Source organism: Ptychodera flava, chromosome 3 (assembly GCF_041260155.1).
Source record: "Ptychodera flava strain L36383 chromosome 3, AS_Pfla_20210202, whole genome shotgun sequence".
In the NCBI taxonomy this organism is placed as follows: Eukaryota; Metazoa; Hemichordata; class Enteropneusta; family Ptychoderidae; genus Ptychodera; species Ptychodera flava.
In genome coordinates this window covers 23,175,969-23,248,057 of record NC_091930.1, presented here as the reverse complement: position 1 = coordinate 23,248,057, position 72,089 = coordinate 23,175,969, and the positions used below count along the sequence as shown (strand labels likewise).

Here is a 72,089-nt window from a genome sequence, read left to right as displayed (position 1 = left end):
GTTGGGTTTAGGAGTTAGACAAAGTTTGTTTTCGGCTGTAGGACACTTTAGGGCTCTCTGACCCTCTCTTAAAACATGTAATAACAATCACTTGGGTGCCCAGAGGCTCTTAAATGCATCCATCGAGCGTTTAACCGCTTATTAAAATACCTCGCATAAGAAATATTTCGAAATAGTATGTAAAAAAGTAGATGATTTTTAAAATCACTCTTTGCAGTTCTCGGGCATATTCAATCTATATACACGCCAATTCATTTGCTGTCGATATAAAGTTATTACTTTTAATGAGGAAGTGCACAAGGTTGCTTAATGAACAGCACACTTGCCAGAGCCCAGTAAATAACGATTAAACCTGAATATACTGACCGAATATTCAAATGGTTTCACTTTAGGGCAAGTGTAAGTTTAATATCTAACATTTTTGTTAAATAAAGATGCCACTTGTCGAACAAAGAAGGATGCTATACGCTCTCTGAATTAAAAACTATAACATTATATTACTTGACGATGAATGAGGTTGTACTTAAGGTCACTGTATACGTTAAGCAAGGCAGTACCATGAAACATTTGCGTAAACTGCTTCAGGATAAGGAAAGCAAATTATTTGTTGGATTTTAGCATGCTAACTCTTCATAACAGTGACAGGATGTTGCACGTACTGTCGTTGCTTGGGCAATTATTCTACGTGTTCCTAAATAACCCCTTTATAAGCTTATACTTGTATGTTCAGACCGACCTATCAATCATTAGTGAGCTCGTTTGGCATTCCACATTTTTGCGCACCGAAACAACTGATTTTTTGCTAAAGAAGAGGGCAATATAAGTCCTCGGATTTGCGAGGTGGGCGCTACGTGCGAACATGCTATGCCATGGCACTGGATTATTGTTACTTCGACCGGATAAAACGTATTGTTAAATGAGTCACTCAATGATAACGGACGGCGGTTTTTAATGAAGCTATCGTCACAAAAAAATACCCGACCTTCGGTCGTCCTTGTTTACAATATGGGTGGCTTACTGAAGTAAGTTGAGGAACAATAAAATCAAATTCTGCAACATGCTGTGTTTTACAAAACTTAGTTTCTTTCACATCTGTAGCCTTTCCACTTCTGTATATTTTCAAATTTACCCAATATTTCCTAAAATGACGTGTATTAATTGAAATCTTCATAGTATATGGCAGCAATATAACCACAAAATGATAGAAGCTCAATTTAAGGATGTACGCTGTTGTTGACTCGGTCGTTGCTCAACTGTCGACAAATTGCGTTTGCGTCTCGCCGGCCAGGGCGTTGTTGTTCTAACTCATAATATATCAGTTCAATGACTCGTGATTTCTCGTCCGTCTGACGGTTTAGCATGCAAGATGCGATGTACATGAATATTCCGCATTGACGAGGAATAAAATAAAATTGTTAATACCGAAACAATCCTTATTAAGATAGTTTGCGTAAATAAATACTAATCCACATTGTATCTTGCACTTAGTGTCTGGCGGTAGTGAAATATCGTACTCGTTTCCATTGCAAATTTTAATATTCACGGTGTAATTTCATTTCGGACAATATTGCAAGATTACAAACTGCATAGGGAATATGTGAATTCTGGCTACTTTTCGTTCAACACAATTTGTCTGTGATGTCCACTTTCTAACCTTATAGCAATTTTGCCTTAGAGTTCATTTGTCTTCGAGGTGTCATCACGAAGATTGCAAGGGTCGATTGAAATGTTGAAGAACAAAATCGTGTTTGTCTCGAGAAACCACAGGACGTAGGGCTGTTCTAAATAACACAAGATATTCAAATAAGTATGTATAACTAGCTACTTTCAAATGACATATTTGCAGCTTGTTTTTCCAAGCAAATTCAAAACATCAATAGAATAAGAAAAATACAGGACCTTATTCTGACTACCAGGGCGAGCATACGTACGCTGTGTCTGATTATCAAATGACGAAGACCTGCGCTTACTGAAAAAGAAAAGAAATCATGAGTGACTAGATGTCTCCACTTTTTAATGACGATGCTATAGTCGCCTTTAACTAAAGTAGCAAACTTAGATCATGCAAACGGCTGGGAAGATTCATATAGACATATATGTTCAAAGGGGACTGAAAACTTAACTGTTTCAATTTCGCGTACCAGCGACAAGTGCCAATGTATGTTTAGACCTACTCCTATTAGTTTTGTAACATTTCCTAGAAGTAAATTATTGACAAGCGTAAATCACTCCCAACTCTTCTTAACGGGGAATATAACGTTGTTACTCATGCCACGTTATTAGTCTTTGAGCAAACAGTACCATGACCTTTAGTACAGTGGCAATTTTTTCGACGTCTACTGGCTTTGTCTAGCGTATCGTAATGTGTAGACTGCTTCACGCTAATGAACTAGTATCCCTTAGTACCGTGCTCTGTGTTCCCGGCCTTATACGGCCTCCCATCACAGCCCTGTTGACCTCATAGGAAATTAGCAAGATGTAAACCATCAGCAAGATATTACCGGCAACTGGACTATTGATCATGAATCGCTGGTAAACTAACGGTTTTGGATGTTTGGTTTTGCAATCTGTGAGCGATTGAGTTATTCGAGTTAGGAAAGGTAGTTTTCTCGTGCGCGGTCCAAATCGGGATCGCAGTCGCCGTTTTTTTCTGTGAGAGTCAGCACGGCTGTGGTTGGAGGCCGTATAACGCGGGAACAAACAGCACGGTACGCAGGGCTGCTGAACTAGTAGTTTACTTGCTTTACCAGCTCTGGACCCTGTGAGTGAAAGTGAATAACAGACACCCACATATCATTGTCGTCTCAGTATTGTTTACAATTGATTAATGACACAATCATCACGAAGCTTCAGAATCTGCCTTTTTATGTTATCACTTTTCTACCGACAACAGTGATACAGGCTTTATTGGAAGATACAGAGAAATGGCATTGCAACACTTGAAATTTGAATAACGTCTTGCTTTAAAGTAACAGGTGTATGCTATTTTAAATTTTAAATTCAGTATAAATTATCATATACCTAGATACACGTGCTTGTGTAAAGCTATGGGGGAAAGCGCCCTCACATCCGTGCATTTTTATCACTCCCCGGCCCGGTGCCCAAATTTGGATGAACCCGTCGAATTCTGCTCGTCCAAACATGGGCAATCGCGTTCATATTTGAACTACCTCAATTCTGGTTACTACGCGCGTTGCGATCGACAAACGTTTTATTCGAACACAAAGCAAGCGTGTGATTAGGAAAACATCTGCTCGCTCATATCGTAGTGGCGACAACTGAGTTGCGCCGGTGACAGTCAATATTCTAAATTCAAGTGACTTTCATTATAGGCCCACCCTAAGTGTTTGCCAAACGACACTAAATTACATGTAGCGTTTGTCCTTGTTTAAATAATACACCTGGATTTCAAGCTGGATCTCTGTTGCTCACGTACGTTGCTTGGCGTGTACTAGAATTCTAAAAGTAAACAAATGACGTAAATATGTATGTTGATCCGCGATGCGAGCGGCCATTGCTTTCTGAAAAACATTGACACCAATGGCGATGAATTTGTGACATCGCACGAATTTTTATCTCAAAACAATGGACGTATGTATGTATGTATGTATGTATGTATGTATGTATGTATGTATGTATGTATGTATGTATGTATGTATGTATGTATGTATGTATGTATGTATGTATGTATGTCTGTATGTATGTATGTATGCATGCATGCATGCATGCAGGTAGGTAGGTAGGTAGGTAGGTATGTATGTATGTATGTATGTATGTATGTATGTATGTATGTATGTATGTATGTATGTATGTATGTATGTATGTATGTATGTATGTATGTATTGATTTATTGTCGCCTGTAAGGAGACGAAAACTGTTACATCAAAAGAAAAGAAATTTATCAAAGATAGATCATCGCGAAAGCAGGGAAAAGGATCGGCACGTCAAAAACCATAGTTAATATATTCAAACCATATTTAATAGGTTTTGATAAAAACACATCAGTCTTTTATGTATACTTTTATATGTTTTATTAAACTTTCACTGTGAATGCTCCATGTTGTTATAACAACATCTTTCATATTTCCCGATAACAACTTTTGTCTTATTCAATTTGAAAGGCAATTTACATCGGAATTCAATATTGATATCTCTCTAATTATCAATAGGTGATACACTGTGTATGAATATACATTACATGGTACTTATTTACAGAAAATATCATAATTACATTAAAAAACAAATTATTGTCTCTCCTGATGAGGAAGCAAACACACATGAGGTCATATTTATAAAGGTCGCTCATGTTTAAAATGTATAACCTTTCTTACCATGAGACTATTTTTCGTTATATGTTAAATACTCATCAAAATCCAATATCTACAATTTGAGAATCTATGTACAATTTGAAAAAGCTTACACGGCATTAAGGAAACAAATTCCTCGTATGATTATCTCAGAAAGGAAATATTACCATAGTTACGTAGTTGCATTAATAAGGACGGAAACATTATTCAAAAGCACTATGTGCACATTACGATGGAAGAACGTAATTTTAGAAATTGTACGTACAAATTTGAGAGACTGTACAAGTAGAGTCATAAAAGGTAGTTAAAATCGAAAAATTATTGCAGGTCAACTTATTCAACATAAAAAGGCCAAGAGGAAGCGTTATGATTAAGCACTATAGTACGGCATCTAGAAGTTCATTAACATGAATTCATTCAAATATTTCACTTTTGTTATCACCTTCTTCCGGGTTTAAAGATCCACACAACAAATGTAAATCAATCTGCGAATTCAAAATAATCTGACGGTAGCTTATTTTCATGCATGTAGGGCAAGTATCCTTTCACTGGACTCATTACGAAGTATCCCTTCTAGTTTTCCTCAATGAAGGCGAAGTAATGTATTTTGTAACTGCGGACTGTGTGCCATTCTGGAACCATGCGGCTAGGCCAAGTCGCAATGGAAGAACCTTGGCTAAACTTGTCGTTGTAGGAAGTGTCTTGTATCTAAAATATTAACACATAACAATACTTGAAACTAGAGTAGTTTCATGAATTTTTTAGGCAAGGTTGGAGAGAGAAGGGGGTTTGAGTTCAGCTTGGTCCGATTTTGCTTGGCTGCGAATGACTTTGACTTAAATGTCAAAACCACTGTAATGTCAAAAGATAAGGAGAACTGCTGGAGCTGATCTTCCGGTGTCATGTTACCGGTGCTGAAATCTAAACAGTGTTGAGCAATACAGTAGTAGTGTAACTGTATCATATTTTCTATTTTCTATGCCGTTTCTATTGCGGTCTTCGTAACATTGTGTATTTAGAAACGAAAAACAACAAGGGCAAAAATTGCGGTTTGTGCAAGCAAAGGTACAATAGACGCCTTCTACTATTCTATCATTGCCTCAATTTAACACGTCTTATATTGATTACGTCCATCTCTTGCCTTCAACTTGTCCGACGGTTTGGTTTCTTTCGAGTAGACAGGTAAACTCGATTTCAACTTGCCCCTCTGGTTATTGGCGCCATTGCGCGTCTCGTACCGATAACTTCTTTTACTGCTGATGACCTTCAGTGGAGTTTTAAGGACGTTCTTTTCCTTCAATGGTTTCTGAGAAACAGAGAAAGCGTTAAGTTTCTCATTTGAGTGGATTCGCATATGTTTGCGAAGGTTACCACTGTGAGTGAATGTTCTCCCACAGTCTCTGCACTTATGTGGTCGTTCATTTGTATGGATCCTCTGATGCTGCTTTAGGTTTGAACTCTGTTTGAATTTCTTACCACAGTTCTCACAGGAGTATAGATATTCTTGTGAGTGCGTTCGAAGATGGACCTCTAGGTTGCTTATATGCTTGAAGGCTTTACCACATTGGTGGCACAGGTATGGCCTTTCGTTTGAATGGACTTTGCTGTGTTTGTTCAAGTTGCCCGGATCAGAGAAACGATTACCGCAGTCTTTACATTTGAATGGCTTTTCCTTTGTGTGCATCCGACGATGACGCTGTAGGTTGCCTTTGCGAGAAAATCGTCTACCGCAAGATGTACAGGAGTGTGGCTGTATGTTCGAATGAATCTTGAGATGGGTGTTTAGATTGCTGGATTGAGTGAATGTCATACCGCACTGATTGCATGAGTGTGGTCGTTTCTGTGCGTGTATCAATAGATGAATCTTAAGGTGATACTTTCGCTTGAATGTCTTGCCACACTCGGTGCACTTGAAAGGTCTGCCCATCTTCGAATACTTTCTTAAAATACCTTTGTGTGAAGAATATCGACCACTTTTGATGCTTTCATGCATGATTGTTTTCGGCTGAATTGTTGAATTTGTCTTTTGGTCATTATTTTGCTTCCTAATCATTGTGTTCTTGTTGTTCTTCACTTTACATGTGACTTCCTTAGATCTCAACCTTTCGTGTCTTAGCCTTCTTTGCGGTTCGTAGGTATTCGATTTGTTTTCAGACTGACGATGTGAGTGTTTAGTTCTGGCTTTAAGCCGAGTGGATGCCCTCACAGCCTTCTTATGATTAGCAATGTCTTTTTTCTTTTTATTCTCTCGTTCAACGAAATTTTCACTCGAATGACGTTGCGGTTTGTTTGAGTTGATAAATTTGTTATTCAGTTTGAAGCTCGGTGTTTCTTGGTTGTGAACACTATCATTTTCGCTCTTTTCTAGGGAATCCAGGAGCCACATAGAGATGTAACCGAAATGTGCAAAAGTGTTCATAATTATTTGAACATCTGTACAAGAGAAGAGAGCATGCCTTTGATATGAATAAGAAACGCGCTTGTCCATTCACCGTAGCTGCTAAGAGTTTTTGTCTCATAAATTATAATTTGCCTCAAAACAGATGTCAATTATCTGAAAAACAGCCAAGATAAACAACAGTTTTGCATTGTGTGGAGACTTTTATGAACTACAGTTAGGTTATTATTTGACAACATAATTGACAGAACTTTTAAGACCAATGCACTAACATCACTGTAAATTTTGGGGTTTTTTTTTTCAAAAAAACATTTGGGATGTTACCTAAAGATTCAATTAGATGTCGCTGCTTTTGCTTTTTGTTTTTAATATCTAAATCAATAATGTCATTAATCAAGATTTCACTGGACAATACGCTTGATATACGTTCAGTATTTTTACGTATATTGACGTATATTGCACACAACATTAACTGCATACGTAACGAATATCTTTGTATATGGAACATTGCAATACGTTGATATGCGTAGCGTATATCTATGCAGATCATAAGTATACGTAATGCAGATCTTTGCACGTTAAGTGTACACGGTAATTTTGCATCTTATTGGTATACGTACGTGTATACTTAACGTATTTGACATGTGCAGAATCAGTATATGTGTACATATTGTTGTATATCAAGCATTTTGCCCAGTGAATTTGTGGCCAGGTGATTGATGACAATACATGGGAAACGTCACAGAAATACAAATGAATTTGTAAGCTTTTGAGTGTCCTGTTGTTTGCTATGAAAATATCTATTCAACCTATTGACTTTAATGTTTGGGCTGGAGTTGCTAACTTAAAATATGTCTTTACACTTAAATGTATACAGTCACCTGTAATCTACATGTGCCCATATATGGTCAAAAGGGGTTCCTTGGTATTCAAAATGCCCATTTGAGGGTGGTATTTTTAAAAGCTGCCTCTCGCTTAAAATCTTTGATTGGTTAGATTATCTCTTTCCATGGTAAATGTGGCAAAAATGTAACAGGTGACAGTACACCTTTAGCAAAAGCAGCCAACAATATACCTTGAAAATACCATTCTTACCATTGCTTGAAAGATTTCCTTCATGACCCTTTTCGTCGATTTTCGAGATTAATGTTTCAAAACCACGTTGTAGTCCTGTACTTACGGAGGTTTTGTCGTTTCCTGGAAATTCACGATAGTTTAGGTTAGAATAGGTTGAAGCGAGTGTTTTGTTCATGTTTCGCACTCAGTGACTTATGTTTAAAAATATTCATTCTGATTTATCAGTGTCGATTCGATAAAGGACTATATAACACTTGTTCCCTGTGAACTCCATTATCAGCACGTGGTACTGAAGATTAAATATAAGTTAATATCCGATCGGACTGTACAATAACAATTGTTCCTGTCATGTTTCCACTGGTACATATATTAATCAATTCGTCTGATAGATGCAGCTTCGAAGAGTTACGTGTAAGCTGACATACCTACATGCAGTCTGCCTCGACACGGCAGAAACACTGATTGCGATTCTTCGGCATCAAGAAGTTCTAGGGAAATGTTACGCCAATCAACATTCAAGGACTTGGCAGCCATCTTTATTAGTTGACAGGTTCCGAGGGATAATCTGTCACATCGGTGTGGTTTCGACCCTGTGTTGTGCGTCGAATATCGACATACAGTTGCAAATATTTGCGTTATAGACTGTGATATGAGTCTAGTATGTCAGCTAGGCTTCTCAAGCTAGAAAAACCGAAGGTCACGTCATATCAGTAAGTATATTAGTACTGGATAAAGTAATATCACACGCATTACGCACACCTTTAGTTAATTTTACCTTATAATGTCAGAATCGGCTTGCTCGAGATGTATTATTGGAAGAATTGTATTTACAAAACCCATTAATAAAATGAAAATATTATCACATATTGACGATTTGTCCTACCTCGAGACTACTTGCCAGAATGAATGCTACTTCAACGCTGGAAGATGCATAATTCGTATACTTTATTGTGGCTGCAGGCGCATTCTTCGACTTCAAAATTTGTGACTCGTTTTATTTGTTTTTGATATGCCTTTCTTTGTATCAATTACTTTCAAAATTTTTCTCTATACAACATTGTGCAAGCTAATGCTTTACCTTATATATATATATATATATATATATATATATATATATATATATATATATATATATATATAAGACTCACAAATTGTATGCCCTCATTCATCCCACCCTTTGACCCTTGTCTTCGACATCAGCCTTGTTCTCTGCATAAATGCCGTTAAGTGCCACAAAGAAACTGTACGGGGGACATATGGTGTGAGTCTGTGCAATCTCTTGTCCCGCCTGTCCTCCAACAATAACTCAACGTAAAATCCGTCAATTTGGATATCAAAAGTACCATCAAGATAGCAAAAACAGCCGAATTTGTGTTTGATCAAGCATATATTTTTCCTTGCAATTACTTTTACTTTCGATTTAGTGTATTTATTGTGTTTATGGGCGACACGGATCCATCAGTTTTCCGACAAAAGCCAAATAAGCATATAGTTTATTGACTTTTTAAGCCATATTAATGTGAGGGGAAAGGAGAAGTTGGTAGTGTTTTTTTGTTATTGCTCACACAGTAATAATTCATTGCACTTGATTCTATTTTCAATGTTGATGTATTAATTCTTGATGTCGAATCGCGTCACAGGATACAGCAGAATTACATTGGCGACTGTGACTAGCATGAGCGTTGGCTGGTGTGAACCCGGGGTAACCCCACTATAAAAAATAGCCTGTCCCTGAAACGCAGTGGTACACAATGGTATGTTGACGCTTTGTGAAACAACAATCGAAACTTGGTGTTTTTACAGTGATTTGACGTAGCACTTTTGTCTACACTCTGTATGCAGATATTTAACTACGACATGATTAAAACCACATAAATAGGCTCTTACGCATAGTTTAAATGAGTCTTAGAATACAGCAAAATATTCGAACTCTTGAGACATTACGGCAAAGTTGGTATGTCGATATACGCTGCTTGATGGTATGACAGCGCCATTGCTTATCAATAAGTTACTTCGTGGTAGCTTTCCACGAATGGAGTAGGCACACCGTAATGCATATTTCACATTTTGTACTTAATGACGAGTTTTATGAAATGCCAGGTGCCTTCCTGTAAGGGAAAAGCCATCCCACCGAAATGATAAAGAGGGCCGAGAACACTCTCAAGAGCATATGTGTATTAAAACTGACAACTTACCTGTTTGGAGTGTACTAGGCCTGCGACAAATGAGCTAGTATATCATGAGACAACCCAGTAGACATACCGCTCGGTTATCATTAACATGCCGTATATTATTGACGCATATTGCTCTTTCCTCCACTGAGATTTACTGGTGCAAGTACAAAACATAAACTGCCATAAGGTCAGGCCGAGACATTGTTCGTTGGGTTTAGAATAATACGAAGTTTGTTTTCGGCTGTAGGACACTTTAGGTCCCGTTGACCCTCTCTTAAAACATTTAATATCAATCACGTGGGGGTCCGGGGCTCTTAAATCCATCCATCGAGCGTTTAAGTGACTATTAAAAGACATTGCACAAGAAATATTTGGAAATAATATGTATTAGAAGTAGATATTTTAAAAATCACTCTTTGAAGTTGTCGGGGATGTTCAATTTAGATAAACGCCGTTTCATCTGCTGTCGATATACAGTTTTTACTTTTGATGAGGAAGTATACAATCCTGCATAATGAGGAGCACACTTGTTTTTTTCAGAGCTCAGTAAATAATGATCAAACCTGAATATACTGACCGAATATTCAAATCTTTTCATGTTTAAGGCAAGTACAAATTTAGCATTTAACATTTTTTGTTAAATTAAAAGACCACTTGTTGAACAAAGGAGGGTGCAATACGCCCTGTTTGGTTGAAAAAAACAAAGGTACTGGACTATAACAATATATTACTTGACGATGAAAGAGGTTACACATTAAGTAAGGCAGTACCATGAAACTCGTGCAAACTGTTTCAGGATTAGGAAAGCAAATGATTTGTTGGTTTTTAGCATACCAACTCTTCATAACAGTGACAGGATGTTGCACACACTGTCATTGCTAGGCCAATTATTTTCGTTCTTCCAAAATGACACCTTTATAACCTTCTACTTGCACGTTCAGACCTATCTATCATTCATGGGTGAGCTTATTTGTCGTACAACATTTGTTTTGGTAAAAAACTGATTTTAATTGTTCACTACTTAAAAGAGGGCAAAACTTAAGTCATAGGATAATAGAGGTGGGCACTACGTGCGAACGTGCCATGCGCTATGACGTTCTACTCGACTATTGTTACTTCAACCGGGTCAAACGTATTGTTTAATGAGTCGCTCAAGCGATAAGCTTAACGGACGGCGGTGATAAAAGAAGCTATATATACGTCACAAAATACCCGACCTTTGGTCACTTTTGTTTGCAATATGGTTGGCTTACTAGTACTGAAGTATGTCGATGAACAATGAAACCAAATACCGAAACTTGCTGCGTTTTACAAACCTTAGCTTGTTTGACAACTGAAGCCTTACGTTTCCATTTCTGTACATTTTCAATTTTACGCGTTAGCTCCTAAAATGACGTGTCTCTATCTAAATATTCATACTATATTACAGAAACATAATCGCAAATTGATAGCAGCTCAATTTCAGAATCAACGCTGTTGTTGACTCGGTTATTCCTCAACTGCCGACAATTTGCGACTGCCTCGCACTGGCCAGCGCGTCGGTGTTATAATTAAGCAATAAAGCACACCTAGCGACGGTATACCACGAGATTTTGACCAGTTCACGAGCGATAGCGAGTGCATATATGAAGTGAACTGGTCAAAATCGAGTAAATCAAAATCGAGTAACATCATAACAGTATATTGAAATTCTGGCGTTAAACGTCATGAACGGATTTTTGCTGAAGCTGAGATCTCGCGCTTATGCCAGCCGTGGTATATCTCCAATATACCACGGTTCTTTTCGCGTCTCGACCAATCAGATCGCTATATTTGCGCCATCAATATGCTGGTATGATATAATGTATATTATATCATAGCAGTGTGTTGATGGTGCAAACTTCGATCTGATTGGTCGAGACGCGAAAAGAACCGTCGTATATTGGCGATATATCACGGCTGGCATACGCGCGAGATCTCAGCTTCAGCAAAAATCCGTTCATGACGTTTAACGCCAGAATTTCAATATACTGCTATGATATCGCTCGTGCATATATGCCGTGAACTGGTCAAAATCCCGTGGTATACCATCGCTGGGTGTGCTTTATTGCTTAAATAATAGCCAGGTTCAGTGACACGTGATTCCCCGTCCATCTGGCGGTATACAATGCAAGATGCGAGGTACATGAATATTATTAGCGAGGAATAAAATAAAATTTTAATACCGAAACAAAATGCTAATTAAAATAGTTTTTAAATATAAATACTTATCCACCTTGCATGTTGCACGAAGTGTCTTGCGGCAGTGGGATATCTTATTCGTTTCAATTGCAATTTTTATTTTTAGGGTGTAATTTCATTTCGGACAACTTTGCACGATTACAAACTGTAAACAGAATATACGAATTTCTGATACTTTTCGTTCAGCACTAATATGACTTTGTCTCTGATGACCACTTTCTAACTTATAACAACTTTGTCTTACTATGATTTGTCTTCGAGGTGTCATCACGGAGTTTGGAAGGGTCGCTTGAAATCTGGAAGAACAAAGTCGTGTTTGTCTCGAGAAACCATGGCACGTATGTCTATTCCATATCACACAAGTTATTCACGTTAGTATTATAACACTGACTACTTTCAAATGACATATTTCCAGTGTGTTTGTCTAAGCAAATTGAAAACGTCAAAGAATAAGAAAAATACCAGATATTATTCTGACTAAAAATGCCGAGCATACGTACGCAGTGTTTGATTATCAATTGAGAAAGACCTACGCTTACTGCAGTGTGATTAGACGTCTCCACTTCTTAATGACGATGCCATAATCGCCGTTAACTGACGTGTAGCTAAGCTAAATTATACAAACGGCCGGGAATATTTATATAGACATCACGTGCATGGAGGACTGAAACATTGCCTGTCTCAATTTGGCGTTAGTACCAGCGACAAACGCTACTGTATATTTAGACTGACTCCAATTAGTGTTGTAACGTTTCCTGGAAGTGAATTATTGACTGGCCTAAATCACTCCCAACTCTTCTGAAGAGGGAATACAATAGTTGTTCGTCGTTGTTACTCATGTCACGTTGTTATTCTTTGAGTAGACAGTACCATGACCTTTGATTACAGTGGCAATTTTTTCGACGTCTAGTGTTTTCTGGCATTGTGTAGTGTATCGTAATGTGTCGACTGCTTCACCGCACATGTAAGTACTATTCAGTCACCTGGTGTTGAATTGTCACCCTTAATTTATTCTGCTTTCAATATTGCTAAATTAATCCTCGAGAAGTGCCTTTTAATGTTAATTTTGGTTTGCAGGACAATACCATGAAACTTCAGAAGAATAAACGTTACCTCTGTAAGTATGTAATTGCAAAAAGCTTAAGCGCACATCCCAGATAATTATAACAGCAATGAAAATCGCTTCGTCGTCTGGAAGAAAACGAATAACTGTGACGAATCTGTCGCTATATCGGCAAGCAAGTACTTGCCTTGTGTTACAATGCTCATAATTATTTAGATGCCAATATTTGGGACAACATGGTTTGTTGTGTTCCCTTGGGCTTGTGCATCACTCCACACAGTCTATTTCATTCACTTTATGGCTTGCGAATCTGCTATTACCCGCACCGTTATTCAACATGTACATACAATTAGAATTATTTAATGTCTGGCCGTGGTTTCACTCTCTTAGCTACACAACCGATAATTCAATCAAGCCAAGAGAATGGTTTAAGCACCTGCAGAATACATTGCAATGCATAAAAGTTACAGGGGATTTGTAAAACTTAGTGTTTTTATTGCACATCATCCTTTCAAAGTGTCTTCATTCAAAATACATCACAATAGGTGCAGTTTCTTTCCGTTTACTGAATTTAAAACGCGGAAGAGCTGATATAACAGTAAAAAACGACAATTGGTATATTAACAAATTATTGACAGTATGTATGTATGTATGTATGTATGTATGTATGTATGTATGTATGTATGTATGTATGTATCTGCTGATTTATTATCGCGTATATGAAGACGAAATTTCTTACACCATAAGAGTCGAAGACATGTAGGAGAGGTAAAGCATTCGAAAGCGGTAATAATAATCAACATATCAAAAACAATACAAACACCTTTCACATTTCTTACTTAAACAATTTTATCATATCCACTTTTGAAGAAAATTTACAAAGTCTCGGAATTCAGTATCAACATCCTACAAAATATTTAACAGTTTATACACTGTATTGGAATATACATTACATGATCCTGATGTACACAAATGGCGTAATTACATCATAACACGATTTGAACTAATTTCGGATTATTGGACAGAAAGGTAATGTTGTTTAATCTAGAAATGTAAGCTCATTTGCTTTTTTTAAACCTTTTATATATATATATTTGTGCTTATGAGCAATTTATAATATTGCTATATTCAGCTATAGGGCACAAAACACTTTGGAGGAATTTGGATAATATTGACTTCCAATTCTCCAAAATTAGTTTCAATCGCGTTTTATAAACAAAATATTGTATTTTTAGATGAATGAGCCAACACTCATTATTTACTCAAGGGTCTTTCCTGTTTCAATCATATAACGTTTGCTATAATGAGACTGTTTTATAAGTCGGTCCTTCTTATACTACTGTTTGACAATAAATATTCATGGAAATCCAATATCTATAATTTTAAAATTTATTTACAAAGTAAATACGTGCCATTAAGAAGGCAAAGAAATCTCAAGATTCTGTCTGAAAGCAATCATTACGATAACTACGCAGTTGCATATATAAGGACAGAAACTAATTATCATAAACACTTAGTGCAAATTACGACGGAATTGACCAATATTTACACCCTTCGTAATTTTAGAAATAATATGTACAAACTTGTACATACTGAAGAAGTAGAGTCATAAAAGATGAGTAAAACCGATCAATGCTTGGAGGTCAAACTAACTATATGCAAAGAGGGAGCTTTCAGACCATGCACCAAATGTACGGCAATAACAAAGTTCATTGGCATGAAATTTTTCAATTTTTTTACTCTCATTAGCACATTATTTAGGATCTCCAAGAATGATACCAAGAACAAACATCAATCGATCAATGTGTGAATTTGAAATAATCTGTCAGCAGCTTATTTTTATGCATTGAATATTAATGTCACGAATCCTTATCCCGACTCATTGTTCCGAATTTTCACTATTATTCTGGAATCAACGTGAAGTGGTAGATGTTGCACTACCTACTCTGTACCATTCCAGTGCCATCAGACTCCGGATAAGACAAAACCTCTATTGATGCACCTTGGCTATACTTGCCAATGTAGGAAGTGTGTTTGTTTTAAGATATTAACAGATAACAATATATAACAAGCTAGGGCAGCTTACGCATGCTTTAGGCAAGATTGGAGTGGATAGCGAATAGGAGCTTGTTTTGGTCGGATTTTGCTAGGCTGCGCATGAGTTATCTGAAGTATCGAAACCACTGTCCAGTCGAAAGTAATAAAAACGGCTACCTATCTTCGGTTTTCATGTAACCGACAAGGAAATTCCAATTGTATTGGCAATAGAGACATTTTAGCTGAATACTGCAAAAGTATGAATATGCAAAATCTTCTATTTTGTATGTCATTTCAATTATAGTCTTCGGCAAACGAAAGACGACATGGCCAAAACTTGTGGTTTGTGCAGGCAAAGAACAGACAGCTTTCTACAATTCTAGCATTGCCTTAATTTCAACACTTCTAACGTTGGTTATGTCATGTCACTGAACGTCTTACGTGCACTACCTTCCTAGTCGGACGGTTTGGTTGTTTTCGTGTGGATCAGTGCACTCGATCTCAAGTTGTCCCTTTGCTTATTGGCGAAACTGCGGGTCTCGTATCGGTCCCTCCTTTCATTGGTGTTGACCTTCAAATTATGTTTAAGGTTTCCTTTTTCGGTGATCGTTGTGCAGGAGAGAAGTCTCTCTTTTGAGTGGATTGTTAAGTGTTTTTGAAGTTTGCGACTGTGAGTAAACGTTTTCTCGCAGATTCCACACTTGTTTGGTCGTTCGTTTGTATGGATCCTCTGATGCTGCTTCATGTTTGAACTCAGTTTAAATTTCTTACCACAGTCCTTACACGAGTACAAATATTCTTGTGAGTGGACCCGGAGATGGACATCTAGGTTGTGTTTACGCTTAAAGGCTTTTCCACACTGGTGGCACAGGTATGGCCTTTCGTTCGAATGGACTTTTTGATGTTTGTTCAAGTTGCCCGGATCAGCGAAACGTTTACCACAGTCTTTACATTTGAATGGCTTTTCCTTTGTGTGCATCCGACGATGGCGCTGTAGGTTGCCTTTGCGAGAAAATCGTCTACCGCAAGCTTTACATGAATATGGCTGTATTTTCGAATGAGTCTTGAGATGGGTCTTTAGATTGCTAGATTGAGTGAATGTCTTGCCGCACTGATTGCATATGTGTGGTCGTTTCTGTGCGTGTATTAATTGATGAATCTTAAGATGATACTTTCGCTTGAATGTCTTGCCGCACTCCGTGCACTTGAAAGGTCTGCGAATCTTCAAATATTTCCTTAAAATGCTTTTGCGTGTAGAAAAACGACTGCGTTTGATGGACCTACGTGGGATTCTTTTCCGCTTAATGGTTGAGTTTGCCTTTTGGTTATTATGCTGCTTCTTAATAATTGAGTTGTTGCTGTTGTTTACTTTACGTGTGACCTCCTTAGATCTCAACCTTTCGTGTCTCAGTACCCTTCTTTGAGATTCGCAGGTATTCGATTTGTTTTCTGACTGATGATATGTGCCTTTAGCTCTCGCCATAAGCCGAGTGGATGCCCTCACAGCCTTCTTGGAAATTTCTTTTGTCTTTCGATTTGCTCGTTCAGTGTCATGTTCACTTGAATGACGTCGCGGTCGGTTTGAATTGATAAGTTTGTTATTCAGTTTGGGGCTTGGTATTTCTTTGGTGCGAACACTATCATTTTCTTTGTTTTCTTGGGAATACGAAAGCCACAATGAGATGTGACCGAAATGTTCAAAAGTGTCCATAATTATTCGAATATCTATGAAAGAGATAAGAATATATCTTCCCTGTGAATGAGAACAATGTACGTATATTCACTACGCACTGTATACGACATACTGAGTCTCTAAAATTTTACTTTGCCTCCAGCATATGTTTATTACCGTTAAACATTTTAGATAAACTACTTTTTGCCATGTGTGGGGACTTTTATGCACAACCGTTGAATTGTTATTTTAGAGGGTAATTTACAAACTTTTAAGACGAATGTAGCACCATCCTTGCAAAGGTCATTTTTTTCAAAAGATTCAGGAGCTTATCCAGAAAACAAATTGCACAGCATTCGCTGCTTTTGCTTTCCGTTATTTATTATCTAAATAGACACATAATAAGAGCTCGTGGCCGCGTGATTGATTACCATGGAAATGTGACGTCGTAGAAATGCAAATGACTTATTTAACTTTTGAAGATGTTTCGGTTTAGGTGAAAACATCTTGAACCTACGGACTTTAGCATGTATCCCTCGAATTTTATGTTGGAATTGTCAGTTAGCTTAACGAAAACAAAAAGCACTATAAAGATACTTAGAGGATGTCTTACCACTTACCAAAAGAAGATAACTATATCTTTGAAAGAATGTTTCTTACCAGTGTTTGAAAGATTTCCTTCACGATACCTTTCGTCAATTTTCCAGATTGATTTTTCAAAGCCACGCCGTAATCCTTCACAATTACCATTTTCTGGAAATTCATCATGTAGTTTGTCTTAGGTTAAAATTCGTCGAACGGAGCGTTACATTAACAATGTGCAGTGAGCGACGTATGTTGATAAAATGAATTTTGATTTATCATTTTCAATTTGATAGAGATAACAGAATATGTAACACTTGTTTTCCGTAACTTTCAGCTCACATAAACACATGTTACTCTAGCCACAACAAAATTGATGAGACTTAAGGGGGCGCTGCACCCAACACAGCGTATTTTGCTCAAAATCAACTTGTTAAGCCAAGATTGAAATATCGATCGGATTCACCTCTCAGCTTGTCAAGCAATCGTACGTTGCGTGATAAAGAAGTTAAGTTTTGCAAATGTATGCAAATCACCCGATTTCCTTGCTTCTCTTCCCAATTTCAAGATTTCCAAAGAATTTAACTCCACTCAGGCTTGGTCAAATTTTCCGAATTCTTCACATTATGTTCTTTAAATGCTATAATATAATAAAATGACATTTTTCTTTGCCAAGGAAGTTCTAACATTTGAATCAGAGGCCTTATAATTTTGCTAGTCATGTTTTTAATCACATTTTTGAGTGTCAGCCTTTCGACCGATACCATTTTAAAATGATAATGCATAATGCAAAGTAAAATAATTTTTTCTACATATGGTCTTGTTTCAAGTGACATATTTCATTTCAGAAATTAGTATCAAGTTTTTTACTTAAATTAAGTTTTACTATTAATACCAAAATTAAGGTTTTTTCTGCAATATGAAGCCCTTCAGCCTAAAGGGAAATTGTTGCTACCATACCATACCTTGTCATCTTAGATGAGGAATATTCCTTTGAAAAACAAACTGTATTGGCAATGTGCAGTTCCACCTTAACCTGTATTTGTGGAGCTAAATATTTACTTCTACCATTGACATAAAACGGACCATTGTATTGTTTTGTAAACAGGCGATTTGCCTAGGCAAGGGACAACCTCCTCAAGTCAATATTTAGGTCTTTTTAGTGACCCCTTAAAACAAATCAATCAGAGATAAGGTGGTGGTAATATAAATGCCAGCCAATAAGTCGTTCTTGCTCTGGCTAGTGACTGTAATCTTGCTATGCCGTCATTTGTTGTAAAAAACAACCAAAATCCTACAAAATGCCGCTGTATATGGTATACAAAAACTTACAAAAACTGAAGCATTAATTTCAAAACATAAAGCATTAATTTCGATACCTGACACTATCAATTCTGCGATTACGTACAAGAGAACATATTCCCCCATCTGTTTACAGCTGCAGTGTCCGAGTCCTAGAATACTGCATCTTTGATGTTGAAAGAAAACTAGGTAATGCCCATGTTCAAATCAGTCTGTTGTTATCAAAGTTACTTCTTACAAAAAAAACAGTGAATCACATAAAGGCGATAAACTTGTCCCCGAATATCTCTGTTCAACGATTCCTCCAATAATTACAGAGACTTATCATGCTGTCGGCTGTTGAACAGATGCCAGTTTTATTTTATTTCACACGATTTTAAGTGGAATCAGTCACACCTACGCGGCTAAGTATGCCTACATTAATAGGCATGGTATTGACCGACTGGACAGTCGATAACGATCGTCTCGATTATGTTTCCCGGATGCATCAATTAATTAATTAATCCGATATTTGCGGCTTCGAGGTGTTAAGTTACGCTTACATACCTACATGTAGTCCGCCTCGACTCGGTAGAAACACCGGTTTCGTTCGAACGATGTCTTCGGCATCGAGAAGTTCTAGGGAAATATTAAGCCCATCAACTTTTAAGGATTCCATGGCCATCTCTTTAGTTGGACAGGTTCCGAGGGATAAGCTGTCGCATCGGTGTGGTTTCGACTCTGTGTTATGAGCCCAACATCACATATAGTCGAAAATACTTGTGGTTCAGATTGTCACATGAGTTGAGTATGCCAGTGTGTCCACTCAATCTAGACAAACCAAAGGTCACTTTATCAGAAAATAATGAGATTATAATCAGCTTGTTTCCCTTTTAGCACTGGAGGGAGTAATATTACATGCATTACACGCACCCTTAATCAATTCTACCTTACATATGTCAAAATCGGCAAGCTCTAGATGTGGCTGCAGGCGCAATCTTCTACCTCAACATATGGGACACAACGTATATTTAGCTATGCTTTTTCCTGTGTCAATTACTTTCAAAATTGTCCTATGTTCCACATTTTGCACGCTATTGCCTGGATTTTATTTGTTGTTTACAGTAGACTGTAATGTTCAAGCCTAATTGACATTTATATATCGTTGCTGCAGATGATATGCTTAGACGTACTACACCTTTGGACATTCTTACAGACAAGTGTTTATTTCGCCCATATATTGTGTTCTGAAGAGAGTTAAACGTCTTGCATTTGTTGATTTACATATGGCGCAATAAGACATAAATTATTGACACTCGTTTATACCACCCTTTGACCCTTTAGTTCGACCTCATGTTTGTTATTAGCTTAACTCAAAGTGATTACCTGTGAATACAACGCCGTACTAAAGTGGCGCAGAGCTATTGTTCGGGTCGGGAAATTTATGGTGAGTGCTTGGGCAGTCTCTTGTCCCGCCAGCCTACCAACAATAACTCAATGTAAAATCAGTCGTATTAGATTTGTCTGGTACGATCAAGGTAGAAAAACAGCTGTCAAGAATTGTATTTTGATCAGGCAGATATAATTCCACGCATTTACTTTTACTTTCGATTTAGTGTGTTTATTCGCGACACAGATCCTCCACCTTCCGGACAAAAGCTCCATAAAGAACTCAATTTATTGACTTTTATAAAAGCGATATCAATGTGATAAGACAATAGCAGCTGATGATATAATGTGTAGGCGATAATAAACTAAATATCAGTGTTAGACCGGCCTCTGACGACTGCAACTCGTGTGAGCGTTGCCTGGCGTGACCCAGGGATAACCCACTCTAAACAATAGCCTCTCCCTGAAACGCTGCTTAAACTCGCAGGTACACAGTAGTACGTTGACGCATTGTGAAACAGCAAATTAGAAATATGGTGTATGTTACCGGGATTTGACTTCTCCTTTGTGCACCCTTTATGTGCAGATATTCCACATGATTGTTTTCTTAATATATCCAAACGCTTCAATTAAACAGAACTCATGATCCACCAAGTTCTGGAGACATTACTGAAAAAGCCTACCCGGATAAACGCTCATTAGCGTTGAAAGGTTTAACAACACCATTGCTTATCAATGAAAAAATCAACGAAGCGATCCGGCAATGGTGTCGATGCAACGTAATGCATACTTTTCATGTTTAATGGTGGGTTATATGAATTGATAGTCGACTTCATTATGAGGATAAGCTATCCCAGGAAAATTATCAGGAGGGCCATGCAGAATCTCGAGGGCACATGAGCATATGCTGAAAACTATTGAACTTACCTGTTGAGAGTTCAGTGGACCTGAGACAACTGAGCCTTGTATCGTGGTAACTCCCTTTAGACCACCGCTATCATTAAGCAGCGGTAAATTATTGATATACAATGCTCTTTACTCCACTGAGTGCAGAGAATGACAATGCGAAATGCAGTTTGGTGCTAAATTATAGAATGCATCTAAGAATACGAGCTAAAAGATAATTTGGGAGTAATTTCTCTAAAATCGTATTGCGAACTTTATCTGGAATGTATGAAATCTTAATTTATCAGATACCAGAAATTACGAAAATGAGAGATAATGACCGAACATTGTCGGCAAATAAAATGCAGTTATCATGGACCAAAATTAAAGTCATTTGATAAAGCCTCACAATATACGTTTACGGTGCCTTTGAGGGTAACAAAGAGAAGTTTTGTAAAAGTACGTTCAAACTCACTCTAAGTGACTTAATGCAAAGTAAATATCAATACAATATCTTATAAGTTGTTAGCCTTTTAGGAAGACGTACCTACCGAAAAAAAAATAGAAATGCCGGTGCAGATAATATTCACAGAACATAAAAAGCTGTAATGTCAAGGCGAGATATTGATCGTTTGGTTTATGAGCTCGACCAAGGTTGATTTCGAATGTAGATCACTTGCGGTCTTGTTGACCCTCTCTTGAAAATATCGATAACAATCTCCTCGGGATCGAGGGGCTCTGATCAACCCATCATGCGTTCAAAGGCATATTACATTGCTTTGCAACGTAAATATTTGGAAATAATATGCACCAAACAGTAAATGATTTTCAAAATCACTCTTTGCAGTTGTCGGGCAAGTTTAATTTGGTTAAACACCGTTTAACTTATGTTCAACATTTTTCCTCTTTTGATGAGGAAGTCTATAAGGCGTAGCATAATGCTCAGCACACCTGACCCCAGTAAATATCCAACAAATCTGAATATACAGCCCGATTAATCAAATTCCTTCATATTAAGACAATCGTAAGTTTAGTACTAAATTTTTTTGTGAAATAAAGATAACACTTGTCGATCAAAGAAGTTTCAATACGCCCTCTTGATTAAGCACAAACGACGAAGAGAAGCACACACAAAGTAAGAGACAGGTCCTGGACAATAAAATTTTATTGCCTGAATAAGTTATACTTGCGGGTCACTTTATACGTTAAGTAAGACGGTCGTGTGGAACATTTGTGACAATCGGTTCAACGTTGGTCGAGATATTTTTAGGATAAACAATGATTTGTCAATTTTTTAGATAGAACGTGCCTCTGAAACAGATATTTTAACTCTCAAACTTTTACAATTCTTTTCTGATCTACTACTTGCGGGGGCTCACTTTAAAGCTTTTGGTATAACAAAACTTTTTACGGTCTCAGTTTTTAAAAGTCGAAAATTGTATTTTCCCAACAGATTTAACACAGCGATGGCGGCCATTTTGAATTTCAAGTATCGGGAAATCTCAGGTAATTTATCTCTCTCGTACCAACGTTTGCACGGCGACTCCCGATTTTAATTCTTAATTTGGTAAGAGAATGGTCGAAAGTTTCATTTGGGAAAGTTTGAGCAAAAGTTTAAGACTTTCACTTTCGAAGTGCATGCTACCTTAACATAAAAAAAAATGTTCGTAACAGTGACCGGATGTTGCAGACACTGTCATTGCTTTGCCAAATATTGTACTTCTTCGTAAATGACACCTTTATAAGCTTCCACTTGTTCACACATCTGTCAATCATGGGTCAGCTCGTTTTATGTTACACTTTTTTCGCTTTGTAACAACTGATTTTCAATAATCGCTAAAGAATAGGGCAAAACTTAACTCCTTTGACTTTCGATGTGGGCTCCACGAGCGAACACACCATGTTCTATGGTGTTCTGCTCCATTATTGTTACTTCTACCACTTATCTCTGTGCAACTGGGTCGAACATATTATTAAATGAGTCACCCATTGCAAGTGATAACGGACGGCGGTCATAAGATAAGCTAAATATCGTCACAGAATATCTGACCCGTGGACGTCTTTGTTTACAGTATGGGTTGCTGACGAAGGTATGTCGATGGACAATGAAACCAAATACCCAACGTTGCTGTGTTTAACAAACTTACCTAGTTTGACATCTGAAGCATTTCCATTTCTGAACGATTTAAATTTTACAAGTTTGTTACTAAAATGACGTTTTTTAATTGAACTGTAAGTAGTATATTACCAAAACAAAACGCAAAATGACACCAGCTAAAATCTACTCTGCAATTGACACGGTCTTTGCTCAAATATCTACAATTTGCGATCGTGTCGTTCGTATATATTACTTCTTGTATGTTCTTGTGTTCCCACTCTATCTAGACAAAGCAAAGGTCACTGTACATAAGTGATTACAATCAATATATCGCCCTTTAAGTACTGTATGGTGTATACTATTAGTCATTTTCTTCATTTTCAAACTCTTTTTACTTGAAACGTGTTTTTCAGTAATAATCTTTAAGAAATTAATACATAAATTTTAATATTATTACATGTTAACGGTATGTGATACCTTTAGACTTTTTTGCCGGGTAATACTATTACAACTATTGAATTGGTATGATTACATCTTTCTATGTCAATATAAAAAAATAACTAAAATTGCTTCTCAAACATAATTGACAATAAAAATGAGAGTAGCATCGATACCTTTTGTGAATATTAGTTAAACCTGAAAGACTATATTCCTATTAATCAACAAACAACACTTTTAGTGGGATAATTATAAAATATCTTCAAAACTCAAATCTCGTGGTTTTGACCCAATCTGAAAAGGACCAAATTGCGAAATTTCAATTTAATTTGAACTATATATTGATCCAATAAGAACAACATTCAACCAATCACAAAACCATGATTAATGCTCGCTAAAAGCGATTTAAATATATCATTTATATAATTAGAAGCAACTGCAGTAACGTACCTGCAAAACCTATAAAGTAACTTTTAATATTTGTCTGGTCATTTTTTTTAATTTTTCGATTTAACACTAAATTCTTGACTTTGTATTCAAAAATTCAAGTGAACAATTGAATTTCCAACCGATACAAATACCAAGCAAATGTCACTGAGCGTGCAGAAGTTGTCAGCTGTACGCATTGATGTTCGTAAGTGAATATTAGCATACATATATGTGATAGTATAGGACACGCATGCGATCGTGATCACAGGCAGACAGGCAAAATGACTGAATGTCTGACTAAATGCACGGATACTTACACAGGTTCTACAGGTAACAAGTGCTTTGCCAACACTGAGCAAAGAAAACACAACAGCTACAATGTGTCGCGCTCATAGTTAAGGGAATTACAAGTTGAGGTACCAGTCTTATTCGTAGTGCTTTCAGTAACTGAAGCTGACACACCAAGATGTTGATTGTAGCACAAATTTAGATTTAGACGGCAGGCGTATCACGCCCTGTCTACAATTCTGATGTGTAATGTCTATGTTCTCTACAACGTTCTACAACGTTAAATATGTCTCTAAACTTATGGTTATCTATTCTATGGTTATCACGTGGTAATCTTCCTGCCAGTCTTTGATTGTTTCTTTACATTAAATAGGATGAAACCATGAAATATCACGTTCTCGACTGTTCTCATTCAACGTCTACAAATAATTAATTAAAAGTACCACACTATATTCCGATTCCTTATCGTACGATCTTGACAGGCCTTAGCCACATGAGGGACGTATCGAGAAAAACATCTATACAGGGAGGGCGTTACCGATGAACAAAATTTGGAACAAAATATAAACTGTCGAGAAATAACGGTCAAACGTCTGAAGGCTGGATAATTCTTATACTCACTTGTTGCATAATATAAAAATGTTTAATGGGGTCTTGCCTAATGATAAACGTGAATGTATTCGTGACATACTAGAAACGAATCATTGGTACATAATATTTTCTTTGTCGATTTTCAATTGAGCAGAGAATGCCATGAGCGATCGACTGGTTAATTTTCGAATCATCATGATGTCAGGGCAAATATATGTTGGCCGCAAGAAGTTACTTACTTTGTTTTTTCCTTTATTGTTTAATCCATCAGCCAACTTCAAGGTGTCATAAAAATCGGAACTTACCACTCGCTTATTAACACGAAGCCAGAAGAAAACTGCAATGTTATGTATATCTTACTTATTGTAATGACATACATTAGAACAGCAAGATGGTACTTTTGTGACGATTTCGTTGGTGTTTCATAGAATTTGAAACCTAAAATAAATCCTTAATTTGAAAGCATTACGCACATATACTAGCTGTTCAAGGTAGTAAGATTATATATAGATAGCTTTTGTATGCTAACGTATAATTTTTTAGTCTTGTTTAAAAAAGTGTATTTTAAAATTTTTAATGTTAAAATGCATCTTTGAGATCGTTGTTGAGTAAGATACGTGGAAAAAAGGTATGTCATTTGGTATGCTTGAGACGATTGTGTATTCTGCACATTCATCATTTCCTGAATAAGTCAAAAGGTCATTCAGTTACTTGATTTGCGATATAAGATACGCAAATTCTTGTTCCCTTCGATATGTTAGGCCTACGGACTAGGCGAACAATGATTGACCGTGGGTGCATCGGCGTAAAGTGACGCACGAGCGTCCCTGGACCACTAACATCGCAGGCTAAGTAAAGAATACGATATATACATGACATCACAACGCCCTTATGAACCCTGCAGAGTTAATTTGCCCTCAGGCTTCCACCACAAGTAGTCGCACCTGTAGCTAATGTGACCCGGCGATGACCTCTTCTTAAGCAACAATGGCCCGCCCCGCAACACTGCATATTGACAGGTAAACAATAGTATGTGAACACTTTGAGAGGCGCAATCTGAAACTTGGTGTATTTTACAGGTTTGGGACTTTTTGGGGGGTTTTGTAGTAAGAAAATATTTTACACGATTAACAATGCATGTCTTATTCTCTCAGTATATCTAATGTCATGCTCTAAATAAGTCAAAAAATGCAATTTGGAGACATAACAACAAAACAATAGAAATCCAGACTCCTTTATCATTGACAACGCCATTTTTAGTTTTATCACCAGACAATTGGATCGCAACGTTCTGTGAAACGCGTCGTGGCAATCATGCATATTTTGATTTTGATTGTACCAATGACACGTGCAATGAATTGAATTACACAGACATTGTCCATAGACCCAAAAATAACCTCATGGATGAAATTGTGAGCAGAAGACTGAGAACCTACCTGTTTTCAATGTTGCAGACCTGAGACAAATGACAGCCCTGCCGCGGTTATCATGAGCAGTGGTGAATTATTGACGCGTGTTGTTGTTGTTTACTCTACTTAGAAGTCTAGAGAATATGAAAGTGAAACAAGTTTGTGGCGGAAAGATATATGGATGTGTCGCAATAGATCTAAATGCGATATTACAGCTGATTTTAATATACTTTCTGAGAATCAAAATGCGAACTTCATCTGTAAGCAACATCGGAACTAGCTAATACGGGAACCAAAAATTGACTCGAAAGAAAATTACAGATCTCATAGATCAAATCCAAAGTACAGACATTATCGTATATTTGTGACAACCGGTTGTGTGTTTGATAAAATTGTATGGTTAATGAATGATATGTTGGCGTTTAGCGTACCATTTGTTCGTTTGTGAGACAGGACACCGCAGACTTTGCCGTCCCTTGGCCAAATACTTTCCTTCTTCATGAGTGTCAAGTTTAAAGGTTCAACGCGTACAAACCGAGTGATTAATTATGGATAAATGAGTTTGGCATTCCATGTTGTTTTTTCTTCTCTACGTACGAGGTAAATGAAACTTTCCTTAATCAAAGACCTAGCAAAACGTTAAGCCTCGAGCTAGCACTGTGTGCATTATGGCGTTCTCAAGCTAGCCAGGTCAAAAGTAGTTTCAATGAGAATCAGATGAAGGATTTTGGTTTTCTCCTGCTAGCTAGGTCAAATGAAATTTCAATGAAAATCAGATGAAGGATCGGTACTATCATTTACGCTATATTTGCCACTGAATGTGAGAACTTTAAACGGCGTTGCTAGCGAGTTATCATCTTCGCTTAAAAGTGTGTTGCTATCAACAATATAACGAAATACCAAAGCTTGTTTTGTAATGCCGACAGGAGACTTCTTATTTTTATGTACATTTTGACCATTTCATATTTTTTACAAATATATCAAAAGGATGTAAAACCAATGACGTTTGTCATCAATACATTGAAAACATTTCAGCTAAAGTGTCTATGCCATGTTCCAAGCAGTTTCCTTTAAAAACTTTCCTAGTGGTGTTTTGTCACATTATGTGTTGTGTCGATGTGAAATGTGAACGACTGGCGAGATTTAGTACTTCTGCAGGACGGGCTGCAGGCAGCTGGCTGGGCTGGGCCAGTTCAGGTATTTGCATACTGTGGACCACGGGCGACTGACGTCAAACGTCCTACTTTATATGCACTATACGGAAATGCACCGAGATATCGTAACAATTCCTGAAAGCCGGTCCACAAATACAGCTAAAAATCAAAACAGTCTGGCTGACCTGACGCTCAGGATAAACACCAAAGTACCAGCAGCGTGCATCATACTAAAATATACGCAGTTATCGCCATGGATGTGAGTAACAGTGCATCTTCAAACTCTTATGACGGGATTTTTTTCCCGAGGATGATATGTGTTATTGGCTGTTTTATATATTGTACAGCGCGCGTTAAACATAAGTTGTCGTTAAATGTACACAGGAAAGACACTTTTATTACAAATAAAAAACTAATTTTAAAAAATCAATTTATAGTTTATTCATTTTCATTAACAAAAACAACCTATATCATAGTATCCGTTCTGAAATTTCCCAAACTGACGACGTGACAGGGGTTGCTATGCTAGCATGTGGTTGGCTGAGCTGAGCTACTTCCACGCTCTTATTATACGTGTTAAAACATTGATTTCAGTATGATAATTTTAAATTTCATGATGTTGCCTGTTTTGTGGAAGAAAAGTTGTATATCTGACTGCTCAAGACTGACAGAATCTCACATCGAAGAGAGTCGTAAACTCTTACCTAAGAATGCTTCTCCCTTGTACATACGTTCTTGGTACTGGCAGCATACTGCAAATTTCTTCTTTCATAATTATCTCGCTTGCCTACGGGCCAACCAGATATAGTCCGACGATGCTGCACGAAAAACAACTTTTTCAATCGTTACAGTGGCAATAAGATGTTATTCATTCTCGGATAAACACGTTTTATACGTCCTGGAAAATCGCGCATTACTCGTATGAGCTTAGTTACGATGTCGCTTGAAACACGCATGACAGCGTTTCCAATACCACGATCCCTCCAAAAGAGGGCCGCGTTTTGCCTAACGTCGTCTATTTTACTGCAACCGATCTCTCACTCACACCTTTACCTTGGCAATTGCATTGTTGTAGTGTCAGTCGCTTAAGTAGCACAAGCTTAGAGAATGCACGCGATCATGGCGATGTTACACTGTTTAGTATAGAGGAAACTAGCTTTACGGATAGAATAACAAGGATTGGCATGAAAAATTTGAGTAAGTAAATTTCTATTTCATGCGATATCGGATAGGTCATCCGGCTGGTTGACAAAATATCGGCAAAAACAAGGAGATATCAGGCCTGATTCACTTAAACTATCTTGGGAGAATACTTAATACATTAACGTATTTTTAACGCATAGCACACTCGAATATTTAGGATAATTTCTTTACCTGACGACCACATTCTATTAGTTTATACCAACTTTCCTTAAATCGGTTTATAAGGCAGGTTAATGTTATAACGCACTTACACACGTTCGCTTACGACTGAAACATGTTTTTCATCTCGAGGAAGCTCCGCAAAAATTTCTGTTGCAAATTTTGCAACATATTCAGATGTGCTGGCTACTTATTCTGAATACGTGCACAATTACTGCCTACCATATTGCAGGTGTACATGACATACGTCATGTATAAATATTTAACTCCAAACACCTAAGCATTCTGAAAATGCAATAACGTGAAACTAAACGTCTGTAATTTATGATGGAGGGTCGTATGATATAATAATAGTAGTATGAGACTCAACTTAAACATGCTTACTAAAATTATGTGTAGATGGCAGGCATGATACTTGAATGTATATCTGTAGTACATGGCAGATCGAAACCTTACTTTTTTTACTTTGGCGTACCCTGAACGAATGCCACTGTATATCGTCACAAACTCTTAATATTTCTCTCACATTAACTACTCGAGTACGGGAATAAATGGATTGTGCGCACAGGTTGTGCTGGTACCGATGCAAGAAATACGCTACACTGATGTTGCGCTTATTTTGAAACCAAACGTACCAACGGCATTGTAACTATACTGGTGAGTGAGGTCGCATAAACAAAAAAAAATCACCGACAGTGTCCCCGGTGAGCAACTAGAGTGCAGCTGATGTTGTGCAGTCATGCTTAAAGGCACTTTTCCAGATCCCTGGGATCGCCTTTATTCTAGTCTGTAAGAGGATCATGGAAGTGTGATAGCCTTTTGTTTTTTCCATTGAAATTGTAAACTTGTGGGTAAATTTTCTAATGAAACAATATGGCTCCAACACAGGCCTTTAATCCTGAAACTTCGCCGATGCCCCTTTACCTCAGTGATTTAGGGTGTGTTTGTTCACGCGAACTCACGAATATCCATACGTCAATTGTTTTTTTTTCATGAATATTGATAAGCTCTCTCTTGAATGATTAATAAAAAATTGCCTCCCACGCATGAACATACTCGAGCACTATAACCCCAAGTCTGGGGGGAGGTAAGAGGGGCACCTGCCCCTCTGGAATTTTCCACGATGTCAATATTTCAAATGATTTAGCAGCAAAGCATTCATCAATTGACGATTTGTATTAAATCCAACACATACGTGTTCAATAAGATTTTAACATACAAGCGTACACTGACTTAGACACTGTGTTACTTTAGTTTTGCAAAGTAGCAAATCTTGAGTACTTACGCGCGTTATTGTCAAGCTCGCACAAAGACATTACAGTGGTGGCAGTCCTTTTCACTGCATCCCCGTTCCAGCACGTGTCACACGACTATGTGAACTTCATTTAAAACGAAGATATCAGGTCGCAATCATGTCCGAAATTAACATTCCAAGAAAGGATGTTGTATCCAGTCATCTATTTATTTATTTTTTGTTACTTTTGTCAACAAACAGTCCTGTTAAACTATCAACTTAGCAATAAACGATACCTTGCAAGCTACTGGAAATGGAGAAAAAATCAAGCCCAGTCTTCCTTTCACCAAAATAATGACTCGTTATTTGGCATATTTATTCTGAAATATATGAAATACGAAATATCTCCTAAGTCCCGAGATAATTTATTCAAGAAAAACAAACAGGAGAAATTTATTAAGCTAAGTAGGCTTTTAGAAAATTGACTCTGAAGTTGTTCTTGTACACTGATATTCATTATCTTTCGTTGCCTATTTTTTGATGCGGTGGGTTGTCCTTTGAACTTGAACATGCAAAACATGACAAAACAACCGTACTCAGATAATTAAAATGGCGACAGGCACCAAGATATCGAATCTTCAAACATCGCGATTATCATCAGCGATAAACTTTTCCCTTAATATTTCCATGAAATAGAGGCTTTTATCAAGCTGTCGTCTGTTGAACAGATGTCAATTTTAACTTATTTCACACAATTTAAAGCGATAACAATCACACCAAAACGGCTAAGTATGCCTTCGGTGATAGGCATGGTATCAACCGACTTGACTGTTCATAGCGATCCCTTTGTCTCGAATATGTTTCCCCGTTGCATCGATTAATTTACTAATCTTATATATGCTGCTTAAAGTGTTAAGTGAAGATGACATACTTACATATGTAGTCCTCCTCGACAAAAAAGGTACACCAGTTCCAGACTGCCACGTAAGTTTCGTATGCAACTCTATTGAAACAAACCGAAGGTCGCTTTTTATTATCAATAAATGATTATAACCAGCGTATTACCAATTTAGTTCTGGATAAAGTAATGCCACACGCATTACACGCCCCTTGGTCAATTTTACCTCATAATGTCAACATCGGCTAGCTCTAGATGCATAAATAAATATCATATTTACAAAAATCATTTGCACAAATGAAATATTGTCACATGTGAAAAGGCTGTCATACCTCGAGACTACTTGTCGGATACAAAGATACTACAACGCCAGGAGATGCGTATTGCAGGTGCTTCATTGTGGCTGCAGGCACAATCTTCTACTTCAATATATAGGACACGGTTTTTTTTTTTTTTTTTTAAATATGCCTTCCCTTGTTTCAATTATCCTGAAAATGATCCTGTGTTCCAGATCTTGCCCGCCAATGCCTGGATTTCAGTTTTGTTTATATAGACTAATTTCAAAGCCTAATTGAAGTTTTTAAATCGTTGTTGCAGACGGTACACTTCAACGCATGCTACACCTTTATACATTCTTGATGACAAACGTTTATTCGCCGATGTGTTATATTCTGAAGAGATGTAACAGTCCTGCATTTATTGATTTACAAATTGCGATGTAAGACTCAAAAAATATTGGCCCTCGTTTACTTCATCCTTTGAACCGTGTGATCGACATCAGGTTTTTTATTACATTAACTCATAATGCCTAGCAATAGATACAACGCCATACTAAAGGACGGTCTCAGATTGTCGCATTCACTTTCGTTCATTTATATTGTGATCTTAAGTTCTCTTTACATTGTACGCAAAAATTAACAAAAACTGCACACTCGTACCGACAATTTTTGCGTAAATGTTTCCAACTCGTTGATGTTATGCTATGGTTAATAGTACTCAAAGTTGAGTAATTACTTGACGATGTACATGTAATGTGGTCAGAGGATACACAGTGTCGCGTAGCTAGCAAAATGCTCCATTGTACTCTCAGGCAGACATCAACATTCGCACTTTTGAACTTCTGTTAGGGGGAGGGAGAGGGAGAGGGGCCTTGATGTAAACAAAGGAATTTCGGTTTGAACTTATGCGACAATCTGAGACGGCCCCTAAGGCGGCGCGGAGCTATAGTTTGGGCGAGAAATTCATGGTGATGGTGATCTCCTGTCCCACCAGCCTTCCAACAGTTAACTCAGTGTAAAATCAGAATATTTAGATATGGAAGGTACCATCCATTGTTAGAGAAAGCAGCTGTTAAGAATTGTATTTTGATCAAAACAGATATAATCCTATGCATTCACTTTTACTTTCGATTTAGATCCGCCAGCTTTTCAACAAAAGCTCAATAAGGAACTAAGATCATTGACCTCTATAAAAGCAATATCAATGTGAGAGGAAAAGAGTGGCTGATGATATTTTGTTTATTATCGCTCATCATGCAGGCATAATTCAATCCATTGGAACCTCTTTCCAATCTTCACGTATCAACTCTCGATGTCGAATCGCGTCAAAAGATAAAGCAGAATTACTTTAGCGTCTCATGACCGCAATCAGTATGAGCGTTGGCTGGCGTGACCATCGGATAAACCTATTTTAAACAATAGCCTGTCCTTGAAACGTATATCGTGATAACTCCCAGTAGACGGACGTTATCGTAAAGTAGCCGTGAATTATTGCACATTACTCCACTGATAGAGTAGAGTGGCCATGTGTAATACCGTTTGTCGCCGAAATATAGAATGCTTGAGAATACAATCTAAAAGTTAACTTCGCATAACTTCTTCAAAGTCGATTGGCGAACTTTCCCTGGGGTGTAAGAAATCGTAATTTACAGGACGCCAGAAATTACGAAAACGAAAGACAACGACCAATATAAAAGTGCCAGCCTTTTAAGAAGAAGTCCAACGTATGAATACACACTAATTCTGGTGCAGATAATATTCACAAAACATAAACTGTTCTTTGGTCAGGCCGTGTCAGTATTCTTTAGGTTTAGAAGTTAGACCAAGGCTTTTTTCGGCAGTAGAGCATTTTAGGTCTAGATGACTGTCGCTTGGAATAACAATATCGTCGGGTTAGGGCTCTGACCATTATGCGTTCAAGTATATATTAAATTACTTTACAACAGATATATTTAGAAAAAATATGTACCAGAAGTAAATTATTAAAAAACCACTCTTTGCAAGTGTCGGGCATGTTTGATTTATGGTCGATATATCTTTCTCACGATTTGGCTCCAAATGTGTAGCACATCTTTGTTTGCCTAACCCTAGTAAATAACGATCAAAACTGAATATATTGCCCATTTTATCAAATGTTTCTGTGTAAAGGCAGCCATAAGTTCCGTTTTTTTGTTAAATACAGATACAAATTGTCGATCAAAGGAGGCCGCAATGCGCCCTCTGGATAGAGAACAAACAACAGGACAGGACGATTACATTAACATGACTTGATAAAGTTCAACTTAAGGTTACTTTATCCGTCAGTTCAGATAGCACCATGGAACATTTCTGACAATCGAATCAGCGTTCGATAAAATTCTAAAAATATCGAATATTTTTTTTTGCTTGTAGCATGCAAACCGTTGGTAACAACGGCAGGGTGTCGCAGACACTATCACTGCTCGGCCACGTATTCTCATTTTCGTATTTAAAGTGACATCTTAAAAGGTTGTACCTGCCTAGACCCATCCATTAATCATTGGTATCATAGCTTGTTTGGCATCCCACATTTTTGGTATTGTAACCACTGATTATCATTCTTCCTCAATGAAGCGGAACTTTAGTCTTCGGACTTTCGAGGCAGGCACTACGTGCAAACGTGCTACGCCATAGCATGCTAATAAGTTATTGTTTACTTCACTCGCTGTTGTCAATTCACCTGGGTCAAAGGTTGAGTCACTCAAGGGTTTTCGGACCGGAGCCATAAGATAAAGTAAGTAATCGTGACAGAATGCCTGACCTTTGGACCACTTTGTGTACAATACGGGTTGCTAACAAAGGTATGTCGATGGACAATTAAACGAAACACCGAAACTTGCTGTGTTTTGCAGTGTTTTACGAGACTATGTGTTTTGCTTGGCAACTTGAACCATTCCTTTCTGTACATTTTCAATTGTACAAATTATTTCCTAGAATGAAGTGTTTGATTGATGTATCAATATTCCTCGGTTATATCATCACTACCACTTAAACAACTGCAAAATGATAACAGCTTAGATTAAGAATCTACGCTGTAGTCTATTCACTTGCTGCTCAACTCTAGACAATGCGCGATCACGTCGCACTGGCCAGAGCGTCGGTGTTCTTCCTCATAACAGCTAGGTACAGTAGCACGTGATTTCTCGCCCGTCTGGTGGTAGTAAGGTGTCCTACTCTTTCCGTAGTAAAAAATATATTCACTGTTCAAGTTCATTTCAGGAATATTGCACTATGCTGTTTAGAGAACTTACGAATTTCGGGTACTTTTTGTTCACAATTTACATGAATCTGTCACTAAAGATCGCTTTCTAACCCCATAACTTCGACGGTTCACAGGAAAAAAATTTGCAAGTTACAATCATAGGGATATATGAGATATGTTGTGAGATGATGGGAATATATTGTGGAATAATGTACAGACCTTGGCCATTCCCAAGATATTGGTTTTCTGACACCCATGGTATTCCCAACATAATTGTACACTCCCCAATGTTGGGAAATCCCAAAGATTGGCTATTCACAACATTTATCTTGGGTACTACTAGCGCGTGTATGTTGTGAAACCTTGGGTATTTCATGGGGAAACAATGGTATTATCCAACATTCTCAATGCTTGTGAAATGTTGGGAATCAGGGAAATATCAGTATTGTGAACAGTGCATTGTGGGTATAACTACATCCGACCCAGGTACTTGCACAATAGATATTATTGTGGACATTTAATTTATCATTTCATAAGGCGGCTCATCGAGAGACTTTTGATTCACTGATTTTGAAATACAGGATTGACAGAGACAATACCATTTTACATAAAAAGTGTGTAATATGTGTTTCCTGTAACGGGCCTTGAAGAAATAGGTTCCGTAGATGGAACTTGTTTTTCGTGACCCAGTTAAATACGTAAAAATAATTGCATTTGTGTTCTAAAATTGACCAAGTGTCATCTTTCATGTTGGATTGTATGACATAATTAAACTGCATTTGATTTCATATTTTTACTTATTATTGCATAATGTCATGTTGGAGATAAAAACCATTACAGCCCCTAGAAAGTCAGGTAACTGGAAACAGTTTTTTTTCCGGACTGTTCACCACAATCATTCAAGAAGCATACACCTTATTCACACACTACATTATTCTGGTACAGATTTAAAAAAATGTTTATTAAAAAAACAAGAGAACTCTCACATCAACAATGATTCACTAAATAACTAAAAGACTGCCTCCTTCTTAAAAGCTATTCCATGATTTTATGTCATCTCTTGACAATGGTCGCTTGTCTGAAATTATGACAAACTTTTTTGCCACGAGAAATTGTGACAAATTTTCAATTAGTCTACATTTCGATGATGGGCTTTCGCCAATCATCATGGATTGTATTCTAGTTTCAATTGTTTATAATCAATGTCTACTATCCTCTTCTTGCCAAACCACATGCATATTATTGCATGTGCATCTTCTTTGGTAAGCTGAAAAACATAAATTGAATTATTAATAATCTTATTAGTACATTCCACGTATGGTTCAGATTGTTCCGTCACACTCTAAGGCGTTGTACGATAAAGTGTATCTAAACATGCCAGAATATTACACCCAGGGAAGATAATCTATCAAAAGGTTGAGAGGGTGGATTACTCTGTAGCTACTTAACAGAACTTTGCAGACGATGATTTCATTGTCCCATTTTAGAGAAATATGTCTATTTGGAACACAGCTTTGAACATGAATTCATCATTATTTTGTTGGAGGACAGGTTTGTTAACAATTTGCCTTTAGTCGTAGTGATGGTCAGAAGTTGCAGTGTGACACAGCCTTGACCCACACATGACTGAATCTTCCAGACTAGAAAATAGTTATGTAGATGATGGCGTTAAAAGTCAACACCACTTCCGGTTTTCACACTTGAGGCTAACAATAAAATACGTGCACATAAAATAGAGTAAATCCATGGTTTAAGGTTCCTGTACAAGTAATTGACGCTTTTTATCCAACAATTCATTGGTGGTTAATAAGCTCAGAAACCGCCACTTCCCCAAATTACATATTTTTCTAAAAGCCTAGATATGGGGGAACGATTTGGTTACTACAGTGTCAACATTGCTTGCATGACTGTTTCATGACAGGTTATTTAAATAACCTTACCAAAACTGGTTCTCCCAACGTCTTCTGTTAATGCTTTGAGATATCGGGCTCAATTTCACACAAATGCAAGCTGTTGTGACAAATTCCAAAGTGTTTCTGGATTTTATTTATCTTGATCAGAGTTTTTGTAGCACAGTGTTCAAGGTGACAGATTCACAGCTCTGGAAGTTGTCACATTATAAAAATCAATCTAGGGTTTAAAAATATTCCAAGACACCTTTGGAAGATTGTGATGACAGTTGGCCTTCATGCAAATATGAGCAAGATATCTCAAAGCATTAACCAGTTTTTGGAAGGTTATTTAAATTACCTGTCCTGTGACAGTTATGTATATAATGGTGACACCTGAGAAACCAAAATGTTCATCAATATCTAGGTTTTAAGCAAATATATAATTTCAGGGGGTTCTGAGCTTATTAATCACTAAAGAATTGTTAGATTAAAAGGGTCAATTACTTGTACCGGAACATTAACTGCAATTCTAACCATTTTTTCCCTAACTCAACAATGCCTTCTGAGGTTAGACAGTGTAAGCACAGAGGACGTCAGGGTGGAACCTCTCATACTGACCATCTCTGCATTAAATAAAATAGTTCATGTATGATTGTATCCTTGCTTGAAAATATAATATAAATCTTTCAACCTACCCCACTGTCATTCCTTTTTTCATCGTCCTCATCTTCCTGTTGAATCAATAAAAGAGAGCACATCACTTACAGAGAAGACTTTGTTTGCCCATTGTATTGAAAAATGCACTACAATGTTACATAGCATCTGACTGGACTGACTTTGTTGGAATTATATAGAAGGAAAATACATACCTCAGTATCACTTTTTGTACAGAAATCCACAATTTCTTTATCTAACTGAAATAAATAACAAAAACTGAAATGAAAAACTTGCAGTAGTAATCTTGCACGTTTTTTAAAGTGTCTCATAACTATATGAAAATTTTTAATGGAGTTACCTACTTCAGTCATCACTTCAATGCAATAAGATCAGCAATTCAATTATCAGAGTTTGCAACAAGTGTAAGAAATTGTTATAATATGATGGTTGTGGCCACTGACGGGGTTACAACCTTGCAAAATGTAAAAAGAAAAGACATGTGACTTGTTAAGCAGTCAACACACAGTATACTCTTGGAGTATACCTTTTCAGTGACGCAAGTGTTTGGTTTTTGTGCTGATCAACTACAAACAAATGTAACATTTATGTGCGTAAAAGACTGTGTTAACAGATGAATGGGAAAATTGTGATAAATTTTTTATCACGGATTTGCTAATGTCACATCCACTATTTGCAGAAATGCTTGAGGCCAATAGTCAGATATGTGCCATTAAAAGTCATTCAAGCCAATGTCTTTTACTGCATTTTTAACCTTACTTCTTTACATCATCTATGAAATTGAGCGTATCATTCCCCTTTAATGATAAAAAAAAAATTATATGATACCAGTATATTGATGGCACAAATGCAGTGATCTGATTGGTCGAGACTTAAAAAGAACCGTGGTATATTCGCGATATACCATGGTTGGCACACGCACGAGATTTTGGCTAGAGCAAGTCCTTTCCTGATGTTCCACACCAGAATTTCAATATACTGTTATGATATAATAGCAATAAATCACACCCAGCGACAGTGTAACACTCGATTTTGACCAGTTCACTTCATATATGCACTCGCTACCATTGTGTATATATGTCGTCAACTGGTAAAAATCTTGTGGTATGCCGTCACTGGGTGTGTTTTATTGCTTCATTATTTTACTCTTAAAAATATTTGTGAAATATCAAAAGGCAGATATCAATGTAAACTATGAATACTATATGAGACTATAATGATATTTGATGAATCTTCATAAAAAATAGTGTCAGGGACACTGTGCTCACATTTGTTTTGAATTAGTACATTCATTTATACACCAGAAAAAGCAAGAGTGATAACCTGCAACCTGAAAACTTCTTCGAAAACATTTTTTTACAAAAAAAATGGGACCAATTATTCAAAAAAGACAAATATGCAAAATTTTGCCACAATTAGAGGAAAACAGACTAAGGTCATCCCTAGGAACATGCATATTGTATTTGAAAGCAATCGGATCAACAGTTTCAGAGAAAATATTTTTTTGACTAAGAACGGAAAAAATTACCCCAAAATACAAATATGCCAATACCACCATGATTTGTTCAAATTGGACTGAGGTTACTTAACCTAGGAATATGCAAATCACATTCCAAAGCATTCAGATAAGTGGTTTCAGAGATAATAATTTTTTGACCAAAAATGGGGAATATTGTCCCAAAACTACATACATGTAACTTTCATCATGATTAAAAAAAACCTGACTATGGTCATCCCCAGGAACCTCCATATCAAATTTCAAAGCAATAGGACACGTGGCTTCAAAGAAGATGACTTTTGACCAAGAAACGAAGAAGACACAAATGAATATAACTATATAAGGTCCACCTCACAAACTTGCAAACCGATTTACAAAGCAATCTGACCTGTGGTTCTTTGGTTTCTAATTTTTGATCATTTTTAAATTTCTTAAGCCCATTTGCATATTTTGGTGATGACAACTTCATTTGAAGAAAATCCCATCTACAGTCCAGAATGCATCAGCACACAAAATATCAACGTGAAATGTGTAGTGGTTTTCAAGTTTTTGCAGTGGAAGGACATACATAACATACACACATACATACATTTGTACATACATACAGAGGACAGATGCAGACTAATATTATTAGCTCCCATTGGTAGACCAAATGTCAGCTAAAAAGTGTAGTATTCAGATAAGTGCTTTGTGAGACTTTAATTCTGTTTTCTGTGTTTTATTTTACTAAATTGGATGTATTTTACTATAGGATATTATTTGAGCAAATTGACATTTCCTACTCAGACTGATATTAAGACAGAACATGCAGCACACACTCAAGATTTTGCAGGGAGCAATCTGATGGTATTACACAGATGAAGAAAAACAATTTACATGTCATAAGCTTACGTGAATGAGTGAAGCTAACACCTACCTGAAGACGCTTCCTTGCCGGCATCTTCTGGACTTTCTGTGTATTTAAGTATTGAAATAACATAAATGCATGTTTCTTTGACAGGAACTTCCCCTATAAAAGCTGGATTATTGTAAATCTATGAAAATGTAAAAAGCCACGCTACTGAAAAGGCATGCCGTGTTTAGTCCCAGAATCCCACAAGTTTGTCATGATTTAGGCGTTCATTGTTATTGAATCTTGCATATGATGTCTGTGAATATATGGCAACTAAACTTGAATCGAAAATAAACTGAAAAAATGTTCTGAGAATGCATATGTTTCAAACTGTGTTCCCTGTGCAACCATTTGACCCCTCTTTGCATGTCACGAAAATTCCCATCGTGATTATTCAAAATTCTCATACAGTCAAAGCAAAGCTCTGGTAATTCAAAAGCTCCCATCCAGTGTATGCAAATGGCTTTGTCATCAGTAATCCCCTACCGTGCACCCACAGTCCTGTAACTTCCCGTTTAATAGCAAAATTAAAGCTCATTCGAAATTAAACTGTTAACATATTTTTCCCGTAATCCAAGTGATAAATATCAATTTCCAATAACCTTCATAGCCAGCATAAAAGTTCTATACTCTTACCTGTTTATTAGCTCTCTTTTTGGTCAAGTTATTACCATTACTCTGTAAATAATAAACAACGCAAATGTTTTGGTAAACAGCAAAACACCTGAATTATATTCCCTGGTGTTGAACATGCTAAAACACACAACTTTGAGGCAATACCACCTAGCAACTTTAAATATTGCCTGTAAAAATCTCAAAATTTATCATTTTCAATGGACCAGTCAGATGTACACATTAGTGCAAGAGAAACAATTTTACAAAAGATATTTATAATTCATAACCTTCCATCAAAAAGAAAAACCTATTCAAAAGTTTCAAGTAGTGAGTGGTTCACTGCATGTGCAATCAGAATGGAAACAGAAAGGAAGAGATGACCTATTCTAAGCCTGTCTCTGACTCAACAAATAATCAAAAATCAAGAAATGTGATTTTATAACAAGATGTAGAAATTTAATTGGAAATTTCATTGTGATTGCTTTTGTCTTAATTTATTCCAATGTCTTCTCTGTGCTAACACATACCATATATTGTAAATTATATCATACCAGTATTGATGGCATAAATACAGCGATCTCATTGGTCGAGATGCGAAAGGAACCGTGGTATATTGGCAATATACCACGGCTGGCACACGCGCGAGCTCTCAGCTTGAGCAAAAATCAATTTTTGATGTTCCATGCCTAAATTTCAATATACTGTTATGATATAATAGCAATAAATCACACCCAGCGACAGTATACCACTCGATTTTGACCAGTTCACTTCGTATATGCACTCACTATCGCTCGTGCATATATGTCGTGAACTGGTCAAAATCTCGTGGTATACCGTCGCTGGGTGTCCTTTATTGCTTAATTATCAATAGTGGCAAAATTACCTTAGTCTTTCTTGTCTTGATAAAAAAATTATTCTGTGCGATGAAGATAAAGAAGGTATGTAAGTTGCTTGCTTTTGTTTCCAATATATTGAAATTGCGAAAAATAACTTCATTATAACAGAAATGCAGTAGTCTTTATCTGCATGATTTACACTGTCATCAGTATTGTTAAACACAGATAGAAACTTGTCCACTTACAGCTTCCTCTTGATAGTTGTCTATTCCTTCTCCTTGAAATTTTTCTGCTAACTCCTTTCTGTTTATTTCAATGTTTTTCAGTCTTCTTGTTTCATAACTTTCTTGTTCCTAAACAGAAAACACATATGGAAGAACTTGTTCAAACGGTAAACAAAGCTGTCACATATGTCATGATAATTAATAATGCATGGTTGCACAATTGGCCACAACATTTAGGAAGAATCCACTGCATTTGGAATAGATTTTAAAAAGGAACTGCAGTGAAACTTGAAATTCAAATCACAACATGGGTGTTGCCTATTTTGAAAATTGATCATTACTTTAAATCCTACACTGAATTGTAAAATCCTCTTGGGAAACAGGCAGAACACAACAGCAAAATTTATGATGTTCCATTTACTGCTGATATCTTTTAACTTCCTTCTATAAAATTATAATCAAAGGTTTACAGTGATTATTACTTACACAATTGTCATCGGCACTCTCATCTGATATTGGCTGATGACTGATGTACTGAGAGGTGTTTTAGTACATAATTACTTCTCTCTGATATCTCTGTTTCACCTGGGGAAAGATTATCACCTTAAATAACTTAGAACACATAATATCCATTTGTAAATAGACTGCAAATGTGACTTTCAATAAAATTTCCTAATTCTTAGAATTTCTGAAAAATGCATAAAGTTTTCATGATAGAAGTAAACACATGCATAACTGCATGTACACTGAAAAATATTCAGACCCTGTAATGAGTATATGCTCACAGCACTGTACATATAATAAAAGCTTGGACAGGCAGAATTTTCAGACACTGGCACAACACTGGCAGATACAACTAACTTTAACTTGCAGCCTACAACAGGGATCTGTAGTCCTAAAATCTGTTTGTTGATTTTTTATATTTTGGGTGTTTCATCTCAGATTTAGTAAAATAGTATACGAAAAAAAACTATTCAAACAGGGTTATGATTTGAAATTCTTTAGATGTAATAGTGCCTCAGAATACTTTAGTGTACTTATTAAACATGTATTGACTTACCCTGTAAAACCTAAATATATATAAGGCATTTTGTCTTTGAGTCACATTGTTCATAATCATGTTTCCCAACTGAAGTCAGTAAATATTAACACATTAAAATGCTTTGAGACACACATGATAAGAGCACAAGAACTCAGAATTCTATTCCTGAAAAATGGCTACCTTTGCTTTCTTTAACAGTGAAATTCTCAGCTTTCTTTTTTTTCTGTTGATATAAACGGAGAATAAAATATCTCACTAATCATGCATACACTGAGACACATTTGTTGATGTCACCACTTTCTGTCCTGTAGCATTTGCTTATTAGAACATGATAGCAAAAGCAATTGGGTTTATTCATGGTCAATAGACGAAGTCACACAAGATTTTGAATATACATGTAATTTTTACAGGAATATAATCTACACAATGTCTCACATGCCACTCATAGGGTTCCATGTCCACATAATTTGGAAATGCACTGAAGTTTGCTGAATCATGACACATCACTCAATGTGTTCTCTTCAGTTTGTGATTTGGTTATAATGATCTGATAATTTCCTTTTCTATAACGCATGTTAATATGGTCAGAATTATGACATGTTTTTACAATAATGACAACAATGCCTTTGAGGAAATTATATTCAATTCACTGATAAATCTTGTGAGTTTTGCTTACAACATTCATATACAAAAAGTTTGACTATGATTTAACAATGAGAATTCTGATTCCTTACCATGCCTATTTGTGCAGGCTACTTTTTCACTTGTTTCATGCATGAGTGGTATTTTCTGCCCTAAAGTTCAATTCAATACAATGAAATGGAAATTAATGACTTAATCTCTGAAAGAAAAGATGCTTTTGCTTACATCTGACAGTGACAGAATTGGTTTTAATAGATATGAAGGTGGTGTCATAGGTACTAATGACTGTTTTTTAAAGTACATTACATGGAGCTGTATCTTTGGTATTTTTCTTAGCATTGTTGGATTCAATTTCAGCATATTTATTTCATGTTCTATGACATGTGATGAAATGCAAATAGTGTTAAGTCAATTTTAATGAAGGACTTGATTCTGTTCGTTAGAAATACCACTGCCATTATTATGAGGCTATATTGAAAGTCAGAACGCGGGCAATTTTTGAAGCATTGGGAGTAAACCAGTACTGTAGGTGACCACAGAACAACAATGCTAAGAAAAATACCAAAGATACAGCTCAATGTAATGTACTTTAAAAAACAGTCATTAGTACCTATGACACCACCTTCATATCTATTAAAACTAATTCTGTCACTGTCGGATATTTGACATTTAATGAAAACCTTTTGTACTTACATCATTGTGGAGAAAACCAGATTAGTTCTGGTATGTGTAGGAAAATTTTGCTCCAACATTAGACTTTTTGTGACACTTCAAGAAAGAAAATGGATTATGGGTGAATGTTTAAGAATAAGGAATGTACTCTACCTGATTCTGGCCTTTTTGATTCATTGATGTGTGTTTTTATGTATTTCAACACAGTAATATTGTCAAAACAAACAACCTTGTCTCCAAGGGTGAATGTTTTATGCAATGATTCTGCTTCTTTACAGATTTCTTGAATGATATTTTGATTCACTTTTGCTTCACCAATAGATGTCCCAGCACATCGTTTTAGGCCTCGTGATCCTTGGAGCTAAAACAGAAATACAATCAATACACTATGTTAGTATAAAAATTAAATGTGGGCAGATCTATTCCATCAAAAGTGTACTAATCACTATTATCAAAAGTTTTTCACTTGTGAGTTTAATCATACCTTGATTTTTGAGAAGGGACAAGCAAGTTCTTACCCACACCACCTCTTGTTGTTCTTTCTCTTTTGGTTTGATTTTTAAGTACCCATCTCTAAAACTTTTTATGAATTACATTATTCAACAAACCTCATGCCACCTTGTCCGAAGAAGAGAAGCCACAGTTATGTTGAAATTGTTCCAATATAACTGGGCTTCTCTTGCTGTTGAATCGGTCCTGGCTTCTTTATCCAGCTCTTTTCTGGTCATTCTGTTTTCAATATTAGCAGACAAATTGTGAGGTTTTCCTGAAATAAAGAAAAATGTGGTTTGTGATTTCTTATCAGTACAAGAATACATATCAAAGTTTGGAGCTAAAATCTGACAATATATCAGGTCACAGCTTCAAACCAAACAAAATTCAGCATCATAGCCATGCATGTAGCGGGGTGTGGGGGTGGGGGTGTGCTCTGATAGGAAGGTGTACAAGTATGTGCCATGTGGATGATGTGTCACTTTTTCATGGAAAAATCCCTAAACATGGTTCCACTGACTTTTAATCCCCAAAACTTCAAGTGTGCTAGCATAACTGTAAAATATGTAAAAATCCCCATTTGGAGGAGCACTGTCCCTGAAAATAGGTCTGTTTTGGAGAAAATACATAAGCACATTGTATCATGAGGTTACCTCCGTGGAAAATTATTCAAAGTACCCCTCCCTCCCCAACATGTACCATACTTTGTCCATGTAACTAAACTACTAGTAAGTATGCGGGTTAATTCAATACTTGTCAACACAATGTTTGGTGTAATCACCGGATAAGAGCAATTTAATCATAGTGTGGTTGAGCCTTCCACTGTCTATGATTTAATTACCCATGTGCCATTGCATCACTTTGCCTAATTAGACATTTACCGCGTTTTTAGTTAATGTAAACAGTTTAAACAAAGATGTGTCTGTTGAGCATGATATAAAATGGGCAAAATTTAATGAATATTACCTTTCGACACGAAGAATACTCGGTACTTCCGTCCACTATCGACACAACCATCGTGGTCAACGAAATCGTCCCAGTCGGGGTCAAATACTAAAACTCTCTCCATTTTGGTAGAGTCACAGACAAGCTTTTCATCCACCTGCCTTACTGCACTTATCATCTCGCCAGAAGTTGAGCCATTGAGCGTTAATGGCCTGACAAAAACGCTGTGGCCATCTAAATACGCATTTACGAGTATTTTGACGTCGGTTTCACTTGATGTAGACATCGTTGTTGTGCCAATGAGATGGATATACGCCAAGAAGAAGTCCAGAAAGTGAATGAACCTCCGGAAACAACGAGAGCTCAGCTGTATGATAAACATAATTTCAAAAGTAAGCGCGTCGCGCCTCTGTTTGTTCATCTTCTTACATACTGCATATCTGACCTTTATCAGCTGTTCACCGTACCCTCCGTCAACGATAAAACCTTATGGATATGTGTAAAATTAAACGAGATCTGTCAGACATAGATTTTCTGGACAAGATATTTATAGTAAGTAACATTTTAAAAGCCTTATGATGAAAAATCACGTGAAAAGGTCAAAACAGGGCCACGTTACGTGTCACCAAAATAATTGAACAAGGGGCGAGACTAGCCTACATGACCTATGAACCCGTGGAAACTTTCCATACTTGGATAATCACTGATAACACAGGAACCATGTGATTGGCTACAAAGTAGGCATTCCCGAGATGCACGCTGGACTCGGCTTTACTGTACTGAAGAGGAAGGTACTTCACAGCTTGCCGATGCAATAAAAGCGCAGGTAAATGAAATGATTTAAATATATTTCGTCCACAATATGATTGTTTCAGTCAAGCATGCCGCGCCTAGCTCGTCTTATATGCCAACACTAATGTATACAGGCGCTAGGTGTAAGCTTATTACGTGTTAACTCATTTCTTTGTTCATTCGCATACTGAATCATGTGCGTGAGATCGTGCTGTTATCAGTTCCTCTAACATTTCGTGTTTCCGATTATTTCAGAACAATAGGAGTGAAATTCGGCCGTTGATTTTTGTTGTGTGAAAACGGATATATATCCCATTTTCAAAAACTCACATACAGGCTGCGGACACTATTCTCTACTTCCAGCAAGGTCACTGTCCCTTCTTATATAATAGTTTGGTAAGTACACGCGCGCTTGATAGAAAGATAACATTAAGTGCCAAGGTCATTGCCATTCTTGACTGAATGTATGAGGCATTGACCCCGCCGATTGCGAACCTTTCCCTTTTTAACAAACATTTTAGCACTTTATTCTCCAGAGATCACGTAATGATGTTCTATTGTCTGTGGTTGTACAGTTGTTTTTCATATATTCTGCATTGTACACATAGGGAGCAAATTAAATCTGAAGAATTCAATATAAAGTTTAACTATTTCACTTTCTCACTACCCACAATTTAAGGAAGAGTTAGACTTTTTATTTCTGTGTCTGCAATTCACACTTCAACAACATTCTCTTGAAGGGCTGTATCATTCTATATAGCTCTGTTTCACCTCAGCGGAAAGTAGTGTGTTACAAAGTAGCTGTCACAAAGCAGCAAACAGAAAAGCCTCCACAGAATATTGGTCTTTTCATTTTTCTGTCTACAATTCACACTTTCATTCACAATATTTTTTGAAGGCAGTATCAGACTATAGCTGTCTTGTAGCGGCAAATAGTTGTTACACTGTAGCTGTCACAAAGCGGCAAAACAGAAAAGCCTTTAAAGAATATTGGTCTTTTCATTTTTCTGTCTACAATTCACACTTTCATTCACAATATTTTTTGAAGGCAGTATCAGACTATAGCTGTCTTGTAGCGGCAAATAGTTTGTTACACTGTAGCTGTCACAAAGCGGCAAACAGAAAAGCCTCCACAGAATATTGGCTTTTCATTTTTCTGTCTACAATTCACACTTTCATTCACAATATTTTTTGAAGGCAGTATCAGACTATAGCTGTCTTGTTGCGGCAAATAGTTTGTTACACTGTAGCTGTCACAAAGCGGCAAACAGAAAAGCCTCCACAGAATATTGGGCTTTTCATATTTCTGTCTACAATTCACACTTTCATTCACAATATTTTTTGAAGGCAGTATCAGACTATAGCTGTCTTTTAGTGGCAAATAGTCTGTTACACTGTAGCTGTCACAAAGCGGCAAACAGAAAAGCCTTTACAGAATATTGGTCTTTTCGTTTTTCTGTCCACAATTCACACTTTCATCACAATATTTTTTGAAGGCAGTATCAGACTATAGCTGTCTTTTAGCGGCAAATAGTCTGTTACACTGTAGCTGTCACAAAGCGGCAAACAGAAAAGCCTCACAGAATATTGGGCTTTTCATTTTTCTGTCTACAATTCACACTTTCATTCACAATATTTTTTGAAGGCAGTATCAGACTATAGCTGTCTTGTAGCGGCAAATATGTGTTACACTGTAGCTGTCACAAAGCGGCAAATAGAAAAGCCTCCACAGAATATTGGGCTTTTCATTTTCTGTCTACAATTCACACTTTCATTCACAATATTTTTTGAAGGCAGTATCAGACTATAGCTGTCTTTTAGCGGCAAATAGTCTGTTACACTGTAGCTGTCACAAAGCGGCAAACAGAAAAGCCTCTACAGAATATGGGCTTTTCATATTTCTGTCTACAATTCACACTTTCATTCACAATATTTTTTGAAGGCAGTATCAGACTATAGCTGTCTTGTAGCGGCAAATAGTCTGTTACACTGTAGCTGTCACAAAGCGCAAACAGAAAAGCCTTTACAAAATATTGGTCTTTTCATTTTTCTGTCCACAATTCACACTTTCATTCACAATATTTTTTGAAGGCAGTATCAGACTATAGCTGTCTTTAAGCGGCAAATAGTCTGTTACACTGTAGCTGTCACAAAGCGGCAAACAGAAAAGCCTCCACAGAATATTGGGCTTTTCATTTTTCTGTCTACAATTCACACTTTCATTCACAATATTTTTTGAAGGCAGTATCAGACTATAGCTGTCTTGTAGCGGCAAATAGTTTGTTACACTGTAGCTGTCACAAAGCGGCAAACAGAAAAGCCTTTACAGAATATTGGGCTTTTCATATTTTCTGTCTACAATTCACACTTTCATTCACAATATTTTTGAAGGCAGTATCAGACTATAGCTGTCTTGTAGCGGCAAATAGTCTGTTACACTGTAGCTGTCACAAAGCGGCAAACAGAAAAGCCTCCACAGAATATTGGTCTTTTCATTTTTCTGTCTACAATTCACACTTTCATTCACAATATTTTTTGAAGGCAGTATCAGACTATAGCTGTCTCGTAGCGGCAAATAGTCTGTTACACTGTAGCTGTCACAAAGCGGCAAACAGAAAAGCCTTTACAGAATATTGGTCTTTTCATTTTCCTGTGTACAAATCACACTCACATTCACAATATTTTTTGAAGGCAGTGTCAGACTATAGCTGTGTTTCACATCAGCGGCAAATGGTGCATTACACTGTAGTTGTCAGTGAGTTGCAAACAGGGAAGCCTTTTCAGAATATTGGTCTTTTTTTTCTCTCCATCTACAATTCAATATGCCATTTTCTTAGATTGTAACTGTATGTGTTTCACTAGCATAAGGTGTGATACAGTATAGAAGAACAGCTATTACAGGATATTTCTGTAAAAAACCAAAGTAATTATATTTGTAAGGATACAGCTTTATTTCTGTATCATTAGAAGATTGAATTTTAATGGCACTTTATGGTGTTTACTTTATCAGTATAACTACAGGTAATAATAATAAAGAATTTATCAACATGGAAAGACAAGAAGCAGGTGCCAATACAGAGGTATGTATATCAGGGACTTACCAAATAAAAGAAATTTATGATATTCAAACAGGCATGTATCATCCTAATTCAAACCATTTGCCACCCAACATTTTTGTCTTGGTGTGTGTTTGTGTGTTTTACACTTATATGTGTATGTGGATATTTTTGTGTGTATGTTTTTATGCACACATGTTTGTGTATATATGTGTGCATGCAGGCATGTGTGTATGTAAGTCATGTAGCTTATGCAGTGCTGTGTATAATCTTTTGAAGGGTAGAAAAAGAAGGCGATCTCGGAAAAGCGTCAACAAAGAAGAAAGAAATTGAGGAGTAAGCTGACGTTAAAGCACAAAGAGAGAGAAAGAAAGAGAGGAAAAAGCAATGGAACAAATGAGGGAAATAAAAAATTTGAAAATGCAACTTAAACAAAAGGAACATATGAGAAAAAAACATATGAAATGTCAACCTTCAAAGCAACAAAAGTTAACAGGCAAATTAAAAAATATTAAAATTATATGCAAGAGTTTGTTGGAAGGGTATGATAATGCAGCAGTTATTGGAGAGGGGTCATTTGGCTTTGTGAAAGTTGCTTTCACAAGAATTTCTGATACTAAGATTCCTGTCGCTGTAAAACAATACAAACTCAAAGAAAATTCTATATATGAGATTGAAAGAGAAGTTAGTGTTTTGCAGTCTCTCCAACATCCAGTGTTTCCATTTATTTTTGGAGTTGTTAAGGATAAGAAGGACTGGTTACTAGTGTCAGAATTCAGAGGAACATATTCCGGAGGTAAATATATTTCAATGACATGGAACAAGGCAATTAATATGTGCCAGAAAAAGGCACAAAGGGTTGAATGTGAAAAAGACATAGATGAGCTGACTTGGATTAGGCTTTGTAAACTAACAGCAGATGCCATCCAGCATATGCATGATCACCATTACATTCATTGTGATATAAAAGGTGACAATATTCTTGTTGCAAAAAAAAATGATGAATGGTTTCCCACAATAATTGACTTTGGTAAGGCCCAACAGAAGACAGGGAATGTACTATACACTTAGTAGAGATGAGAGAAAAAAATACCAAGAAAAATATCCACACATTCCACCTGAAGTTAGGGAAGGCAAAATGCAATTTTATGAGGCTGGTGATGTGTATGCTTTTGGAAGACTATTGTCAGATGTAGGTAAATTACTCAGGAACCAGGAAATTGTTAATCTAAGCAAATCATGTCTCCAAACTGACCCAAAGCAAAGACCCTTTGCATGCGCAGTAGCTGCTACTTTAGCTCTGTGGTGTTAGTAACAAAGTAACAAAGAGAAGTTGTAGACTGACTCCTGTCTCTCCTGTCCTGTCAATCATGGTGGATATAATTTTCTTTTGAGGCTTGCATGAATTATGTTTACCTTGTTGATTTACAACATAAATAAGAAACACATTCAGAATGTGAATCTGTAAATATTCTGTGTTGAATCTGTTTGTGTGTTGTGTGTGATTCCGACCTAACTTATTAAAGTTCTAGCCCAGATATCTGACCTCTATTTGTTAGCTCTCAGTAGCTCACATTTGGTATCTGTATATATACCAAAGACAGCTTATATGGTGGGTCGACGGCGTATGTATATATGTTAGTTTGTTTGGATGTACGTCCATCCATACCAAAACTCTAAAACTGCAGCACCTGCAAACTAAGTGTTTGGTGTACAGGTGCACCCATGGCCAGGGATAGAGATGTGAATTTGTTCAAATGAACATGTCAGTTTCAACAATATGCAATGAGGTAAATAAGGGGAATCCAGCAAATTGCCAAAACTCTACAACCACAGGCCAAATTTGGTTGAAACTTGGTATGCAGGTTCTTTCAGATGACTTTAGTTGGATATGCTCAAATTGTGATGAAATTTCCATAGTGGTATTTTGTGGCAGTTTTTTTCCTTTTTTGGTCAAAAAATCTTCATCCCATCGCCTTGAAACTTGGTATGCATGATCCTGGGGTTTGCCTTTGTCAAAGGTGTTTAAATTGTTGTGAAACTGTTATATTTGTATTTTGGGGGCAATTTTTCCAAGTTTTGGTCAAAAAATTATATTCTCCCAAAATGTTCGTTGGATTGCTTTAACACTTAAGGTAAAGGGCGACGAATTCGGACGCGCACACGCTTTAGAACGTTTCTGCGCAGATTTAACTCCAGCCTGTCGCAAATGGGTTACTTTGTAGCGCATGTATTTAACATTACCTGTCATTGTTGAAATTGCGCTTTTACCTAATTTTTTGACCCAGTCTCTTAGAAATACATGTGACCTATAACCTTGTCATATTTTGACCCCCTAGGAAGCTGGTTTTTATTCAATATGAGCGAAAAATTAACATTTCTCTCCCATTTACATGGCGCATATTACCTATTCACCTGGAGATATTGTAAATGTAGCGTGGTAACACTCTTTTATTAAAGTGTAAACTAAATGGTATTATGTCGGGATTTTATTCGCCAAGTTTGGTCAAAATGACACCATTCAAAGCGATAGGAAGAAAGTTCGAAAATTATGTAGTGATATAGTTACGATATCGTCATTTTGTAATCGATACTTATGTTAAAATTTCTTTACAAACATCATGAAAACTATACATTCGAGATATGGATCTTAAGTCTTGGTATTTATTAAAATTAACTCATTTGCTAAGCTTTTATAATTGCTTTCTTTAGTTTAAGTGAATTCTATCATTTTTATTTATATCTAACGACGCCATTTTAACGTCCGTTTCCATGGAAACGAGCGTGGTGACCCCGATTTTTATTTTTATTTTTGCATTTGCACAACTTCCAAGAATATTGTGCAAAGTTTCAAGAAAATGACACCACAACTTAATTTTGACGTAATTCGTAGTACTTTCACCTTAAGACTCTTGATCCTGTTGTTGTCTTCTGTCAGGTTTGTTAAAATTGGTGAATTTTTCATATTTGTATTTTTAGGACAATTTTTCCCAATTCGGTCAAAAAATCTACTTCTCTGAAAGCGCTCGTCCCATTGCTTTGAAACTTTGTATGCATGATCCTAGGGTTGGCCTCTGTTAGATTTGATAAAATTTATTGCAGCAATTTCTCGCATTTTTGGTCAAAAATTCATTTCCCCTGAAGTTGCTTGTTTGAATGCTTTGAAACTTGGTAACGATGTTCCCAGGGGTAAACTTAGTTAAGTATATCCACTCTGGCCTGCCACATTGAACCAAATGTAAGCCAAGTGTCATTGATGCTTGTTCTGGTACATGTATAGCATTAGAAGCTCATGGGATCAGTCAGCATCTGTTGTCTATATGCAGGTGTACTGTGAAAATCTTACACTATGTAAAGGAGCTGAAACAAAAAATGAAAATTGTCATAATTAAGAACTACTAATTGGTTTGCATGTAATTGTAAATGTGGTGGACTATGCATGAGTATCTAGGTTGGTTGTTTTTTTGTGTGGTATTACATGTACCTTGATTTTCTTAATGTTAGGGTCATTTGCTTCATTTTGGTCAGAAAATGTAGGGATCTGCTTTGCCCATTGCCTTTAGATGTGCATAGGACTTTGATCTCGCAGAGATATTCTGTGGAGGCAAAGTAGTCTAGGAGTTCCAAGCGACAACTTGTACTAACACAATTGCAAGTACGTGCCATGCTGAAATAATAAAACATGACTGCCAGTCAAGTAATCAAGACAATGACGATTCAAAGAGTTAACCAAGTGGTGATTGTGTCATCAGTGATGACTTGTATTTTATGTTTTAATGAATTAATGTGACATACAAAGTAAACCCTTTCAGAATTTTCTTTTTCTGTCAATTACAGACCATTTAAGCCCTAGAAAGTAAATATTTTCTTACATCTCTGATATAGGGAATCAGATTGTAGTATTCATTCGTTAGTTGTACTACAGTGACGTGACAAGGGTTTTGCTGAACATTTTTTGATGAAAATTGAATTCAAGTCAGAACTCAAATTCCTATGTGAATAATGGCAATGGTAATTATTCATATCCAGACTTTGTTGGAATCAAGCAGGATAGTTGGCATATTAGCGTGGTATTGGAGGTAGCTTTAGAAAGTGTTAGTCACTCATAAATTCAATATAAATGCTTAAAAAAGACCACCCAATGTCACAACTAATATGACCCATATAGCCACCATTTTTAACAGTATTTTTCCACTTCTGTGTGTGTACATGTATGTATGTATGCATGCATGTCTGTCAATCTTCAGCAAAAATTAAAAATTCCACCTTGGTGTGTATCTGCAGGCAGAACTGCAGGTGAGATTTTGTTCAAATGAATTTATCATTACCCAAAACATGCAAATGAGCTTGATAAAATGTAAAATTGGTGTAAAACTTTCAAACCCAATAACCACTGGTTAGAATGCTTTGAACATTCGTATGCAGATTCTAAATGGTTAAATGTTTTTTCACATTTGAACTGATATTTGGCATTGTCTATGTGTTATTATGAAAGGGTGTTCTTGTTATGATGTTTATAAAATTATGGTGAAATACGGATATCATATATTTTTGGTAATTATTTTTACATGTAACTGGTAGATATCTGTGTTCTGTTTGTGTACTTATACATCAGACTACACAGCTGTTCATAGTTAGAGACTGACACAGTTTGTAAATATAGAGAAATGCTTCCAAAGTGTTTGGTTGTTCCTTTTGGAAAGTTGCGATAAGGGTTGGTGAAATATGCAGTCATAGGTTGGTACATCTCAAGTGATACTGTGCAAAATGGAACATAACTTGGGAATACCTTTTCATTATGGTTTGAAAGTTGAATTGCAATTGTTAGTGTGTTATGCTTGAGAAAGTTTAAGAATCAAATTAGGTTGAAGTTGGCTACATACCTGTCGGGAATATTTGGTTTTTACTAAAAATAGTAGGAATAACACCTTGAAGTCAGCAGTATCCATAGTTTGTGTCGAAAATAAGTTTTCCGGTGTACCAATACTTATGTGAGGAACACCATATCACTGATGGTATTGTTTTCAAAGTTTGTGACAAAATGATGAATTTCATGGTGGCATAAGGTATTTTTATTGTTCATAAATCTGTTGATCATGCATAATAATTTCTATAGATGTTACTCATGGACAAATAATGCAATTTGTAGAAATGAAATGTATGTAATCATGACAGAAATGAAATATCGATGTAAAATTCACTTTAAATAATACACCTGTTTAATAAAGGTTGTATCCAATCTTTACAGAGTAATCAATGGAAAAGGAGATGTGTACCGTGTATCTGCCCCTTATGTAAAGGACATCTTCGTGACGTAAGAACAGAAAGATCCCACAGAAAACATTTACCCACTAACTCAGGTATGAAAAATAGTTTCATGCAGACACCTCCAGATATAATTTCATTTTTAGCTGCTATACATATCAGTGTTCACGTTTACGCAACAAATGCGTATTTACGCAGTGTTGCCGCCCTTGCGACAATGTCCCAAAACAGAACCCGTTGTCCCACATTCTTGCATACTGCTGGTCACTTTGGGTGCTCTCATGTAGTCTGGAAATAATATCTGTTACTGACAATGACCTTTGTTTATTTACTTTCGGAGCTAGCTATGATTAAATGTAATATTAAAACGCTGCACTATATATCATCATTTGCTTGACTGTAGTCCGTCTAAGCTCTTATTGGCGGCAGATAAGTATAATGCTACAATTACCTGAAATTTAGGCACAGCGACGCGATCCTGGTAGCTTGAATTTTGTTCAGTGAAACTAATTTATTAGAAAATAAAACAAAATTTGTTGACAACTGACGTATCTTGTCCTCAAGTTTGCAATATGTCCCCAAAAGTAAACGGTAGTGGGACACAGCGTCCCCTTGCTTAAAACTCCTGGCTGCAACACTGATTTACGCATTGAAACTGACACTCTCGCACTTTTTCATTGTTATGCTTTTTTTATATGCAAAAGGTAACAGTAAAATGTTTCCCAAAGCACTCCCCGCGACTGAGCTTAGGCTACAATCAGACGAGATGAGTGCCCGCTGGACATTAAATTTGTTGCAACATTTCTGTCAATCACTCATTTTGTATGGAAAGATTTCGATTCTCTGGGCAAAGTCTGAAAAATTGGCATTGGCACTGTTGTTCAAAGGCACATTATCATGTCAGCTGTGCCTATGAAATACGTTGCTAATTTTCAGACAAACGATTGTTTCTAAAACTGATGACACGGTGATTGACAGAAATGTTGCAACACATTAAATGCCAACTGCATGGTCATCGCATCATGCTCTTGATCAAGCACGCATGCAGCATGGCGTTGTAGCAAACAACTCTATTTTCAGTTCTGCTGTCATCGACGCAGAGCTTATCAAATCGGTTGATTTTTCCGTCGGCGGTCCATTGTCCATCAACAATTGCCTTCTCCTCTGAAACCGCAAGTCCAATTGCTTTGAAATTGTATATGCAGTTCACCTGGGGTGACCTCACTTAAGTTTGTTCAAATCAGGGTGAAATTTGCATATTGTGTTTTTAGGGCATTTTTTGCTGTTTTTGGTAAAAAAATCTCTGAAACCTCTTGTCTGATTGCTTTGAAATTTGATATGCAGTTTACTTAGGGTGATTTCAATTAGATTTGTTCAAATTTTGGTGAAATTTGCATATTTGTATCTTTAAGGCAATTTTTTTCATTTTTGGTAAAAAATCTTTACAAATCTTTGTCAAAACTACCAGTCAGATAGCTTTGATATTTGGTACATAGGTCCTTAGAGATGATCTATTTCAGATTTGTTCAAATTGTGCAGAAATATGCAAATTTGCATTTTAATGCTGACCGTTACTATGACTGAAGAGGCACGCTGTTGAAAACCCGTTCTCCAACAAAATCTTGTTGGAACCAATCATATTGCATGATCGAGTTAACTGACACTACATGTATGTAATGAAAAGTAAGACGGCCCACATGGCTTGCCAAGTGTGTCATGATGATGTAAACAGCCCAACATGGCAGTTCTGCAGATGGACATTAACTTGCCCCTGAGTCTCTCTGGTAGCTCAGTAAAAACCTTTATGCTTTCCATTGCTATGTATGTTTGTGTACTTTTGTACCTGACTGGTTCTCATACTGTGTTAGTGGTAGGCACACAGAATGTAACATCTAACACAGTCTGTATGACATCGTTTGGGCACACAGCTTAGTGGTTTTGAGCACTGTTCATTAGCTAGGCAGTGTTGCTGTGAGTGTGGGTTTGAATCTTCCAAGTAATATAAATTTATGGTAAATTTGGTATGCAGAATGCTAATCTGTTCATAATTATGTTTTAGCAACATTTAAAAGCTGAGCTCTATCAGCCTCTAGGTTTCTTGTTCAACTTGAGTATACATGTATTTCTGGAATTTTTTGTGTCCCTTTTTTCATTAATATATGTTTTGAAAGTGCTTTTACCATTACAGATTGAAACATACATGTTTATGTCATGTGTTCATTTTCACAGGTGCACATACAGTTGAACTTGATGAAGAAATACACGCAGAAGGAAGTATTCGTCCTGATACAGCCAGTGACACCGACAATAATGACGATCAAGCAGAGTCCTGTGGTGAACTTTGTGAAAATTATACTTATGAATGTGAAAATAGTGATGTGGACAGTGAGCTTGAAAATAATGCAACAGGTGGTAGACAAGGTAGATTTGATAATAATCAAGAGGAAGCACATAATGATGACGATATTGTTATGCTGCATGGGAAGGAACCATTTTTCCAAAATGAGAAAGTAGATGAGTTTATCCTACGAGAACTTAGGTTGAAATTAAAGTATGGTTTTTCAAGAGAGGAATTCATTGATCATGTAAAAGTTATGTGGCCATTTACAGAAGGAAACCATGATCCCCCTACATGGAGGGATATTGAAAAATTTCAGAAATACTTGGGATACAAGCCTCCAAAGCTATATAAAGTATGTGTTGAAATAACCATTCTATGTGTCTGAAGGAAGATGAGAACAATTGCTCTATGTGTAATAGACCTAGGGATGATTGTCTTGATTACTATGTCTGTGGTATAGATTTACAGAACTGGTTTGTAAACAAAACGGAATGTAGAAAGCATATGGCGCATTGGCAGGCTAAAGATGAGTGGCTCCCTAGAGAAGGTAATAATCAACGCAAATGTGAACTATGGCATGGGAGTAGGTTTCATGACCTCAGATACTTTTGGGATCCTGAAATTAAAACTTTACTGCCTTGTAGGTGTCAAGTTTGTTGTGCAGTCATATCAGTAGACCAAATAGCAAGACAGAGAAATGCTAATTTTGAGGATGATGATGTCTCAGAAATAGTATGCCCAACCTGTTTCTCAAGGTTTAATTATGCCCCTCATTATATGGAAGGAAATCCCAGAAACCAGGCCCTGGTAGTGCATTTTGATGGCTGGTTGCCTCACAAGGACTCAACTTCACATTCCTTAGCATCTATAACAATATCCTCAGCATGCATGTCCAAAAAAGAGCGCTCACATCATGAAACATTCTGTTTATTCTTCTTTGTGCCTGTGCATGAACTTCCAAGTAATTGCCTTCACAAATATCATGGTTTTCTTGACCAATTGATGACAGAACTTGAAGATTTGTACATCAATGGCATAGGAATATATTTTCTATTAGATGTACCAGATAATGGCATGGCAGGTACATACACTATTAGGACAGTACAATGTACCATTGTTGGTAACGGGTTATATGAAAGGCCACGCAGACATTGGATTGACCAGTGCAGGGGGTAAACAAGGTTGTCGGAGATGCTATCTTAAGGGCTCATAAGTTGAAGAAAACAATCATTATTACTATGGAAACTATAGTCAAAGGTTTAGATTTCCAGAAGAACCGAGAACTGCCATTCGTAATTTTCAACATGGGCAGGATGTCGATGATGCAGGTACTGTTACAGAAAGACGTAATCTTTCCAAAGAGTTTGGTGTTACTGGGCTAAGTCCTTGGTTTCGGTTATATTTCTTGTGTGGTTTTGATCCAGTGTTTGACTTAGTTATTGATTTCATGCATTGTTTTGCTTTGAATTTAGTGAAGCGGGAATTCCAAGGCAATATTTGGTTGCCTTTAGGTGAAAATTCCTAAGTACAGTTGGAACAAAGAAACCCTCGCGTTGGCGGCTTGGTTAATAGAAATAAGTTCAAAAAAGGCTGGCTTTAGTCAAATGGACTCCCGAAATCAAAGCAGGAAGAAAGCCAACTTTAAAGGGTAACAGTATGACAGATAAACTTGGAGGATGGAAAGCAGAGGATTACTGCTTGCTTGCACTTGTTTCACCTTTTGTGTTCAGTTCAGTTATTCCATCTAAAGCCTATGACTCATTTTACACATTAGCTGCTGTTAGAAGTATGGTTTACAATTATGATATGAGGACTAATGGATGGGATAATAGTACTAGTGATATTGAAAGACTAAATGAACTTATGTGGAGGCATGCTGTCAAGTTTGAAGAGTACCATGGACTAGATCAATGCACAGAAAATTTAGAAATTTCAACACATTTAATATCTGACTTCAAGCGACATTCATCACCGGACAATTATTGGTGCTATGGTTATGAGAGAGAGGTGAAATATCATAGAAAACAAGTGACAAACATGAAAAATCCAGAAAAAACATACAGTGACCGTGTAAAGCTTTCAGCATTCATAACCGGCATTTTAGCAAAAAAAGATGAACAAGAGAAAAATGATAAAGATGATATGTTGTCAGGGAAGACTGAAGTATTGCTAGAACCAGGACCAAAATTTTTGCATTGTACATCAATTGAAGAAGGTAAAGAGCTGTTGTCATATGTCATGGAGAATCATCGTCATGATAATATACTGCAAAGATTGTTTAGTCGGGGAATCTTGATTGGTGCAAAAAAATACAGAGAAATTACAGAGAGAGAGGGGATAGATATAAAGAGACGATTGCAAATCAACACATACGATGTTGATCTTCCTGCATACTGTATCACTGGTAGGTCAGTTTTATTGTGGAGGGAATGTTCGCCAACCTTATTTCGTGTAGGGGAAATATGCATTATAGACAGCAGAGAGAACAATGAATGGTACATGGAATTGGAAAGTATATTTATGTATGGCCCAATCAGTAACAAATACCATTTGTTTATCAATGGCAGTTATTATGTACCACAGTTGAGAAACAGCAGGCAAATTCTGCATGATTGGGTAAAGGTGCCTCAACTGGAAAAGAGAAACTATATCAGAGACTGTGTCCAAGCAGCTAGTCAAATAAAAGAAAAATTATGTTGTATCCTGATCCAGTTAATCCTACAAACCCAACTTACTATCTTCCAATAGATTCTGAGGCATTTTGGAAAACTGCAGAGCATCAGGTACCATGCTTCCCTGTTGAAGGAGATTTTGTTGAAATTAAGGGCAGTCGGAACACTAGTTGGTATGGCAAAGTTGTGGCCACTGGGGAGAGAATTAAAGTACAGTATGTTCGAAAGCTTCGAAGTAGCAACAGTTTCCAGCTTAGCAACCATACTTTCCTCATTCAATTATGCAGTATCATAAAAATAGTGCACATGAGACAAAACAGAAATAGGTTTTATCAATTGGAAGATTAATGTTAAACATTCCTCTCTATGTATACCGTACTCTGAATTATGGCAACACTGTTTATTTGACCTAACACCTCCCTTCAGTACTGAGTATGACTTGCTGGTGCAAATATCATCTATGAATATGTGAAAATTGCATTAATGGTTAATTTATTTTAAAAAATGTACTGTGAGTTACAAATGGCCGATATTTCTCTCCGACCTTGAGTTCTGTTACACAATGTTCTTCAAGCAACGCACACTGTTAAACCTATCAACAGTTTATGTGCTCTGGGTGGGAAATTCTAGCTCTTAAATTGCAACGTTGTACAGATTTATTATGTTATAATGAGGGCCTATAAAAACAATGATTAGTATTATTGGTGATGAGCACATGTGTAAAAGTTAGGCTTTTCATTGTTACATAACAAGGCATTTGTTTACCATTGTGTATAACTCTTCAGCACAAACAAATATGATAAACATTCTTGTCCTAAACTGCTGTGAATATCATAGTGCTTTTAAACAATGAAAAAATTGATTTTGAGAAATGAATTATTAATTGCGTAAGATAATAACTTGCATGTGTATATATGAATATCTGGTGTGAATAACTATCAGATGATTTACTTGTTGCCAGGCACTCGAGAATATTAATGGATTATACTCTTCCAAATTAGACACACATTTAATCCATTCAGTTATTTGTATAAAATAGGGTGGCCAGAGTAAAATCTTTGTTTTTGCATCATAATATATGTACAACAAGAACCAGGAGCAAGTACATGGCACACAAGTTTTGTAGATAACATTGCAGATAAAAAGAACGAACTCATTTGAGTGTCTGGATAGAACACACAGGGAAGTGTTAATTACTCGCTCGTTGAGACTGAAGTTAATTTAAGTAATGTGTATGAGAGTCCACCCTTCCTGGTTTTTGATGTAGGTTCGTCTAGGTTTAGGTTTTGTAAAGAAGGAAAAACACTGTGCATTTGAATAGGAAATTACTGCACAGCTCCTTTTCTGAACTCAAACCTGTTGCTACAATTATAATGTACTATAAAACTTGTGTGATAAATTTGTGTGTGTTTTTTTCAACCACTTAGTGGCAGAGTGGATGCAAAACACAGAATTTACTTACTTCGTCAAGAGTTTACAGTAGTAGTACCATACTTAAGTATAGATATTTGATCCTTTTATAAAACATAACAATCAGAGATAGAGATTAATAAGTGTTCATGATTTGTATTTCAGACTCGCCTAATTTTGTAAGCATTTTCTGAATTTTAAGTTTTCTTTCTTTCCGAAGCAGTATTTTAAGAATTGAATATTTTATCATTGGCATAAGTCCATTTAAACTTTCACTGTAACTTTTGAATTAGTATCAGTAATAAAGACAGGCTAACTATAACATGGCTTGTATGTATTTGTGTCATTGACATCTTAAGTAGAATTATTTGAATGATGTGACATATCAGGAAATTACGAAACACTCTGTTGGTAGAAATTATTCGTTTGTATGAACAATTGATGAGTGAGCATTCTAGTCCTTGTACTAAATTTCTTGTTGTGTCTGAATCTTTTGTACAGAGAACAACATGACTTTGTGAATCTGTTATGATATTCTACAGGAAATTTTCCCCTTAGTTTAAAGAAGGCATTTTCCAACTCAATCAGATCAGCTGTAAATTTCGTCTATTTTTTCCTTACCAGTACTTTTGTTCACATGAGCCACAATTTTTGTTCAATAATTTCAAGTGTAATGAAATTTCTTGTACTTGGCCTAACATAGTCTATTCTTGTCAGATATTTTCTCGTTGAAAATTGAATTCAATTTTAATTAACTTTTCACTGGCTTTTCATGGTTTTTTTTGAATGCTGATCAATGATCGGTTGTAACTGTTCAACTTGGGAATAATTTCACGATCTAAATTTTGGTAGATACCAGAAATTCTGTTGAAGTAGTCATCCAATCTTATGGCAATTATCTTCTCAGAGAATACTGAATACCCAATTAGTATATGACACTTGGCCACAATATCATGAATCATGTGAAATGTTGTGAAAATCATGTGTTACTTTACTTTTGTAATGCCACACGACATTTACCCATTCATTGGGAAATAGACCCAATATATATGATGGGCAACATTGGGACAACTAGTAACACACAACATTTCCCATGGTTTCCCAAGTTTCTCATTTGCTATTGGATGTACACATGATATCAACATCATGGGAAACAATGGGTATAAACAAGGTGTAACATGATTTCCCATGGTCTACCAAGATGTCACATTGTTTCACAAACATTGTAACTTGCAAATTTTTTCCTGTGGTTGATTTGTCTTGGTGGTGTTTATCACGAAGTTTGGAAGGTTGGCTTGAAATTTGGGACAATAAAATCGTGTTGATCTCGTGAAACCATTGCACGTATTGCTGTAGAAAATTATACAGATATTCCGGTATATGACAGAACTCCATGACCTTGCCTTGACGTTTGTGTGGTACGGAAGTTATTTTCACGAGTGATGCGGTGTGTCCCGCGGCCGTATTTTCACGAGCGAAGCGAGTGAAAATACAGCATCACGAGTGAAAATAACTTCCGTACCATACAAACGTCAGGCAAGGTCATGGAGTTCTGTTATTATTACATATGTTCCCAAATTACACACGTTGGTAACTTCGTCGAGCAAGTAAATTCTTCGGGTCGGCGGATGGATATTACTTAACCAATAGAGTTATTCGCCCCTCAGCTGGTACACTCAACCAACGTCACTCACACGTATGACACTACAAAATGTTTTCAAGCGAAACCGTTCGTATTTTGTATCATTATAATCGAAATTCATGTACACTGGAACAAGAACAATGAGTAAAACTTCAAAACGAGAAAGTTTAATTATGTTATCGGTTGAATCATTCAATCTGAGTCGGAATCGGAGTAGATCACTGCAGGTCGGCGACGTTTGGAGGCGATGCAACGTGGTATACAGGTGAAGACTGTTTAGATAGGGAATTATTTCCGGTGATGTTGAAGGTAAAGTTTGAACGATCCACCGCTGATGTGTGTAATTGAGAACATCCCTGATAGTTGCGGCAACTGATGGAGGGCATTTTGATGCATTGACGACAAGGACCTCGAATATTAGCATACGAACCGGTCACCGGTCGCGGTGTATGTTCGGCCGGCACCAGGCTTGTACTTCCGGTCACGGTCGGTCGTGGATGCAGGTTGTGTACCGGCGCAGCGAGTATGTTGCTCATCTGACGCTGCTGGTCTGCACTGGCTACAGAATAACGGTTGAGTTTTTGTGCCCGCTTAGCTTAGTTGTGAAGCCACAGTTGGTGTAACGCCAGCATCGAGCAGTCATTGTCCGCAGGCTTTACGAGCGCTGTGATTACTCAATTTGTCAGTGAGTCCCGTCGCTCAGAAAAAAAAACGGGCTAGCAATTGATCTAACTCATGTAGTGGAATGTTCAGAACTTCGCAAGTTTCTTCTGTCATGGTGTGAAGCCATTCCTTGAAAACTGCCATTTCGCGTCTTGTTTTCATTTCCGTGTTTTGGTTTTTCTGCGCTCAAACTTGGACGTCGACATCAGCTGTGTTGACACGGGCACATATCCCTGTGCTCGCAGTCCCAGACGGCACTGTCAACGACGCTACCGTCGCATTATCCTTAAAAATTCTTGTTTCTCCGGGTCACAAGGTGTTTCCATTGTGTCTCCGTAAAAAATTCAATTTCAAAATGATCAACATATTCGCAATTTTGCCAGTTGTAATGCTGGTCCTCATCGAGCTGGTTTCAATATACAGCAGACGACAGTTTTTACCAAAGTATAAAGTAGTCCGCCAAATTTGATACTCATTTGCATAATTTAGCGTGAAAATACCGAAAATATTATTGAATGGGCACGTGACTAATTTGCATAGTTATTTGATGGCTTGTGGCATTCTCCTTCAATCTGTAAGTACGTTTTTAGCTGTTTGACAAGGAGTTTATTGTTAACATTTTGTATTATTATGATAAATTAATAAAGTGTAGGAAGCAACTGTGTGGTCAATATGATATGCAATTTATCCTGCCAAAAACCAAATTTGGAAAAGGAACTATTTTTCTCATATGCACATTACTGAGATTCAATACCAACTTTATGTGGTGGGCACAATAGAATAATCTGCAGTACATATGTAATAAGTGTAATACTTGCTACTTTATAGTGACATATTGGGTACAACTTTGTATAAGCTAATGTATCATCGACTTTTTTGTCAGGGGGCCGTCCGACAAAGTCAGCCAGGTTTTTCAGAATGCTTGCTGCTGACAAGGAAATTGTGAAGGCCTCCTGAAACTCATCTGTTTAGAGTGCAGTGGATCTGTGACAAATAAGCATGTATCACGTGATAATTCCCCCTAGATCGACGTTATCATTGCTCTTTACTCCACTGAGTAGAGAAAGACAAGGGGAAATGCAGTTTGTTGTTGAATTATAGAATATATCTACGAATACGACCTGATAGTTAATTTAGGCATAACTTCTCGAAATCTTATTGCGAATTTCATCACGAATCTATTAATCCTAATTTAACTTGAAACGGAATTAAAATGTATAATTTATTGAAAGTTCGTATATGAAAATATCTATAATATTATATTTCAAAAAATGAATGATATATATATATATATATATATATATATATATATTAATATATATATATATATATTATATATATAAAGATATCGTATTCAATGCATTTCTGCAGAGTTGTACTAATATTATGTGTCAGCATTTAATTTTTATGAGTGTAAGTGTCAGAAATTCCTCAGATAAGGTGAAATTGAAAAAAAAGAATGCTTTATATACCATGGCCATATTGCTCACATATAGCAACAAGAAAGAGGGCACAAATAAATGTTTGTGTGCGCAAAGGCAAAATAACTTAACTTCAACTACTCTGCTTTGCCATATTTTGAAGACTTCTCTTGTTTATTATTTCAGGTCATTTGAGAACTCACATAAATCGCCTTCTTTGTCCAACGTTTCGATTCCTTCCAAATAGACATTTAGATTCAATCTTAAGTTGCCCCTGTGTTTATATGCAAAACTGCGCGTCTTGTATCGGTACATGCATTCTTTGGTGTAGACCTTCAGATGAGTGTTTAAGTGACCCTTTTCTCTGAATGTTTTCTCACGTAAAGCTCGAGTACAGTCTTTCTGTTGAGTGGATTCGGAAATGTTTGCGAAGGTTACCACTGTGAGAGAATGTCTTCCCACAGTCTCCACACTTGTTTGGTCGTTCATTTGTGTGGATCCTCTGATGCTGCTTCAGGTTCGCACGCTGTTTGAATTTCTTGTCATCGTCATTACAAGAGAACAACTATTCCTGTTTGTGCGTTCGGAGATGAACCTCTAGATGGTGGTTTCGCCTGAAGGCTTTTCCACACTGATCGCACAGGTATGGCCTTTCGTTTGAATGGACTTTGTGATGTTTGTTTAAGTTGCCCGGATCAGAGAAACCTTTACCACAGTCTTTACATTCGTATGGTTTTTCCTTTGTGTGGATACGACGATGCAGTTGTAGGTTGCCTTGCGAGAAAAACGTCTTCGCAAACTTTACATACGTATGGCTGCATTTTTGAATGAATCTTGAAATGAGTCTTTAGATTGCTCGATTGAATGAATGTCTTACCACACTGATTGCATGAGTGTGGTCGTTTCTGTGTGTGTATTAATTGATGAATCTTAAGGTTATACTTTCGCTTGAATGTCTTGCCGCACTTCGTGCACTTGAAAGGGCTGCACATCTTCGAATGTTTTCTTAGAATACTTTTGCGTGTTGAAAACCGACTGTGTTTCATACGTTTATGCGGGATTGTTTTCGGCTGGTAGGTTGAATTTACCATTTGGCAGTTATTCTGCTTCATGGATTTGTTGCTCTTCTTTTCCTGACATGTAACTTCCTTGGATCTCATTCTTTCGTTTCTCAGCATCCTTCTTTGAGATTCACAGATATCAGATTTGATTTCAGAATGACAATGTGTGTTTTTGGTTCTCGCTTTAAGCAGGGTGGATTTCCTCACAGCCTTTCCATGGTTATAGATCTCTTTTTTCTTTCGATTCTCTCGTTCATGGAAATTTCTAACACGTGAAGGTCGTCGCGGTTCGTTTGAGTTGATATTTGGTTTATTGAGTTTGTAGCTCTGTGTTTCTTGGTTGTGAACACTATCATTTTCGTTGTTTTCTGGGGAATCCAAGAGCCACATTGATATGTAACCGAAATGTGCAAAAGTGTCCATAACTAGTTGAACATCTACGCAAGAGAAAAGAACATATCTTCGATATGAATAATAAGCACGCAGGTCTATAGCTATTATTCAGGGGTACATTGTTTCACTTTTTTATTTTGATTCTACCTGATGCATGATATATTTTGGACAGTCTAGATAATTTTACCTTGTATAACAATAATAATAAACAACTATTTGTTATTATTTTTGCTCCGTAATTGATGGACACTAAAAAATGAATGTACAATCGTCGATGAACATTTTAAACACGTCATGTTAGGTAATTACCAACGGGTCAGATTGCATAGCTGTCGCTTCATTTGTTTCGTCTTAGATATTAAAACAAACAAACAAATAAATAAATGAATACACGATAGGGTCATTAATAAGAGCGATAAGCCGCATGATTAACTAGTATTGATATATGATATCATAGAAATGTTCATGATTTCGTTACATTTTGAAGACGTATCCCTCGGACTTGAAATTGGAGCGTGATTTGCCAATAACTTGGATAAAGAGACTCAAAGGCTCCTTAACTGATACAAGAGGCATGTCTCCGCTCTTAAGGTTCCAAGACAAGAAATTTGACCTTTTTAATCTAACAATTCTCTAACGGTTAATAAGCTCAGAACCCCTGTAAAGTATATATTTTCTGAAAGCCTAGATATACGGGACATTTTGGTAACTACAGTGTCACCATTATTTACATAACTATCACGTGACACGGTAATTTGCATAACCTTTCAAAAAAACGGTTTTCCCTATGTTTTTGTCTCAATACTTCAAAATATCTGACTCAAACTTGCTGGAATGCAAGCTGTTACAACGCTCTTCCAAAGTGTGTCTCAGATTTTTTATATCTTGCTTAGTTTTTTGGAGCACAATTTTAAAGAAATCAACTACGCTTAAATTCACTGCTCTGGAAGTTTTTCTGGCATAAAAACTGTTGTAGAAGGTTTAAAAAATTCTGAGACACGCTTTTGAAGACCCTTAAGACAGCTTGCACTCACACAAATTTCAGCCACATATCTCAAAGCATTGAAACAAAACATAGGGAAAACCCATTTTTGAAAGGTTATGCAAATTACCTGTCACGTGATAGTTATGTAAATAATGGTGACACTTTGGTAACCAAACTGTTTCCCTATATCTAGGCTTTCCGAAAATATACATTTACGGGGTTCTGAGCTTCTTAAATACTAGAGAATTGTTGGTTTAAAATGGTCAATTTCTTGTCTTGGAACCTTAACACAGGAATACTAATGTACATATCTTGAAAGGAAACATCTTACCACTTTTTGAAATGTTTCCGTTTTGATAACTTTGGTAGATTTTTGAGATTGATTTCACAAAACCACGTCCAAGAGTGACCATTCTCTTTCCTTCACTAGGCGAGTTATTATCTGGAAATTCATGTAACATTTTGTGGTTGGTTAGAATTGTTTGAAACGAGTGTTAAGTTGACAGATCAGTATTAGGGACATACGTTGACAAATGAATTTTGATGATGTATTAATGTCAATTTTATAGAGTTCACCCATCATATAAAACTTGTTTCCTGTTAACCAAAAACCAACTATTTGATGAGGCTTAATCTTTTGATCTGATGATTTGAAAAGAAAATGTGAATACTTTGCATGCCCTAATAGTTAAGGATACAATTTGTACGAAAGAAGCTCTCCTGATGCTAAATCAAGGCGTGTCTATGAATACTGTATTTATGATATTGAGATAAAACGAGCTGAATGTTAATAATGTCCGAGGCATCAACGCATTCTGTAATTATAAAGAAATTAATAACTAATGACAATAAATATCTAATAAATAATGAATTAATGACTTTTAAAAGTAGGAAACATTTAGTCACAACTTTTTGTCTAGTTGTCCCTGTGAAATGGTTTTTAGATGACTACAGAAACATTTATACTTTTGTGCTACTCCCGGTCATTAAACGGACGTCGATTTAATTTAATTTTTACGATTTAATTTTGGAACAAACATACATTATGCGAATACCACTCCGCTGACCGGCATTGTAATGACTAGTCTCGTATGAGGATCTCGAAGCGGCATCAATCCACTCTGCCATGCAATTACTTGATAAGAATAACCGCATCACAGACTGGATTGAATAATAACACACGGCCCAGTCCTGTTTTCCTTGATATCTTGATTTATTAATTTCTTCGATGTATTCTCCTTTTAGGAGTTGAGTTGAGCTTACTTACCTTTTCTGCCTCGACTGGGAAGAAACACTGGTTTCGTCCCAACACTGTCTTCGTTATCGAGAACTGCGACAGAAATTCCGTACCCGTCAATTCCTAATAACTCGATGGCCATTATTATGATGTACTAGTATCCTGTTTTCAATTGATAAGTCACCACTTCGATGTGCCTCCGTTATCATGCATCGAATTTCGACAAGTAGTCGAAATTATTATCTGATTTTGAACTTCTCATATATTACTTCTCGTATGCCAGTGTTCCCACTCTATTTAGACAAACCAAAGGTCACTGTATATCAGTGATTACAATCAATAGTCGCCCTTTAAGTACCGTATGGTGTATACTACATTAAATTTATCCTCAGTCCTTTTCTTCATTTTCAAACTCTTTTTACTTGAAACGTGTTTTCCAGATGTCATCTTTAGGAAATTAATACATAAATTTTAATATGATTACATGTTAATAGTATGGACACCTTGAAACGTTTTTTTACCAAGCAATATTATTACAACTATTGAATTTGAATTATTATATCGTTCTATATTTAAATATAAACGATAACTAAGACTACTCCCCAAACATGATTGACAATCAAAATGAGTGTAGCATCGAGAGGTTTTTGTGAAGATTAGTTAAAGCTGAAAGACTTCATCCTATGTTTAATGTTTAATGTTTAATATATTTCTATAGCGCTTTTTCTACAATAAAATATTCAAAAGCGCTTTACATCAAGTAAAACAATAAAAAGTATTGCATTCAATAAAAATACAAAACAAGATTTAAACAAAAATCTCATAAAATGTCCAAAAATATTAAAAATTAATCAGTGCAGTTGATAAAATTGTTTAAAAAGAAAAGTTTTTAATTTTGATTTAAAAGGTTGAATTTCTGTTATGCACTTTAATTCAAGTGGGAGTGAGTTCCATAACCTTGGACCACAGACTGCAAATGCACGATCATTATACTTGTTGAAAGATCTTGGTACTACAAGATTCATACCGGAATTTATCCGCAGATTATACCTATTAACGCTGACTTTTTCTACCAAGTCACAAATATACTGTGGTGCCATACCATTTAGAGCCTTAAAGACCTGCAAGATAATTTTGAAATTAACCCTGGCCTTTACTGGAAGCCAGTGTAGTTGGATCAGTGAGTCAGTCACACCATCATACTTTCTCAGATGCATTACCACTCTTGCTGCATCATTTTGAACACGCTGTAATTTATTAAAATGCTGATTTTGGCATGCCATATAAGATTGAATTGGCGTAGTCGAGGTGGGAGCTAATGAGAGCGTGAACAAGAATTTCAGTAGTGTCTTGATTCAAATAATGACGAATACGTCGGAGGTTGTATAAGCTGTGACTGGCTTTTTTACAAATCTGGTTGACATGGTGCTCCATTGACAAGGTCGAATCAAGATATCCTCCTAATCTGGTTTACGAACCTTGTTAAGAATTTTGATTCTGTCATTACCAATTTGAACATAGTCACAAGTTCGTTTGGCGAGCTGTTGTTTGGTACCAAAAATCACAACTTCTGTTTTGTTATCATTAAGTTTCAACCTATGTTCCAACATCCAATTTTGAATATCACAAACACAGTTTTGTACACATTCAAGTGCTGTGGTCTCATCATCAGCTCTCGGTGCAAACACTTTCAGGAGCTGTGTATCGTCTGCATAACCATGACTGTATAATAAATGTTTGTTAATGACGTGGAACAATGTACTTGAATAAGCTGTAAACAGAACCGGTCCAAGGCAAGATCCCTGTGGAACTCAAATCTGATACCACACTTTTCAGACAAACTGTCGGATATAAGTACTCTTTGTGTTCTATCACTTAGATAAGATGAAAGCCAATGCAAAACTGTGTTATCTAATCCAATTCAGCCTTCATAGTGTGTGAGCAAGATTTGATGATCCACTGTGTCAAAGGCAGCGCTGAGATCCAGCAACACCATTAGTGCCACCTGTTGTTTCCCCATACACTGAAATATGTCAGAAGTTACCCTGCTGAGTACAGTCTCAGTGCTATGATATTGCCTGTATGCAGATTGACACACAGGAAATGGGGCATTTGCTTGCATGCGAGCTGTTAATTGGTCAACAACGACCCGTTCAACAAGCTTTGAAACAAATCTTAAGTTACTGACTGGTCTGTAATTGGAGATAATTGTACCAGCACCTGGCTTTTTCAACTATAGTATTACAATAGCTTCTTTCCAGCTATCAGGAAAAATGCCATTTTGAAGAGAACAATTTATCATACAGGTGATAATAGGAAGTAATTCTTCAACACACTCTTTGAGCAACCAGGTTGGAATGGGATCACTCTTACAATGATTTGATGGTGATCTTAATATGTACTTCCTTACTTCATCAGCCGTGACTGGTTTGAAACTTCAAATTTCTGAGTAATTACTCTAGAAGTACACCTTACTGTCGGTACATATCTTCCCATTTGACAATCAAGATCATCTCTGATTTTGTCAACTTTTCTAGGAAATGACTGTTGAATCTATTACTAACTCAAAACTTGTGGCGTGATCTGGTAAAGGTGTAATACAAGGTGGTTTTAGCAATGAGTTAATTACACCCTAAAGCTTTTTATGATTACCATGACAGTCATTGACTTTGTTTCTGTAATATTCAGAGCAAGCAAAATCAAGCTCCCGCCAAAAGCGATTTCTAAACTGTTTAAAAGTTTGTCTGATTCCTATCAATCAAACTTTTTTTGTGGGACAATTATAAAATATTTTCAAAAATCAAATCTCTTGATTTTGACACAATCTTAACACCACGGAGCGAAGGAAATAAAATGCTGTTGTCGCACTTGTAGTTTGGGGAATTACGAGTTGAGGTACCAGTCTGAATCGTAATGCTTTCAGTAACTGACGCTAATACACCAAGATGTAGATTGTAGCACAACTTTAGATCTTTATTTCAGCTGGCAAGCGTAGCACGCCCGGTCTACAATTTTGATCTGTAATGTCTCCAGGGTAAATGCGCACCCAAGTTTAACGCATCCCTAAACTTACATCATTACTATGGTTATTACGTGGTAATTTTCCCGCAAGTCTTTGATTGTTTCTTAAGATTAAAAAATATCACACCATGGAATATCCCGTTGTCATTTGTTCTCATTCAACGTCTACAAGTAATGAATTAAAAGTATCACACTATCTCCTATCTTCTTCTCTTGACAGGCTTTGGCCATGTGAGGGACGCTTCGAGATGAAATCTCTATAGTGGAGGGCGTTACCAATGGACAAAACTTTGAGCAACTGAAAACTGTCAAGAAATAATAGTCAAAAGTCAGAATTCTGAGGCTGGATGGTTAGCGTTATACTCACGTGTTGCATAACATATAAATGTTTGAATCATCCCCTTACTAATGATAAACGTGAATGTGTTCGTGACAAACTTGAACTAGAACGAATAATTGTACACAGTATTTTCTTTGTCTATTTTCAACTGAGCAGAGAATGTTTTGAGCGATCGGTTATTTTTGCATTATCATGATGTCAGGACAAATATTTGTTGGCCGCATGAAGTTACTAAGTTCATTGTTTCCTTTATCGTTCAATATATCGGCCCACTTCAAGTTGTCATAAAAATGGGAACTTGCCACTTGCTTATTAACACGAAGCCCGAAGAAAACAGCAATGTTACGTCATATCTTACTTATTACGTACATTAGAGCATTAAGATGGTACTTTTGTGACGATTGCGCTAGTGTTTGAAAGAATTTGAAACCAAATAAATTCTTATTTCGAAGGCATTTAGCACATATACCAGCTGTTCAAGGTAGTAAGAAAATATATAGATAGCTTTTGTATGTCGCTCCTTTGCATATACGTACGTATAATTTTTAATCTTGTTTCAAAAAAGTGTTTTTTTTTTGAAGTTTTTAATGTTACAGTGTATCTTTGAGATCGTCGTTGAGTAAGATACGCGGAAACAAGGTATGTTATTTGGTATGCTTGAGACTATTGTGTATTCAGCTCATTCGTCGCTTCTTGAGTAAGTCAAAAGGTCCTTCAGTTATTTGATTTGCGATATAAGATACGCAAATTCTTGCTCCCTTCGGTAACATATTCTGATTCGTTTGTATGATTGCAGGCATGTTAGGCCTACATGCCGGGTGAACAATGATTGGCCGAGGTGCATCGGCGTACAGTGACGCACGAGGGCTCCTGAGCCACTA

At 36.6% G+C, this 72,089-nt stretch overlaps 4 protein-coding genes and 2 long non-coding RNA genes across 7 annotated transcripts; 1 reads left to right on the top strand and 5 right to left on the bottom strand.

Moving 5' to 3' along the window:
- Positions 1-5,412: 5,412 nt before the first annotated feature.
- LOC139128485 (zinc finger protein 239-like) lies at positions 5,413-6,234 on the bottom strand. The gene has a single exon (XM_070694258.1). The coding sequence runs from the start codon at positions 6,232-6,234 to the stop codon at positions 5,413-5,415; it is 822 nt and encodes a 273-aa protein (XP_070550359.1).
- Positions 6,235-15,506: 9,272 nt separating this feature from the next.
- On the bottom strand, positions 15,507-20,873 carry LOC139125582 (zinc finger protein 260-like). The gene is made up of 3 exons (XM_070691687.1): positions 19,379-20,873; positions 17,609-17,701; positions 15,507-17,001 (listed from the first exon to the last, which is right to left on the bottom strand). Exons 1-3 carry the CDS (start codon positions 19,494-19,496, stop codon positions 15,731-15,733), a joined length of 1,482 nt encoding a protein of 493 aa, XP_070547788.1. The 5' UTR covers positions 19,497-20,873; the 3' UTR covers positions 15,507-15,730.
- Positions 20,874-36,045: 15,172 nt separating this feature from the next.
- On the bottom strand, positions 36,046-40,112 carry LOC139129772 (uncharacterized). The gene is made up of 4 exons (XR_011551667.1): positions 40,078-40,112; positions 39,466-39,501; positions 37,246-37,290; positions 36,046-37,107 (listed from the first exon to the last, which is right to left on the bottom strand). It is a non-coding gene; the product is annotated as an uncharacterized lncRNA (long non-coding RNA).
- Positions 40,113-40,623: 511 nt separating this feature from the next.
- LOC139125577 (uncharacterized) lies at positions 40,624-41,635 on the bottom strand. The gene is made up of 3 exons (XR_011550287.1): positions 41,603-41,635; positions 41,138-41,245; positions 40,624-40,972 (listed from the first exon to the last, which is right to left on the bottom strand). It is a non-coding gene; the product is annotated as an uncharacterized lncRNA (long non-coding RNA).
- Positions 41,636-42,531: 896 nt separating this feature from the next.
- Positions 42,532-45,303, bottom strand: LOC139129769 (uncharacterized). Its single transcript, XM_070695458.1, has 4 exons — positions 44,931-45,303; positions 44,081-44,238; positions 43,626-43,833; positions 42,532-42,952 (listed from the first exon to the last, which is right to left on the bottom strand). Exons 1-4 carry the CDS (start codon positions 45,289-45,291, stop codon positions 42,840-42,842), a joined length of 840 nt encoding a protein of 279 aa, XP_070551559.1. The 5' UTR covers positions 45,292-45,303; the 3' UTR covers positions 42,532-42,839.
- Positions 45,304-45,358: 55 nt separating this feature from the next.
- Positions 45,359-57,281, top strand: LOC139129770 (uncharacterized). Of its 2 annotated transcripts, XM_070695459.1 has the most exons (5): positions 45,359-45,735; positions 45,957-46,097; positions 48,712-48,781; positions 54,006-54,117; positions 56,252-57,281. In XM_070695459.1, exons 3-5 carry the CDS (start codon positions 48,749-48,751, stop codon positions 56,746-56,748), a joined length of 642 nt encoding a protein of 213 aa, XP_070551560.1. In that variant the 5' UTR covers positions 45,359-45,735; positions 45,957-46,097; positions 48,712-48,748; the 3' UTR covers positions 56,749-57,281. The 2 variants fall into 2 exon arrangements, 1 of the variants encoding a protein (XP_070551560.1); XR_011551666.1 differs by lacking the exon at positions 54,006-54,117 and having other exon boundaries at positions 45,424-45,735.
- The last annotated feature ends 14,808 nt before the right edge of the window (positions 57,282-72,089 follow it).

Bases quoted from the DNA above. Each gene is read 5' to 3' on its own strand.
- LOC139128485 (XM_070694258.1), bottom strand. From the start codon at position 6,234: ATGGGCAGACCTTTCAAGTGCACCGAGTGTGGCAAGACATTCAAGCGA.
- LOC139129769 (XM_070695458.1), bottom strand. From the start codon at position 45,291: ATGTTTATCATACAGCTGAGCTCTCGTTGTTTCCGGAGGTTCATTCAC. The intron at 43,834-44,080 runs GTTTGTTGAATA...TTTCTGTTTTAG, and splicing joins TTCGGACAAGGTGGCATGAG to CTCCAAGGATCACGAGGCCT. The intron at 42,953-43,625 runs GTAGAGTACATT...ATTGAACTTTAG, and splicing joins ATCAAAAAGGCCAGAATCAG to GGCAGAAAATACCACTCATG.
- LOC139125582 (XM_070691687.1), bottom strand. From the start codon at position 19,496: ATGGCCATGGAATCCTTAAAAGTTGATGGGCTTAATATTTCCCTAGAA. The intron at 17,702-19,378 runs GTATGTAAGCGT...ATGAATTTCCAG, and splicing joins TCGAGGCGGACTACATGTAG to AAAATGGTAATTGTGAAGGA. The intron at 17,002-17,608 runs GTAAGAAACATT...TCTCTTTCATAG, and splicing joins AGGAAATCTTTCAAACACTG to ATATTCGAATAATTATGGAC.
- LOC139129770 (XM_070695459.1), top strand. From the start codon at position 48,749: ATGGAAAGACAAGAAGCAGGTGCCAATACAGAG. The intron at 48,782-54,005 runs GTATGTATATCA...CAATCTTTACAG, and splicing joins AAGCAGGTGCCAATACAGAG to AGTAATCAATGGAAAAGGAG. The intron at 54,118-56,251 runs GTATGAAAAATA...TCATTTTCACAG, and splicing joins ACATTTACCCACTAACTCAG to GTGCACATACAGTTGAACTT.